Source organism: Diabrotica undecimpunctata, chromosome 3 (assembly GCF_040954645.1).
Source record: "Diabrotica undecimpunctata isolate CICGRU chromosome 3, icDiaUnde3, whole genome shotgun sequence".
Classification (NCBI taxonomy): domain Eukaryota; kingdom Metazoa; phylum Arthropoda; class Insecta; order Coleoptera; family Chrysomelidae; genus Diabrotica; species Diabrotica undecimpunctata.
Window position 1 is genome coordinate 86,210,380 of NC_092805.1, and position 72,089 is coordinate 86,282,468.

At 33.0% G+C, this 72,089-nt stretch overlaps 2 protein-coding genes across 4 annotated transcripts; both read left to right on the forward strand.

Moving 5' to 3' along the window:
• The first annotated feature begins 22,992 nt into the window (after positions 1–22,992).
• LOC140435713 (uncharacterized) lies at positions 22,993–27,244 on the forward strand. The gene is made up of 4 exons (XM_072524434.1): positions 22,993–23,206; positions 25,000–25,236; positions 25,608–25,926; positions 25,985–27,244. The coding sequence occupies exons 1-4, from the start codon at positions 23,164–23,166 to the stop codon at positions 26,862–26,864; spliced, it is 1,479 nt and encodes a 492-aa protein (XP_072380535.1). The 5' UTR covers positions 22,993–23,163; the 3' UTR covers positions 26,865–27,244.
• A 7,564-nt stretch (positions 27,245–34,808) lies between these two features.
• Positions 34,809–49,661, forward strand: LOC140437000 (uncharacterized). 3 transcript variants are annotated; one of them, XR_011950339.1, is made up of 3 exons: positions 34,809–34,965; positions 35,022–35,152; positions 40,339–40,739. XR_011950339.1 is itself a non-coding variant. In XM_072526213.1 (3 exons), exons 2-3 carry the CDS (start codon positions 35,138–35,140, stop codon positions 49,652–49,654), a joined length of 666 nt encoding a protein of 221 aa, XP_072382314.1. In that variant the 5' UTR covers positions 34,809–34,965; positions 35,022–35,137; the 3' UTR covers positions 49,655–49,661. The 3 variants fall into 3 exon arrangements, 2 of the variants coding, with proteins under 2 accessions (XP_072382314.1, XP_072382313.1); XM_072526213.1 differs by lacking the exon at positions 40,339–40,739 and adding an exon at positions 49,004–49,661; XM_072526212.1 differs by lacking the exons at positions 34,809–34,965; positions 35,022–35,152; positions 40,339–40,739 and adding exons at positions 46,671–47,003; positions 49,004–49,661.
• The last annotated feature ends 22,428 nt before the right edge of the window (positions 49,662–72,089 follow it).

Sequence of the window (72,089 nt, forward strand, 5' to 3'; positions counted from 1 at the left end):
AATCATTATTACTTTCAATCGTTGCTTCTATTCGAGTGTCACAAGCACTTTTGGCTGTCATATCTACTTCTTCATTGTCAGTAATACCTGCATGTCCCTTAACCCAAACAAATTTATTATTTTTTTTATATCTGCATTAAAAACCATAGTTTAGATTTAATTTTTAGTATTATATCGTTTTTAAAGTGTTTAATTGGAGATCCAATGAGTGCTTGCAAAACCGATTTGAAGTCAGTTTTTTTCACACGAATCAAGCGTTTTATTTATTGGTAAAATAAGCGCCTTTTAAATCAATAGAGAGACATAACAAGTACTCATTCTTTGACAAACAAGTCTGGATGTCCAGAACCAGCTGAGAAACCGTATCAATTGTGCTATGCCCACGGCGGAATTCGTACTGAGTGTACGGTAGAAGAGAATATCGTTCTATAAAATTTTCTACTCTATATTTGATTACTCTTTCGAAAGTTTTAGTAATGCAGGATAACAACCAAATTTTAAAAACTAGGATAATTTGCATTGAGAGATCGATTCCATTGCAAAATTTTAAAATTAATTTTACTAAATGTTGTCTTCGCGTTTGGATCCATTTTTGTCCTCTATACTCATTGTATCTGCACTATTGCAATTCTCTAAGAATGAGTCTAAATAATCTCTGATGTTAGTTTGAAATCTACTCTCGTATGCTGTATTACTCATATTTAAGTCAGAACTAATAAATTTATACACTTGACGAATTATTTTTTCTTAAAATTGCATAAACTCTTGTTTATAAAGATTTGGAATTACTGAAGGTTTTATTTTAGTATTGTCAGTTTGTCGTTTTTACTAGATCACGCTGATTGTACTAAGGTAGATGCACAACTGGGTGGTGATAAATATCTACGTTTCTTATTTGGTTCCTGTCTTTGTGGTTTGTGTAACATACATGAGAGTATCTCATTTTGAGATGTTGGTTGTTGAAGAGCAGGAACATTGTTATCATTATTAAATAAATCAAACCTATTGTTTTTAACTATTTTCGAATATAACGAATTCTTTACAATAAGTTCGGCTTCTTTAAATGTTATAGTCTGAACAGCCATTTCTTTTTGTTATAATATATTGCTGATTATACATAGGACAATTTTTAGATATTGTTCTATGGTCCTGATTTTCACAATATAGACAAACGTTTACACATTGTTTGTTCTCGTCGTGAGTGTTGGTACCTACACCTTTGACATCTTTTTGATTTAGATTTAGACAGTTTGGCAGTATGACCATATTTTTGACAAGTGTAACATTGAAACACTGGATGGATATATGGTTCTACCACAAATGAAGTTATATAAGATATATGGTTCTCTATTTTAATTCTATTTGGTGCTGTGTTACCTTCAAATGTCACAATAACTTTTCTCTTCAATCGTTTTACTTCTACCACCTTAGTGTTGTCACATTCGATATTTTTCATTAAATAATCTTCACCAAAGTAAGTATCAACCATTTTGATGAGACCTTTGCGGTGATTATAAAACGTTGGTATATACGCAAATAGGTTATTATTTCTAAGAATTTCATGATTTATCAAATAATTTGCTATATTGTATGATTTGAACACTACTTTTACCCTACTTTCACCTACCGATATAATATCTTGGATATCATGTTAAAATTAATTATCTTTTAATAAATAGATTTGATAAGATTTTGATAGGAAAAAGTCGACCTATGTTTTTATTGATGTGTTCTATAAAAACGTAGTAAGGTCCAGAATTACTTTTAGAATATGTATTATTGAAATTATATGCACTTAAATATTTTACTGGATCATTGTAACTCAAATTGACTTAAATATCAGGTGGTTTATTACCACCTGAAGCGACAGACATTATTAAAATCTAACAAAAACTAAACCTAGGTAAAAAATTAAATTAAAACAAGAAGTTTTACCGATTTAAAATGCTTCTCCTTATACTTGTTTGCGAATCTATTAATCCGATAATGCTAGATACTATTAAACTAAAATTAATATAGGGAATACTTACTTCCCAAATAAATATCCGTAATCCACAACACAATCACCTCGCTCTCTGTAGAAATTAAACTTTAAAATCTGGAGAAACTTTAAAATCTGTATCCACGATGAGTAAAAATAATATGTATTAATATATCAGAGTAAAGCAAGGGCGAAAAATTGACAGTAAATTAATGAAAACCGATTTAATTCCTAAATTCATAAGAAGGATAAAACAGTTACATCCTTCAGATCTACTAATGAAAATCTGATTAAAGAATTTATAAATGATTGGATGTTGATGGGTAAGATTTTGAACATTTATTACATTATTAAGCTAGTACCTATTTTATTTAATAACATCTTTTTAATTGTTCAATGTTTAACTTACACTATGAAAAAAAAAATGTTTTGTGACAAACTTACAATATGAAAGATAAAATTTTTTGTGACAAAAGTGTATAATTTATTTGAAAACTGCAAGAGATAAGTATAGGGAATACTAATACAAATCGAAAGTGAAAAACATGTTTTACTAAAATAATGAATAATATACAGGGTGTCCCATTCGAAAAAAAGGAATTAGGCGAAAATTGAGGATGCCGGTGTATGCCAAATTTGACAGCATCCCGTATAATTAAAAAGGCAACTTTACGCTGAAAACGATAATGCTGTATGTGGTTAATAAGTTCCTAAGAAATTTAAACTTTTATTCAAATTACATTAGAGGATATTGAACTTTATATACATGATAGAAAAGTGTAGTTTTCATATAAAAACCGTTATAACTCAAAAACGGTTTACAATGAGTATAGGGAAGCATTAACAAAAAATGTTCAGAATAACGTGAATATTTCTAAAATTAAAAAATATACAGGGTGTATATTTTTATATATATATATATATATATATATATATATATATATATATATATATATATATATATAAATATATATTGTTTTATTAGGAGTAAAAATGATCGACATTAACCGAGACACAAAAAGTTATTTTTGCCCCGAATAGAACATACTATTTTTTTTTCAAACGTCGCAAATAATTTTTATGATGGTATGGTTATTTATATTAATTGTCACTTAGACAAATATTTTGTGTTATTGGTTAAGTTTTGCGAACGTTTGTGCTTATTGTCGCTCAAAAGTACTAGTATTATGTCTGATTCCGAAGATCTCACGGCATCGCTTATTCCTCCAGAGATTTTGTGTACTGCAAAGACTGTAACCGAAGGATTGTTGCCTATCAAGTCCACTACGGTTAACGAAAGTTTTGAGCTTTTGATTGTTACACTTCTGTACCTAATAGAGTAAGATCCCAGAGCGATCAGACATAACTTATTTTCACACAGATGAAACCTTAGAGTCTGAGTAGCGTCTCGTGTGTTTGAATACCTGCGTATTTATGAAACTTGCTGAGTGACACCTGGGCAGGTACCAGGTGAGAAAGATAACTAAAAATAAGAGCTATTATACTTAAATTTACATAACTGATTTTTATACATATTTTGTAGAATATTATTTTGAAAATACTGTAATAAGTGTCAGACACTTGTCATGGACCGGAACTTTTGTCAGACGCTTTAAAGCTCCACTAAAATTAAATGAACTTTACTTACTTTTACATGTCTGATTATTAAATATGTTATTAATGGAACTATAATAAAGTTATATTTAATCAGTCAGACAAATTAAAATGACCAAACATCCCTCAAACACAAAAATTAGTTAACCAGAAGTATGAGCGCGAGAGTGCTGTGCGCATGAGCCTCAGAGTAAAAAATTCAAATACATTAAGAATACTTACTGTTTTCGATCCGATTAAATATTTTTGCATCTCTATTTAAAAATCAGACATGTAAAAGTAAGTAAAGTTCATTTAATTTTAGTGGAGCTTTAAAGTGTCTGACAAAAGTTCTGGTCCATGATAAGTGTCTGACACTTATTACAGTATTTTCAAAATAATATTCTACAAAATATGTATAAAAATCAGTTATGTAAATTTAAGTTAAATAGCTCTTATTTTTAGTTACCTTTCTCACTTGGTACCTGCCCAGGTGTCACTCAGCAAGTTTCATAAATACGCAGGTATTCAAAGCACACGAGACGCTACTCAGACTCTAAGGTTTCATCTGTGTGAAAATAAGTTATGTCTGATCGCTCTGGGATCTTTAACTATAAGCGTAAAAGTGCTTCACTTTTATGACTAGGTGTAAAAGTGATATTTCTATATTGTCAATCACGTCACAAAAATTAATACTTTTGTGAAGTTTGAAAAAAAAAACATTTTATTTAAAATAAAATCGTATTCTTAACAGAAATCAAAATAAAATCACGAGGTAGGTATCTTCTTGTTTCGGTGCAATATTAGGTCCCATTTACGTTAACAATTATATTGGCGAATTGTTCACGGTTTTCAGCTAATCGAAATAATTGTTTGACACTGAGTTTTCCTACCCAATCGCGAATATTCTTAAGCCATGAAATTTTCCTTCCAAATTCTCTGTGGCCCTTAATTTTACCTTTCTCGATCAGCTGAAAGAATATGAACCGGTCCTCTCAAAGAACATGCCCTAGTTATGAAATCTGCCTTATTATAATAGTTTTTAATAACTCACAAGCGGCATTTGCTATATTTATACAACTTCATTGATCTGCATCGCTGTCTAGGGTATTTGGGGCATTCTTCTATGCAGTCACATCGCCTCTAAGCGATTGATTGTATCAGCTTTTAGCGTCCAGGTCGCGGTGCTTTGTAACAACACTAACTAAATATAGCATTTGATCATTATTTGAAGTAATTTTAGGTTTAAGCTGTGATCACAAAGGAATGATTTGATTTTTCGAAAAATTATACGAGCTGATTAAATTCTACACCAGACATCTTTATTTGGGTCTAGTTGGTTTAGACCAACTAGTCTGTAATGTAGCATCTCAGATACTTAAAGTGAGTAACCCTTTCACTGTTTTGTATAAATATCTGCAAGAAAGCATTGTCGGGAGGTTGGCAACTGAAATAATAAATTTTGTCTTATAAACGTAAGATTATTAATCAGCTCACAATTGATTTACACTTCCAAAATATGTATCTTATAAAGCCTATTTGAAAATAACATCCAAATAGATATTATATAACAGCGGAGATAACATGCATCCCGAGGTGTCAGATAGCGTCTAAGAATGTAACATTCGTTGGTTCGTAACAATCTCCCATCCACTAACAAGACTGCTTCCAATATAATTTTTCTATGATATGTAGATCTCTACCATCACTGCCTTTGGTTCTTAATATTTTCAAAAGTAATACAGACTTTTACCTTATCCCTATCGAGAAGCATTATCGAAAGCGTTTTCGTAATCGATAAAAGCCACTTAAATATTTTTACGTTTGTAGCGAAATTTTTAGAGAAGTACGTTTAAGCCAGAAAGTGCCTCAAGGGTACTCAGCGCATTCCTAAACCCAAACTGAGTTTCATCTAGGTCTCTTTCGTAAGGAATAATGCAAAGAAAAAAAGTTACTGCATCTCATCAGACTAATTAATCTGTAATCGTCGTCTCTTTTTGTCCTCTATTTCTTCGGAATTGCTATAAAAACCGATAGACAAATTCCTTAGGTATTTCACCATAGGTATACATCGTTAAAAAGCTTAGAGCACTAATGTGGTCCTCTTATATCGTTTTTAAGAGTTTAGCTAGGATGTTTGTCTGGTTCAGTTGCTTTCTTAGTTTTTACTGATTTTATTGCATAAAGAAATTCAGATTTTAAAATTTTACGTCCTTCTTGATTTACGTAGCTCTGTATGTCTGGCCTGTCATCTTGAAACAATTCTGTTAAATAGTTACTCCATGTTTCAAATATTTCTCGTTCATCAATGGTAACTGTACCTGAATTATCTACTAGAATATTAGTGTTTTTCTTATTATACATACCAGCAACTTTACGAACTTTCTTATACTGCAAACTGAACATGCCATGTTTCTTTTCTAATTCTTTCATTTTTGAATATCCATCTGTCATCCCCTTTTTTATTTTATTTTTCTTTGTTGTTTTTTTTTTATATTTGTCTGATTTCTCCTTGTATTGCCTTTTTTGGTATTGTGATCATACTGGTTGCACATATTCTGTTCTTGAGGTCGCATTGTAGTCATGGACAAAAAAAATCATAGGGCACCTGCTTAAATCCTTTCATTGAAGGCGACAAACCAACGAACAACCTCGCAAGGAGTGGTGAAAACTTTAATGATCCTTTATCTAACTTACTAGATATCACTAGCTTACTTGAAATTTGAAGTATTGGGCTAACTAGCTACAGGAAATCCGGAAAGACAAATTTCAATGCACTCCTCGAGCAGCGACAGTAGTATTCGTCCGCGCATTTAATCACTTGTAAGAAATATTGCGATTTACGGAAGTAAGTGGTATACCACACCAGATAAGGTTCTGCTGCATTCTGAAAAATATCCTCAGGCTTTCAATTTTCACATTTTTTCTCAACTTTTAAGGACGTATGAATTTAATTTAACGACAATGACTACAGCAATGACTACGGTCTTAGACAACAGTCGAAGGATATCCCGTAAAATATAAACAAAAGGAACAAAATAACAACATCGTACAGTACAATCGATTGATTGAAAATTTTTTTATTTATATATTTATAAATATATATATATATATATATATATATATATATATATATATATATATAATATATATATATATATATATATATATATATATATATATATATAATAAAGGTAAAAGATATCGGCATAGCTCGCAACAAAAAAAAATATAATAAAATATGTGTATAAGATGGAAGGCAACCGTATATGTATACGTATTTCTGACTATTGGTCGTCTTATATATATATATATATATATATATATATATATATATATATATATATATATATATATATATATATATATATATATATATATATATATATATATATATATATATATATATATATATAACCCGTTTACTGAATTAGAAAGTAGTAATCATAATAAATAAATATATAAATAGCACCCACCACATTCCACACTACATCTGGCCATGGATAGCATTGGTATTCAAGTTCTTAAAAATTTTTGGTTGAACCGCTTACTACCTTCAGTTCAAAGCGTTATATCTGTTCTCGATGGACACCTAGAAGAAGTTGTTAAAAATGCCGATAAGTACATCCGGCGTTCCAGTTTTCCAGTCATGGCTGTTACCGATAGCCATACCTTAGACAAAGCAGTGGCTGCATTGAGTGACCAAGTTAATGCTTTATCCAAAAGATTAACTGTCTCTGAAGAATAGCAAAAGCTTCAAATATTCAAGAGTACAAAGTCATATTCTGACGGGCAGTGTTACTACCATCGAAGATTTGGCGCTCAAGCAAAGAAATGTAGACCACTCTGCAAGTTTGCAAAAAACGACTAAAGGGTGCAGTGGTAACCGCAGCCCCTCAGATACAACGTACCTCTTTATTACCGATGGTGCTCTCTAACTTCAGTTTCTAATTGTAGCAGTCACAACTGCTAACATATAATTAATTAATATAATTTATTATTAAAATCCTAAAACCCCTCAGAATCCCGTTTATGAAACGTTTATGGGCAATAGACGATACGATGCGCAAACTACAGTGGTCAAGAGTCGCTCATCTAAAGTCAGTTTTGGCCAGCAACTCACACAGAAAGGTTTATTTCTCCAAGCCTTTACCGGCACTTTTCGTCTTAAAATCGGGTAGAAAATCTGGGATTGGATTTAATATTTTCCCCGAACATCAAGGGAGAAATTGGAACAAATGATAAAGAATCTTGATTGAAAAACCGGCTTCCAAATCTGCAGAAATGAATATTTAAAACCCGGCTTCCAAATCTACCGAAATAATTATTTAAAACCCAGGTGAGTAATTAAATCATTTAGTTTTATAGGCCTATCATGTTATTGATATTTTCATTGTCTTTTGAAATATTAAAAGTGTAAAATCCGAGTTTTCTCATATGTATCATGTGGCCTTGAGCTTAGATCGTAAATTTATCGGACACCTAATTAGTTTTTTTCTGTTTTTTTGTATACCTACTCGGTATAAAAACTTTCATGCCTAATTTACTAGATATTCTTTAAATGCGCAGACGCAATAAATAGACAGGATGACAGTCAGCTGATGAAATAAAATGTTTGTTTATTGTGGTAATTCGATGTAAGAGTATGTGTTGACAGTCATCTTTGGGTGCCTTGATGTTTCTCTAAATGTTATTTTTTGTAGATTTCACCCGATTAGGATAACGATTAATATTAGGATTAGTTTAACCAAACACCTACTTCAACCCATTGGTAACCAGGAACCTATTGTCTCCAGAACCACAGCGTTCTTCTTCATTCACTTTTTTCGGAGCCCCAAGGACCGTCAGAGTCTTAAGGGGACTTAACCAGGACAGCTGTAGTGTTGTGACAGACATTAACATCAAGCTTCATAGGGTTAAGGTTTTTTCTTGTAACTTACAACTTTGTATATGCATATACCAAGGTTAGTACTTATTACAGTTTTTGTACCATCTATAAGAAGTTAGGTAAATGGTTATTAATTAATTAAATTAGATTCATTGTTAGGGAAGGGGTTCATGATTTTTGTATAGCAGTTTTTAAAAGGAAAGGGAAGAAATTTATGTATCAGGGTTTTTAAAATTATATATATCTTTCTATATATATATATATATATATATATATATATATATGGGTGAGTTTTGTTAGTTGTTAATATTATAAATATATTTGTTACAAGTAGTTTTGCTTTTATTTCAGTTCCTGCTTACAGTTATAATATAGCAGAACAAAGTCAATAGTGTCTTTTTCGGTTTTTAAACATTATTACAGGGTATTATATCAATAGTACTTTATTCCTTGTTGTTCATAACTTCATTTATTTTTTCGTTAATTTCCTTCAGAAATTAGCTGGCGCCCATTTCAGTATTTTCCTAGGCATCTCTGTATATTCTCTTATCTTACCCTTTTTATAGTTCCAGATTTTCAGGTGCATTATTATATTGTATTCTTTTGGTTAAAAGATCTCTTTTCCCCTTATCTCAAAGCCAAATTCTAGTGTAGTGAGGCTAGCCCGAATTCTTGCTTGAGGTTTTGTGTCTCTGTGTTCTTTTGAGCTAAGCCATTCTTTTTATTATAACTTCTTTGCTAGTTCTTCTCTAATTTATCATCTCCTTCTCCATATACCCCCCCCCCTAAATTTTATGTAGGTTTCAATTGGCTAGACCCAACGTGGGGCCTCTTTTTTTTGCACGTACTTTTGGCTTTATATCTTTGGTTTTTTTTTCTCCCACTTTAATTTCTGGTTGTGTACCTTTGGTGTTGTATTTTAATTTTCAGCTGTGTTCTTTAACTCTTGGTTTCTTAACTGCAACATTGGTTTTTGTATTTCAATATTTAGTTTATCTACATTATCTATTAAATATACCCGTAGTACCCTTGTTTTGCTATATTGTGGGTAGACTGAATAAATTGCTTTGTTTTTTTTATTAACTAAATATCCATATTGGATTAATAATAAATAACATAAGTATATATTAAAAAGGAAAATTATTTCAATATTTTAAATTTAACTATCTTAACACTATAAAAGTCCGGAGTAGCATCAAAGTAATTGACAACTGTCTGGAAGTAACATTTTTTGAAATTTCTAGGTTTCTCAGGGATTGTAGCCGTACCTTGCATCTGAGTTCACGACTGGATAAACAAGCAAACATTACTGGTAAAATAATTCAATTATAATAATAACCTGGAAACATAGAGTAAGTTAGACTTTACCTATTTTATCATAGTTTCCCTCATATATTTTCTGGTATATTTCCCAGTTGTATAAAATGTCTGCTTTCAAGGTAGAGCATCTGTTAGGTCCAGAATTAGAGTACGAGTTGAGAGTCCGTCACTTAAACGATCCATCTTTGACAACGGTGGAAAGAAAAAGGGTAGTGTTGCGTGGTGCATTGAAGCAAGCTGCAGCAAATCGGAGTTATGCTGTTCTGTCAGCTTCCCATCTTAATTTTAAGGACGAGATTGCTGAAATAGAGGTTACTCTTGCAGATCTGGTGGTCAAAATTGGTTCTTTTGTTGGTTCTCCTAGTGATACTGCCTATGCTCGCTATACTTCTCGCTTAGGTCATGTTGCAGCTAGAGTCCATCTGTTAGAAGCTACAACAGAGGAAGAGGAGGAAGTGAAGAGGTCTCTTAATTTCAGGGTTCTGATTCTGGAAGGTGAACTTGATTGTAAAGTGATTCCACAGGCATAGTCAACTCCTCATAATGCTAGTGTTTCAGTAAATTCATTTCCCTTCGTTAAGTCTGCTCCTATTCATAAATGGGGTGTCCATTTTTCAGATCAAGATAATGAAAATGTTGTTAGTTTCTTAGAGAAGGTAGAATGTCTGCGTATAGCGCGTGGTAACAGCGAGGAAGAGTGTTACTCTTCTGCTGTCGATTTATTTAAGGATTCAGCCTTCACTTGGTATCTCAATAACCGAGGTAGTTTTGCTTCATGGCAAGAGTTAGTTGCCAAACTTAGGTCAGATTTTCTTCCATATAACTATGAGGACAATCTTCTTGATGAAATTAAGTCTCGAAAACAAGCTCCGCAGGAGAAGGTAACTATATTTGTAAATGAGATTGTTAGTTTGTGTAAACGGTTGGAGACTCCTTTGTCTGAGTCACATATCATAAGGATCATTAGAAAAAATTTGTTGCCATCGTATCATTCTAGTCTGGCACTTACAGATATTTCTTCAATTGCTGACTTAACGGAAAAGTGTAAGAAGTTAGAGGAAGTTTTGTCATGGTCTTCTGACAACGTGTCTAGAGTCCCTATTCATCAGAATTTCAGAAATAATGACTCATCTTATTCTGATAGACCCAATTATTCACGGTCTAGTAATAGTAGAAATTTCAGAAATAATGACTCATCCTATTCTGGTAGGCCTAACTATTCTCGGTCTGGTAATGTCTCTTCTTTTAATTCGAAGCTTACCTGTTGGAATTGTTGTCAGCCAGGACATGGGTACTACGAATGTCCTGAGCCTAGAATTCGGTTCTGTTATGGTTGTGGACGTCAAGGTGTCCGTAAATTTGAGTGTGAATTCTGTTCGGGAAACGACAGAAGGGGTGGGTTGGCCCTGGCTCCTACTCCTCGTCAAAATAGAGGGAATACAAACACTGTCCAAACTCCTCAAAACCAAGGAACCAGTTTCTCGAGTCTGGATGCCCAAGCTTCCACAAGCCAAACATCTCACGCTCTACCGAAAGACAAAAGACCACAGAACGGCAAATACCAACCGAAGAGAGGACAACGTTAGTTGAGCATGAACACCGTGATTCTTCTGTAGTTTCTTCAAGTAATCCCTTGTCTTCGTTTGTTGATTTAGATATAAACTCATTGTTGGTTCGAAAAAACAAAGATAATCGTCCATATCTTGAAATATCTATCTTAGGACATTCTTGTTTAGCTTTACTGGACACAGGGTCCAATATTTCTATTTTAGGTTCTCTAGGTCTGGAATTTCTCCAGAATTCAAATGTAAATATAGGAATAGATCAAAGTTTGCAAGTGGCTACAGCTGATGGTCAAGTTCAACCAATTTTAGGTCAATTCACTACTGAGATTTCTGTTAGTTTTTGTAAAAGAATGATTACATTCTTTGTTATTCCTTCAGTTAAGAATTCAGTCATCCTAGGTATGGATTTTCTGAAAACTTTTAATAGTGAATTAAATTTTACTGAATTTTCCTTATCTGTGTCTTCTTTCAATATCTCTTGTGTCAATGCTGTTAAAGATATGAGTCGACTTAATGCTTAATTAGGTCGAACTCATCTCATCGAACATCACATTGATGTTGGTTCGTCTAAGCCCTTCAGGCAATATCAATATCCCTTGCCTCAAGCCTGGCATGAAAGTCTAGTAAAGGAGGTAGATGAAATGCTTAAGTTAGGTATTATTGAGCCCAGTACTTCTTCTTTTTGTAGCCCTCTGTGGCTGACAAAAAAGAAAGATGGGACTTTTCGTGTTTGTTTTGACGGACGTAAACTTAACGGTATAACTATGAACAGAAATGCTTATCCTATACCTCGTATAGATATCATCCTAAGTAAATTACAGAATGCAAAATTTATTTCATCTATCGACCTAAAGAAGGCGTTTTTACAGATTCCTCTCAGCGAGGAGAGTAAAAAGCTTACTGCCTTTGCAGTAAATGGCAAAGGATTGTATCAGTTCACTACAATGCTTTTGGTCTTGTGTCTGCTCCTCAGACTATGTGTCGATTAATGGATTTGGTAATAGGTCCTGCTTTAGACCCATTTTGTCAATACTATCTTGATGACATTCTTGTCATTACTCCTGATTTCGAAACTCATATCTCTGTATTGCAGCAGTTGTTTCAGCGTTTAAAAGACGCAAATTTGACTATTAATTTGGATAAAAGCAGCTTTTGTCGTGACTCTATTAAGTTTTTAGGATGTGTTGTAGATTCTCAGGGTCTTCGTACTAATCCTGATAAGATGTCAGCGACTCGGGATTTTCCTGTGCCTAAAAATACCACTCAGGTCCGTCGATTGTTAGGAATGGTTGGTTATTATAAGAAGTTTGTTAAGTCTTATTTGACCTTGTTGTCTCCTATCACAGATTTACTTCAAAATCGGAAAAAAGGGACAAAATATTGTGTGGACTCCTGAGGCTAATGAAGCTTTCATTAAAATCAAGGAGGCTCTCACAAATTCTCCTGTTATGGTAGCCCCAGATTTTACTAAGCCTTTTTATCTGATGACAGATTGTTCTAACACTGAATCTGGAGGTGTACTCTATCAAATGGTAGATGGAGAAGAACACCCTATAGCTTATACAAGCAAGAAATTAAATAAAGCACAGAAAAATTATACTACAACTGAAAAAGAGTTGCTAGCTATAATTACTGGTATTGAACATTTCAGATATTTTCTTGAGGGTCGTTCTTTCACGGTCATAACTGACCATAGTAGTTTGGTGTGGTTACAGAGTATGAAGAACCCATCTCCTCGTTTGGCTAGGTGGATTTTAAAATTGGCACAATATGATTATAAGATTGTTCATCGTAAAGCTGCAGGTGTAGTAGTCGCTGATGCACTCTCTAGAACGTTAGATATTAATTTGTTAGATTTATCTTCCTTGCAACCAGATGACTGGTATCAAAAAATGTTGTATGATGTACAGAATGTACCAGGTAAATTTCCTGATTTTAAAGTTGAACATGGTGTTTTGTATAAACATGTCTTAAGTTCCATGGATGCCCTTACTGGAATGTCGGATTGGAAGATAGTCGTTCCAACTCCTAATAGAGCAGAGGTTTTGGCCACTTTTCATGACCATCCTACTGCAGCTCATTTTGGTTTTTACAAAACTTTCCGTCGTATATCGGAACTCTATTACTGACCGAAGATGCGTCAAACTGTACGTAGCTATATCGTTAAATGCAAAATCTGTGCTACATGCAAACCGACAAATCTTCCCCAACCAGGTTTAATGGGTAGTTATCGACGGATTGATTTTCCATTTCAACTTATATCTTTAGATCTCATTGGTCCTTATCCTAGGTCTTATAAAGGTTCTCAGTATGCCTTAGTAGTTGTTGATTATTTTACAAAATTTCCTTTGGTTCATACTATGTCTAAGGCAACTACTTCAACCATTATCAAGTATCTTGAGAATGAGGTTTTCTTAATTTATGGTGTTCCACAGATCGTGTCTTGCGATAATGGACCACAGTTCACAGCTAAGGCTTTTCGCGACCTCATGTCTAAATATAATGTCCAAAAGATCTGGTACAATGCGAACTATCATCCACAAGTCAATCATACCGAAAGAGTTAATAAATCAATCGTGACTGCTTTAAGGTCATATTCCTTTCCTGATCAAAGAGCTTGAGATACTCATATCCACTCTATAGTACAGGCTATCAGGACTTCTTCTCACGAAATAACCAAATGTCCTCCATCTTATTTGATGTTTGGTCGTCATGTTCCTCTTTCTGGTGATTATTTTGGTACAATTTCAGAAAATGCCAATAACTTTCCCACTATATCAGATAAATTACACCGTTTAGAAGATATCCAGCATCTTCCTGATATTTATGTGGATGTTCGCAAACGTTTGAAAGCATCTTATGCTAGAAATAAATGCCATTATGACTTGAGAAAGCGAGAGTTATCCTTCAGAATTGGAGATTCTGTGTTGAAAAGAAACTTTGTCAAATCTGATAAAGTGAACTTTCAATCGGCCAAGTTATGTCAGAAGTACATACCTTGCACAGTTATTAAGGTCATTTCTCCTTTAATTTATGAGTTGAAGGAAACTTCCACTGGCAGGAAATTAGGAAGGTTTCATGTTAAAGACTTACTGGAGGACAAGACAGTAGGTCCACATAACTTGTCAGATAATTTGGATTCTTCATCTTCAAATGAAGATTAACTGGTCCCTTATCAATGCTGTCCCAGTTTAGTTGTTTAAGATCGGTTTATCTATTTTGTTTACCTGGCAAAACAATAAGATGTTGTGCTATTTTGCCTTCTATTTTTTTTTTATCTTATCTTAATGTTGGTTATTATCTTAGTTTATGGACTTGTTAATTTTGTTGTTTGTTTTCTCTTAAAAGTCCAACTGCATATCATAGGAGTACAGGATGGATATATGGGAATTTCCCCATCTTGAGTTCTGAGTTGAATAGATATTTACAGGGATAATGCGGAAAACATTCCAAGTATTTTCTTTAATAGTGTTTTATGGTTTTGTGGACCATGGCCATAAAGCTTATGCATTCATATTCACTTACTGTGTCGGTGTTTTAGCGTGGGTTCAGGATTGATCACCCTGGATGTGTGCCCTCACTTGGCTCAGAAATATATCAATACATATTAGTTGTTCCTTGAGTGTCTCTTAGGTTGAAATTAGAATGTGTCATTTAGAATTGGATCGTTCTGATATTCAGCAGTAAGTAAGTCTGTTTAACTTGGTTTGTTATCTCCTATGTTGTTATCTTCTCAAGAATTTGAGTTTAACATATCTTAGTATCTTGAGTTTGTACCTGTCTACCTACAATTCGTACGGATTGGTAGATGTGAGTTTATCTTTACCTTGAGTGTATCTTTATCTTTACCTTAATTGAGTTTATCTCGTACCTTTACCTTAATTTAGTTATCTTTACCTTTACCTGGATAAGTTTATTTCTTATCTATATCTTATGAATATATATCTTATCTTTATCTTGATTATGGAGTCCTAAAAATCTGTCCTTTACTGTTCTTGTCGTGAGTAAAGAATTGGACCACGTCAATAGTACAGTTTGGGTATTACAGTTAGGATCTCTTTTATCTTTCCTTCTACCAAGTGTATAGCTGGTAGAAGTGAGTTTTGTGCATATCCTCTACCATGAGTAGATCTGGACTTGCAATTATCTTTTACCTTTTGTGCATATTCTTTACTACGAGTTGGGATTGCAGTTAACTTACTTACTTTTTTTAGCATACCCTATACCATGAGTATAGTGGGCTTGCTAGTATCTAGGCTTGCTAGTGCCTTTACCGATTGTGTGTTTTTCCTACCGCTGCTAAAGCAAGTAGATGTATTGAATTATCTTTTACCTTGAATTTTCGAATATGTTGCTGATATCCAGAACCATATCATATAGATGTTTAGGTTTGTAGTAATATAGTTTCAACTAGTCCTAATAAATTAAGCCCTCATTGAACTCTTGAGTGATTAATAGAATCTGTTCGCTCTAGTGTCAACGTTGGGTAAACTTGATAGGACTTTGTTTGAGTTTGTGTTATGAATGGTTCTTGGTCGTATCTTTTAGAGGTTGTTAACACACCTCAGTAGTGTAGTTAATTCATAGTTTTACTAATACTTGGAAATATAGAATTTAAGTATTGTTGAAGGTTAATTTACTCTATATAAGGTTGAATTGAATTATATTGAATATATTGGTATTGAGATTGATATTGCTATAAGGTTATTGAATTATATTTAGAAAGTACCTAAGTGATTGGGTTATATGTTTTTTTTTTACTTTTCTTAATACTTTGTCTAAATAAATTAAATTATTTTAATTTTTTTTTTGGTAAATCACACATTATTAAATAGATCACATGCTGTCTGTCTACTGTACGTCTGTCAGTGTCATTACTTTTATCCCATCTCCTGAGTAAACAGTGTGGCTGATAAGCTCAAAATCCTTGTGGTTGACACCACAACGTTTCGGCTTCACCATATTCATCGTCTGGTTTGTCTTCAAGGCTAGATTGTCCTAGACAATAAAAAAAAAGAAACTTCTGGTAAGTGGAAAGTTTTCCTTTTTTTTCTGGAGTTGAGGGAGGATGTAGCAGTCACAACTGCTAACATATAATTAATTAATATAATTTATTATTAAAATCCTAAAACCCCTCAGAATCCCGTTTATGAAACGTTTATGGGCAATAGACGATACGATGCGCAAACTAAAGTGGTCAAGAGTCGCTCATCTAAAGTCAGTTTTGGCCAGCAACTCACACAGAGAGGTTTATTTCTCCAAGCCTTTACCGGCACTTTTCGTCTTAAAATCGGGTAGAAAATCTGGGATTGGATTTAATATTTTCCCCGAACATCAAGGGAGAAATTGGAACAAATGATAAAGAATCTTGATTGAAAAACCGGCTTCCAAATCTGCAGAAATTAATATTTAAAACCCGGCTTCCAAATCTACCGAAATAATTATTTAAAACCCAGGTGAGCAATTAAATCATTTAGTTTTATAGGCCTATCATTTTATTGATATTTTCATTGTCTTTTGAAATATTAAAAGTGTAAAATCCGAGTTTTCTCATATGTATCATGTGGCCTTGAGCTTAGATCGTAAATTTATCGGACACCTAATTAGTTTTTTTCTGTTTTTTTGTATACCTACTCGGTATAAAAACTTTCATGCCTAATTTACTAGATATTCTTTAAATGCGCAGACGCAATAAATAGACAGGATGACAGTCAGCTGATGAAATAAAATGTTTGTTTATTGTGGTAATTCGATGTAAGAGTATGTGTTGACAGTCATCTTTGGGTGCCTTGATGTTTCTCTAAATGTTATTTTTTGTAGATTTCACCCGATTAGGATAACGATTAATATTAGGATTAGTTTAACCAAACACCTACTTCAACCCATTGGTAACCAGGAACCTATTGTCTCCAGAACCACAGCGTTCTTCTTCATTCGCTTTTTTCGGAGCCCCAAGGACCGTCAGAGTCTTAAGGGGACTTAACCAGGACAGCTGTAGTGTTGTGACAGACATTAACATCAAGTTTCATAGGGTTAAGGTTTTTTCTTGTAACTTACAACTTTGTATATGCATATACCAAAGTTAGTACTTATTACAGTTTTTGTATCATCTATAAGAAGTTAGGTAAATGGTTATTAATTAATTAAATTAGATTTATTGTTAGGGAAGGGGTTCATGAATTTTGTATAGCAGTTTTTAAAAGGAAAGGGAAGAAATTTATGTATCAGGGTTTTTAAAATTATATATATATATATATATATATATATATATATATATATATCTTTCTATATATATATATATATATATATATATATATATATATATATATATATATATATATGGGTGAGTTTTGTTAGTTGTTAATATTATAAATATATTTGTTACAAGTAGTTTTGCTTTTATTTCAGTTCCTGCTTACAGTTATAATATAGCAGAACAAAGTCTTTTTCGGTGTCTTTTTCGGTTTTTAAACATTATTACAGGGTATTATATCAATAGTACTTTATTCCTTGTTGTTCATAACTTCATTTATTTTTTCGTTAATTTCCTTCAGAAATTAGCTGGCGCCCATTTCAGTATTTTCCTAGGCATCTCTGTATATTCTCTTATCTTACCCTTTTTATAGTTCCAGATTTTCAGGTGCATTATTATATTGTATTCTTTTGGTATTGTTAAAAGATCTCTTTTCCCCTTATCTCAAAGCCAAATTCTAGTGTAGTGAGGCTAGCCCGAATTCTTGCTTGAGGTTTTGTGTCTCTGTGTTCTTTTGAGCTAAGCCATTCTTTTTATTATAACTTCTTTGCTAGTTCTTCTCTAATTTATCATCTCCTTCTCCATATACCCCCCCCCCTAAATTTTATGTAGGTTTCATAATCGATACAGAGGCAGACCTAAGTGTGCTTCCGCGTAAAATCTGCACTGCGACTCAGCCCACCACTGTATGCGTATATTCTGCCACCGGATCCTGCATCCAAACGTATAAATATAAACAGCTTACACTAAACCTTGGTCTAGGCCAATCAGTAACATAAACATTTTGTAGTCGCAGATGTCACCACATCCATACTAAGAGCCGATATTCTGTGACGCCATGGCATTAGTGTAGACATGAGAAACAAACGACTAGTAAGTCCAAATATCTTAAGCAGTATTACCTGCATCTCTTATCGTGTTAAGATACCAGAAGAAGGCCTGTCCACTGCCCATCCTTATAATCTTCCAACTGATACTAGAAGAGTCCAGTACTATATTGAGACTGGAGGTACATCAGTTTTCTCTAAACTACGGAGACTTCCACCAGACCGTCTTCAAGCTGCAAGAGCAGAATTTAACGAGCTGATGCAAGCAGGCATCATCCGACAATCAAAGTCATCGTGGGCCAGCCCGCTTCACTTGGTTCAGAAGTCTCATAGACGATGGTGTGCCTGTGAAGATTTTTGCCGTCTAAATGCTATAATAAAACCAGATCGCTATCGTATACCGCACATCCATGCTTTTGCTAACATGCTAACATGGCAAGAAAATTGACTCATATATTGATTTGATACGAGCTTTTTACCAGATCGCAGTACTTATGAAGGATTTGCAAAAGACATGTAATAACCCCATTTGGCCTGTACGAGTTCCTCCAAATGCCATGCGAAATGCTGCCCAGATGTTCCAGAGATACCTCGATCACCTGTTTCAAGAATGCTGGTGTGTGTACGTATACATTGACGATATTTTGGTTGCCTCAAAGACTGAGTGAGGCCGAGAATGAGCAACACCTGGTATCAGTACTCTGGATTCTGAAAGCATACGGACTCTAAATCAACAAGAATAAATCAAAATTCCGAAAACGTGAAGTGAATTTCCTGTGTGCGACGGTTTCCCCAAATGGCGTTCGTCCATTGCCGGCTAAAGTTAGCGCAATTCGCAAGTTTCGACAATTTACTACCAATCGAGAGCTATGATGTTTTATGGGCCAGCTCAATTACTACAGACGTTGGTTACCAAATGCTGCAAATGAGCTAATGCCACTAACGGAGCTACTCTCTCAGCAAAAGAAGAAGCAGCAATAACTGGCATTAACATCAGCGGCTGCAGCAGCTTTCACCAATGTCAAAGAACTTCTGGCGACTTTCACTAATTGTTTTTCCCAACACCAATGCCCAATTGATCATAGTTGATGCCTCAGATGCGGTATTTTGTAACAGCTACAGCCTATCGCTTTCTTCTATCGAAAGGAACGAAATCTATCTAGGACGGAACGAAACTACAGCACTCATGACCGAGAGCTACTTGCCATACTCAGTAGCGTACATCACTTCTGCCATTTTCTCGAGGGCATCTCGTTTACCGTTAATATTGATCACAAGCGTATGACGTTTGCCTTCCAACAGCGATATGAGCGGTAGTCTCGATGATAAATACATTAACTAGAATTTATTTGGCAAATTCTCGACCGATATTCGGTGGGTGTAGCCAATATCGCTACGATTGTCTCTGACAACCTGAAGTAGACGCTGTCACAGCACATATTACCATTGACTATGACCGGCTATCCGAAGCCCAGATTACAGATGCAAGTATCCAACAGACACTGAACGATCCTGACAGTTCCTTACAACTTCAACGCATAGTTCTACCAGACAGCTAGCGACCCATTTTTTATTCAGTCCAAGATGATCGTATATGAGTTTATGTCCCGGTTGTTTTCCAGAGAGATGTTTTCTTGAAGTTCCACGCGCGGTCCTACCTAGGGCGCGCTACTAGATTGCAAATGACTGCTGAACGCCTTGTGTGGCATAATATAAATCGCCAAGTCAAGCAATCGTCATGAGAGTGCATCCAATGTCAGCGTGCCAAAATTGGACATCACACTGTTACACTTGTTCTACTTCTAGGAATGACAGTCGATCGATTCGCACACATACAAATCGACATCATGGGCACACTTCCAGCAAGTCACAACTTTCGATACCTGCTTACAATGATCGATCGTTTCACGAGATGGCCAGATGTCATACCTATCTCGGAGATTACACACGAAGTAATTCGCACAGAATCTTCTTGAGGGTCTGAGGGATAGATATCCCGATTTAATGTTAAACCAGCGACCATAACTACGGACAGAGGTAGGTAATTTGAGAGCCAGTTGTTTATCCAGCTCAATGCAATGCTAGGAGTACATCATATTAAGATCACTGCCTACCACCCACAGTCAAACGGGTGTATCGAACGTTTTCACCGAACACTCAAAGCCGCTATTATAGCTGCTGATGGGGTGAAACGAAGCCCTCCCTTTGGTCCCGCTGAGTCTTCGAAGCAGTGAGCATGAGCTTCGAGTCGGTCAAGCAGGACATTTTGTGTACATCCTCCGATTTAGTGTATCTCCAGTGTGCCTCCTTGGACAGCTGCTTATCCCTAGTGCTGCTGTACCCGACGATCATAGATTTGTGGTCGAGTGGTCGTCATGATTTTCCTCCAAAATATCTTTCCTTTTATATCTTGATACGCATAATTTCCATGGGTTATTAAACTCTGGGTCGGCTAAATTACGGCTGCTCCAAACGTGTTTATATAATTTTCCGTTTGATATTTGTAAATCCGGGAAATCGTCTGGGTTCTGGAGTACATTCCTATATAAATTATCGTACCAACTGCATGATTCCAGTTCTGATGCTAATAATTCCGACTCTGGTTCTTCGCTCTGGTTTTCTTGTGGTTGTCGTGACAAAGCATCTGCTACCTTGTTGAGGACTCCATTTCTATATATTACCTCGAAATCGTATTGTTGCAGTTCTAAACTCCACTTGGCTAACCGACCTGACGGGTTTTTAAGGTTCTTCAGCCATTTGAGGGACTGATGGTCTGGTATGACCTTAAAATTGTATCCTTCTATATATGGCCTCATTTGCTTTATCCCGTACACGATGGATAGACATTCTTTTTCCGTTGTGGAATATTTTGTCTCGGCTGGTGTGAGGGTTCGACTAGCATATGCAATTACTTTATCCTGGCCGTCGTATTTCTGTGTTAGTGCAACTCCAAGTCCACAGTTCGACGCATCTGTTTGCAGGTAAAATGTTTTCGAAACATCGGGGCATGCTAATACTGGGGCCGATGTAAGTTTTGATTTTAGCTCTTCAAACGCGTTTTCCTGCTTATCGGTCCATTTCCATCTTATCCTCTTCTTCAGAAGCATGTTTAGCGGTCCTGCTATTGTCGAATAGTTCTCTATGAATCGGCGGTACCATGATGTTATTCCTAGGAACCGGCGGAGTTGACGCACATTTCTCGGTGCTGTAAGTCCGGTTATAGCGTTGGTTTTATCCGGGTCAGTTTTTATTCCTTCTGCTCCAACCACGTGTCCTAAGTATCTGAGTTCTGACTGGCAAAACGTGCATTTCTTGAAGTTCAGCTGTAATCTGGCTTCTTTCAGTCTTCGGAAGACTTCATGTATGTGATTTAAATGCTCTTGGAGCGTTTTAGATATTACTACGATATCATCCAAGTAGGCAAACGCGAATTCCATATCGGGAGGTATTACCTTATCCAGTAGGCGTTGGAAAGTGGCTCCTGCGGAATGCAGTCCGAATGGGGTGGTTTTGAACTGAAAATGGACTTTTCCGGGTACGCTGAATGCTGTCACTGGGCGGCTTGTTTCTTCTAGGGGTATTTGAAAAAGACTACACTAAAACTTGCACAGCACATTTGCTGTGATTGGTCGTTATCGACCTATGATTTGTGAGGTTATGTTTATGTATTGTGTTTTGTATTGGCGCTTTTCTAGTCGAAGATTGGCGGTTTTATTTAACACCAAGCCAGAGATATGTAAATATCTCTACACCAAGCACACATAAATTTTTTTTTATCTGTTTGGCGCTGGTTTTATTACAACTCCAAGCTTATATAAATAATATCAATTTAAAACTTTTTCATTTCAATTGTTTTAAAAATCTGTTCGTTAGAACACCATATTTTAATTATCTAAAGTCTGTTTTAGCAAGAAATTATGGATTCCTGTACTCAATCTAGTTCAACAAGCTCTGAAATTTCCTCAGGGGCCTGCCACCTTTGCAGCAAAACATTTAAAGATGTGAGATTACGAAATCGCCATATCAAAAGAATGCATAAAATAGATTTGTCCAAGAAAAGAATGAATCACATAGTTTGTCCATTATGTGAGCAAGAAACTAATTGTGAAAGTCATGAGAAGTTACGAAAACATCTCAAGGACCACCACCAGGTGAGTATTGAACTAATAACTTTTGAATTTTCTAGTAAACAAGAATATGAGAAATGGAAAGATATGCAGAAAATTGAGACAAGTTATGCAATGCATAGAATGCTTAATAGAAATGAACATAAGGTATTATACTATGAGTGTAACAGAAGTAATGTCGATGGTAAGTGCAATACTTTGTTACTTGCTATAATTAAAACTCATACTTGTCTTTCTTTAGGATATAAGCCCAACTATAAAATTAGGACAGAGAAATCCGGTGGATCAATTAAAATAAAAGGAGTGTGCCCTTCCAGGCTGATCTGCAAACTGAGAGATCAAGGACAAGTTTCTGTCAGTTATTGGAAAACACATGCTGGACATAATGAAGAATTAAGAACCATGCATCTCTCAAAAGCCCAAGATTAATGTCTGGGGTGCCACCCAGCAGAATTTTAAATGATTCAAGAAAATTGAAAACACCAAAACTAGAAAGACTTGTCCTATTAACAAGTAAAGATCTCACAAATTTGTCCAGGAAGTATAATATACACAACAAACGGGATCAGAATGATATCGTAGCAACAGCCTTAAAGGTTCAGGAATGGAATGCTAACAACAAGAATATATGCTTTCTTATTCAAGAAAGAAGGTAAACACCAAAAAATTGTTTGATACCTACCACAATTATAATTAATTATATTCCAATGTGACTTATGTGAATTGTTATTCTTGCATGGCTCATGCAACAAATCTTTTTATATATACAAAAACATTTTTAAATAATATATCTGCTAAGTTTGTAGTTATTGGCTTTTTACATTAAAGCTATTTTTTTTTGTGGAGGTTGTGGTAGTTCATGGGTTAAATATACTGCTGTACCTTTGCCTCTCTCATGTAATAAATATCTTGTCAGACATTAACAACTTTAATATAATATGAATGTACTATAATAGCTTAAATACCTATAGAGTTTTAAGTTATTGTCTTCTATCATCATCATTTATACAACCTTTTTTGGGTCTTGGTGTGTTTAAAAATACTTCCCCATTCTGTTCTATTTTGTAGTATGTTCTTCCAATTTTTGATTTTTAAAATTGCCATGTAATGTTTTATTTGTTCCTTATATCTAATTTTCAGTTGTCCTCTTGTTTTATGTCTACCTGATATTTATTTGTTTCTGTTCATGTCCCTTCTACTGAAGTTATCCTATTTGAATGAATGTTATGATATATCCAAATCCAAGTACAGTTAAAAATACATCTCCACATACAATTTTCTTTTACTCATCTTAAGATTTTTCCTTCTGTCATTACTTAGATTAGATACCCTACATTTATGTTATCATATTCACTTTTAACATTAATGATGAGATTGTGTTTGTTGACATTGCATTGATGGTTTTGAGAATTTCCTGTAGAAAAAATATCTGGTCTATTATTAATTTTTGCCTTCAGAAATCACATTTGTACTTGCCTATAACTTTTTCTGCATAATAATATGATCTTATGCTGTAATGAGCTACATATATATTGTATCCTATGTTCAGAAGTGTGATTGGGTGGTAGTTTCTGTGTTCCAAATAGCCTCTCCTTTTTTTCAGTAATAACTTTTCTCCTTGCTTAATCAGCTCAGATGATATTTAGTCTGATCAGGCTGGATCACCATTGTTGGGAGATTTTTTTTCTGCTATCTAATTGGTCAAATGTAATTTTTATGGTTCGCATCCTTGCTGTCTTCGAGTTTCTTCTTATAATATTCTGTTCATATTTTTATTTCATATTATTCTGTCAATATATTGCCTTCAATCTCAGCACATCATGGTCCTAGGTTTAAATTCTTCATTTGCTTTTTCATGTAGGAGTTTTTTGCAACTGCTCTTTTACTTAGGTTTTGTAACTCTTAAAGTTGTTCTCCATCTGTACTTTCACTCTTCTTTTTTGTGGACTTGTTTCTCTTCCTTTCATAGCTATTCATCTTCTGTTTCCACTTAGCTCATCCTTTGTATGTTTCTATCTGTATGTCCTTGTGTTTTTTCTTTCAGTTATTCTTTATAAAACCATTCACTTCTTTGTTTTTCTCCATTCCTAGTACTTTTTGGATGCATTTTTTATGGCTTATTTACAGGTTTCCCTTTTCTCATTTAAGTTTTTATGACTTGCTTTATTATATAATCTGTTGCTGAAGGTTCTTTCATCTTGCCTTCAGAAGATTCAGAATCTACATTTTCCCCTCAGATCTATCATAACGTGGGCTCAGTACTATAACTTAAATTTTTGGAGTTTTAAATTATCTACTGTAAAGGGTAATTTCTATTGTAATTGAAAAAGTATGATTACCAAAATATACAAAAAAATTTCAATCTCTTACCATTTATCTTGAATTATCTCTAAACTATAAATTTTAAGTAAACATAAACATAATTTGATGGTTTATTTTTATTAGGAGAACAACATGATGTACTTAAAAAAGAAGATTTTGCATTAGGATTTATGAATTCTGTAATGGAAGATAAATTAAGGAAATTTCCTAGCATAATTTGTATGGATGGAACACATGGGACAAATAAGAGAGGGCTGGATTTGACTGTAGTTCTCATTAAAGATGATAGAAATGCAGGATTTCCAGTTGCTTTTTTATTGTCAAACAGATTGGACCAAAAAGTTCAAGAAGTTTTTTTAGGTATGATATGAGTAGTGAGAGTTTATGACTGGTAAATAAGGATATTTATATATTATATTTGTCGATCGGATAGCCAAGCGGGCTGGGCGGCTGGCTTCTCCTTCGCTTCACTGCGAGAGATGTCAGTTCGATCCCCAGCTCGGTGACAGAAAACAAAAAGGCTAACGCAGCAGTTTAAAATTCTAAAATGAATCTGCGGCTTAGTCTAGAATATGCTGGTATCTGATCGGCCTATGGTGGAGCAGTACGGCAAGAGATAAGGGCTTGCGGCTCGGTGATACTCCTCCATAGATCCCTACCGGAAGGGCGTGTGTCGCCTAAATACCGGGTATATATATATATAAATAAGGATATTTTTCAAAAACTTTTAGGTGCCCTCAAGAATAAGTTGCAGACCGGAATTAATGCAGAACATTTCATGAGTGATGATGATGCCAAATATTACAATGCATGGGCGAAGATAATGGGCAATCCACCAAAACGGCTTTTATGTACCTGGCATGTTGTAAGAAGTTGGAATATTCAAGGGAAGAAGAAAATACAGGATACAGTTTTGAAGAAAGAAATGAAAAATGAAATGAAAAGAATAATTAATGAAACAAATGAAGATCGATTTATGGAGTTGTGCAAGAAATATTTAATAAAATTACAAGAGACAAATGAAACAGATTTTTTTAATTATCTGGCAGGGTAAATAAATATATGAAATCATACATTTTAAATCATCCTTAAGTATATTTTTTTGTAGGTATTACTTTCAGAATAAAGAGAGGATCAAAATGTGGGCCCACTGTTACAGAAGAAATTCAGGGATCAATACAAATATGGCGATAGAATCATTCAACAATTTACTGAAAACCAACCACCTAAGAAGAAATGGTGCAGTGGCAATCGAAAAGTTGTTAGACATCATAGACGATCTAGTGGATATCAAAATGTGGAAGAGGATTATAGACATTGAAAGACCGAACGCGAACAATTATCAAGATAGGGTTATAGCAAAAGCACACAAAATGGCAGAAACAATGAAAGACAAAGTGGAAGTTAAGAAGAATTTGAAGGTATATGGACAATTTCAGGTAAAATTATTTGAGGATCCTAATAAATTATATAACATAAGGATAAGACAACTGTGTGAAAATGAGTGTAAGACATTGTTTTGTAGAGTGTGCAAAATTTGTATTCATCGATACCAGTGTGAGTGTGCTGAATATGTGGTGAGGAATACCTTGTATAAGCATGTGCACTTGGTAAGAATGTATGAGGAGCGCATGGGTACTAACTCTGTTTTAGATGATGCTGCAAGGAGTTTAGGAGAAAATTCAATTATCAAATCAAGTCATGAGGAGGAAATGAATGAATTTGTCAGAGGGAAGTTGGAACAGAGAAATGTGATCCAGGAAAACACCAAACGATGTCTTCAAAAAGAAAACTTCAAAAATGTCATAGACAGCTTAGATGACTTAGACGATGAAATTTATACACAAGTACATGACAAATTTATGAGAATTGTTCAAGAAGCAAAGCGTAAAGTGAAGGAAAAATTTCCGGAAACCACTAAGGATATTACAAAGAAGCGAAAAATGGAAAAGCAGGAATATTTTCCTTCCAATAAAAAAAGAAACTGATTGAAAATTAAATTTGAACCATTTTTGTAGCTCACGTGTATTTTTTGTTTTTGTATCTGTATTGAATTTTTATTATAGTTTTATAGGCTTATTTACAAGAAAGTTAGTTAATTTAACATTATTATATGTTTACTTGATTAGTAATATAGTAAAATTTCATAAAATATATGTATATATGCTTAATTTAGGCCTGAATTTTAAAGCCATGTTAAGTAATGATGTTATTTGTAGACTTTTGTATTAGAGTTGTATTTTGAAATCGGGATGTACTGGGTCCTAGGTGAGGTTTAGAGGGGTTTTACCTTCGCCATTGCACCAATGAGGCCCCCCCTCATTTATTTTCCCAGATTTTAATAAAAAATAAATATTAAACATAGCTATTTAGTGTTTTATTTGATTTGCAATAGTTTTGCAAAAGTTATATGACAAACTTACCAGAAACCTACTGTAGAAGACATTAAGTAAGGAGTGGCAAATGAATATGTGAAAGTGGTGCAATACATGTATGAGAGGGTTAAAAACTAGCATTAGAATGAATATGTAAAATAAACAATTTTGTGTGAAAGTAGGGCTTCATCAAAGTTCTGTCTTAAGCCCATATTCTCATTCGTATTGGATCAGATAACAGCTTAACTTCAAGGTGAGATCCTTGGTCTTTAATGGATGTAGATGATTTGGTGTTGGTAAAAAAGTCTGAGAGAGAACTGAAGATAAGACTAGATCAGTGGAGACAAGATATGGGTGTAAAAGGTATTCACATTGATTTGGTACAGAACAGAAAAGTTTGTAAGTAAAATAATTAGAGAAGCCGATTCCACATGAGATACAAAGAGAATAATGGTACATGTTCATAAGAACCTCTTAACAAAATTACCTCATCAAAAAAATTAAAACAATACTTAAATATTTAATAAAAAAGGCATCTTTAAGATTTCAAAAATAGTCAGCTTAATCCTAAAATACGTATTACCTATACTCAATTTTCGTTTTAATAAACATGAAACCCGCTGAATTTGAAATTAAGATACACCTATACCGATAAAATAACAGAAAATGTACCTTGCCATTTTCAGTGTAGGAATAATAATACAAATAAAACTGTAATAACTTAATACTATCGGCTTACTACCAATACTAAATTTTCATTTTAATAAACATGAAACCCGCCGAATGGTAAATTAAGATACACCCATACAGATAAAATAACAGCAAATGTACCTTACCATTTTCAGTGTAGGAATAATAATAATACAAATAAAACTGTAATAACTTAATCCTAAAATATAAATATTATCGGCTTACTACCAATACCCAATTTTCATTTTAATAAACATGAAACCCGCCAAATTTTAAATTAAGATACGCCCACCGACCAATCACAGTTAATGTACTGTGCCAGTTTTAGTGTAGTCTATTTGAAAATATCCCTGTTTCAAATCGAGGGTCGATATAAAATTTGCTTCCTTAAGTCTATCCAGAATTTCCGATATTCTGGGTAACGGATATGCGTCCTTATCTGATAGTTCGTTGACTTTTCTAAAGTCAATGCAAAATCTGTACGAGTTATCCTTTTTCCTAACTAGTACAATCGGTGAACTCCAACCACTTGTGGAGGGTTCGATGGTTCCTTCTTTTAACATCTTGTCCACTTCTTGGTTGATGATCTGTAGCATTGCGGGATTGTGCCGCCTATAAGGCTGCTTGACTGGATCGCACTTTTTCTTCAATTTTATTTCGTGTCTTATTAAGTTGGTGGGTCCTGTTATGTTCTCAAACTCCCTTAGTTCTTTTCTTAGGAACCTTTCTAACTCCGTATTTTGAGTGGAGTCTTTTAAAGTGTTACATGTCTCTTCTTGATGTTGTATGTATTGTTTGGTCGTATGTTTATCGAATTTAAGTTCGATAGAATGGTTCCTGAGGAATTCCACTCCTATTAGGGCATCTTCCGTCAACCCTGGCATTACTATGAATGTTTGTCGGGTTTGTAACTTATCGATCTCGCATTCAATTGTCAACTTCTGGTTAAGCTCCATTGACGCTCCATTTGCTAGTCTTGTTCTCCCGCTGTAGCTATCTAGAGAGTCCTTGTATATCTGAGCTATTCTATCCCCGACGTAATTTTTAGTGGTACCTGTGTCGATGAGCGCTCTGTATGTTCTTTGCCCTATTTTCAGTGATGCGAACAGTCGAATGTCATTGCTTGCTAGCTGTGTAACGGCGAAAACGAATGGAGTCGAATCTTGCCTTACAGACTGGGACGACTCCTTGTTTCTCCAGTCTGTAATTCGTTTCCCTGACGCCTGAAACAGCAGTCGCTGCTGTAAACCCCTTCTCTGCCGCAACGCGAACAAAACTTTTTCCATGGGTTTTTGCAGTTTTTACGGCTGTGACCTGGCATCTTGCATCTAAAGCATGCCGTTTTCGCATCGTACTCTGCTTGGTCCGTGCGTCTCCAGTTTCCACGGCAAATCTGATTTGCTCGGGTCTTTTCGTCTTTTAGAGCTTTCTTATTCTTGGGCTAAATCCTGTAATTCGGCTAAGTTTCCGAAATCCCGGCGGCGAGCATAAAGCTTATATTCTGGTAACAAATTTTTGTATATCCTTTCGAGTTCTTGGTTTTTGGAAAAAGATCCTTCTCGTCTGATTAATGTTTGAATCTCCGTGATATATCTATCTACTGGTTCGTTCTGTCTCTGTTTTCTGTTTCGGATTTCCTCTTCTAGTTGTAGCAAATATCCCCTGGGATAGAAAGCTTTTTTAAAATCTTTGCTGAAATCTGTCCATGACTTCCAATTTTTGTTATTGTTTCTGTACCATAACAAAGCGTGGTCTCCTAATAATTCTGGTAATGCTCTTAGTAGATCTTGTTTATCGATCTCGTAGGCCAAGCTTAATTCGTCTATCCTCTCTAAGAATTCTATTGCATCCGAATGTTTCTTGTCGAAGTGTGTGTTCCACTTTCGTACTTGATTTAGCAATTCTGGTTGCCCCATTTGTTTCGTTATTGTTAATTCCTGTAATTGTCTTCGGATGCCCGAAATTTCCTGGGTCAGTGTGTCGGATTCTGTTCCCTTGGAAGTTTTTTCTTTTGGGATTGTTCCTGTAGCTTCCTCGCGATTTTTAAAATAGGTTCTGAGTCGTGCTCTCAATTCGTCGACGGTTCCCTTGGGATCTAAGCCGCATTTTTCGGCCTCGCTCTGCAATTCCTCTTTGCAAAGTCGATTTATCCACGACGTACCTGTTACTGAGTCTGTGTCTTTATCTGTCGGCATGTTATTAATTTTTGCTCGGGCGCCATATTGTGATGGGTAGCTCTTTCGGGGCGACAGACTCAGTAAAACACAGGTTTGAAATAAAAATAAATCTATTTAGTATATATACAATAAATAAAAAAATAAAAAATGAATTCTACGTTGTATACTTATAAAACAAAAATAAAATGAATTCTACGTTCCCGTCTGGATCCCGCGATGAATGAATTCCCCGGCGAACGTCTATAAAAGAAAAGAAACTAATTATTACTAATAAAGAAATGAATTAGCAGACCCACGGTAATGTTCAATACACAACACCGATGGGTTCCGCTTGGCTAAGGACAGAGTACGATCCTCAATACGGAAATCTCTCTGTCCGGCTTGGCTCTGTGCAGATCCACGGCAATGTTCAATACACAGTACCGATGGGTTCCGCTTGGTTAAGGACAGAGTATGATCCTCAATACGGAAATCTCTCTGTCCGGGATGGCTCGCAGGTTCACTACACCGGCGAGTCAGGGAGCCTAGAGCGCTAGCTACAAGACTGTCTAATTCCGCTATTCACACGCCTTAAATAGCCGTTCTAAATCCCACTTCGCCGTCACGTTGTAGAAGTGGATGCGCAAATATTGACACTCCCACGGTTCGAACTGTTAAACGATCAGAGCATCGTTACAATTTGTTCAACGACTGCGCGAGACCATGGGAGCATTTCGGCCTATACCAACAGACAATCACTTAGCCCGCACTGCCTTTGTTCATCCGGGTCTGCAGACCACGAATCATATGTTTAATTGCACCGATAAAGTTCATCCTCCACTTACACCACCCTATACCGGCCCGTTTAGAGTTTATTTGGAAGGTAATGACAAGTTTCTTACAGTGGATATCCAAAATTTTCCTCAAACCAACAACCTCAATCCAACATACATTCCAGCGACCCAAAAAGGTGCAGGAAGAACATGCATATGCCAACCGTCTGCTGAGTAACACAGTTCAACAAAGCCGTTCGAAACCAGCAGCTTTCTCACTGGCGGGAGCCATGTGGCAGATTGACAATAACCCGCCTGCCATACATGGGTTGACTGAAATCATGCCCCGGAAACTTATATGCATGACCTTGGAACATTCCCCCATCACTTTGACCCCAGTCAGTTAATAAAGAGAAATAACAGCCTATGTCTCTCACGAAGACCTTAAACAATCATTTATTTTAACACAATCTCGGGTTGTCACAAATAAAATAATCAAACGAAGCTTAATTCCTCAATGTCAATTGATGTCAGTTCTGTCAAAAGTAACGACACAATTATTCGTTTACAAGCTTTCAATTTTATTTTAATATCTTTAACTTTCGTTTGCATTTATTCTTAGTAATTTTAATTTAAGTTGGTTACTTTAGTTTTTAAAGTTTAGTTTTAGTTAACTATTGTAGCAAAGAATTTTTGTGTTTTGCTAGTAAAAAAATTAAACATGGTGAATTATTATATTGTTGAGTTGCGTATAAATTATGGAAAAATTACAAAAAGGATGGTGATAGTAAGTTGTCAAATAGTAAGTTGTCAGGAAACAAACAAAAATAGTATTTAACATATTTGTTTCTGAAAATATCAGTGTAATAAATATTATGTAATTAGTTTATAACTGTTTTATCTTAAACAACAAATAAATATACGTATATCTATAAAGAAAAAATTGTGCATTTTTATATATCCTTTTATTTTTTAATAATACATGTGAGATTATTTCATCGGAAAATAATAAGATATTTGGTGTTTTTTGTTACTATGTGCAAAAAAAAGTTTTTTTTTAACGTTGGAAATGTATGGTAGCTTTGAATTTAAAACGCAAAGTTTACCCAAGGTTAATCGAAAAACCCAATGTAACTACATTTAAAAGGAGGTAATTCTTTGAATTGTCGGCAATAACTAAATTTTTGAGTGTTAGAAAGTTTAAATGTGAGGTTCTGTTTTACCAGAACGCATGTACTGACAATTCAAGTAGTTCTTTTGAATCTTTATGTCGTTAACGTTCATTGGTAAAACCGAATGAAGTTAAATCCCAGTAAAGGGGAAATATTATTTTAGATTTTCTTAATTGAAAATTTTTTTTATATAATTATATTATATTGTTCATGTATTATAATAATAATATCTTATTGAGATATATCTAAGAAAAGCAAGGGAATGTTATCTTTTTTAGTTAATGAAAATTATTATTAAAGTAGGTTAGTTGGTATAATGGATATATCAGTCAAGTTAGTTATCTGTGATGATGTAGTTTTCTTGGTATCTGATTTAAGTAAGAAGTGGTATATATCGCTTAGATTCTTAATGTCACTCTTAACGAATGTCACTTGGAGAAACAATTGATACTCATTAGCGTCTTTTTTGCAGATTTCCCCAATGTTTAAGAGTTTACTATTTAACTATCTGCAAAGATTAAATTTCTTTTCTATATATATATATATATATATATATATATATATATATATATATATATATATATATATATATATATATATATATATATATATATATATATATATATATATATGTATGTCTGTGGGAAAGACAGACTGGCAAGAAGAAAGAAGAAGGGGGTCAGTCAGCTGATCCCCGTCACAACACGATTGAACTCCCAAAAAGAACTTCTACGATTTTCCTGCTTGTTTTGGTATGTAGTAGTTTCTTGTTAATAAACCATTAAAGTGTTAAAGTATGCTTCGATTACTGTGCTTCCCGCAAATTGGACACAGCTATCTGCCGCAGTGTGGTTGACCAGGCTACAAAGACGAAACCTCATCGGCGATGCAGAGCAGAGTGACAGAGACAGAGGAACCAGAGCTGACAGCCGGAGAGACTAACCACACCACTAACCTAAAAACGGATTTGCCAAAAATCATGTATTTTTTTTGGACTTAGCCTAAAAATCCGAGAAAAGGCCAAATTTGAATAATTGTGAAATCTTTGGACGATTTTCACATTTGGTCCCATTGAAGATAGCTACAAAGGAGCTGTGAATTAAATTCACAAAACAAATTTTTGACGTTTGACTGTGTTGTCATGTCTTTATAATGTATATGTTGTAGGCTTCAATTACAAATAGAGAAGCTTTCAAAAATACATTTTTATTATATTATTATATGAATTATGCAATTTTTTATTTTTTTATATACAACACGAACGAATAAATACTCGTTTCTTCTCATATTAATTGCAGTTAATTATTACAACATTTTTTTGGCATTTGCCTTTGATAATAAGCTAATAGATTTGGCAATCCTCAAACCACCAGTTGCCAGATTGTTACAGATGGTCACCAGATGTCTGTGGAAAGTACCTGAATATTATTCTTATTATTCTTTAAAAGAATTTCTTTTTTACTTTTAGTTTGTTAACGTTCTATTGGATTTTTATTAATTATAAATCACATGCTATTTCCCGATTTATTAAAAAAACATGGCAACACAGTCAAGCGCCAACATTTCGTTCTATGAACTTGATTGACAGCTCAATTATAGCTATCTTCAATGGGACCAAATGTGAAAATCGTCCAAATCTTTTACTTAAGTTTAAACAAAGAATATAGACGCTTATAGAAGAATTGTTCACTGTTATTTTTGAGTGTTAGCAAAAGATGGGTCATAGATAAAGAAAAGTGGGTCGAGTGGAACGCACGTGTTGCACGTGGTACCACTAAGGAGCGGTTTGCTTCTAAAATATGAAAGAGTGGGGCAATAAATGCAACTTTAGATATTTTTATATGTAGATGCCGCGTGGTCGTAGAATAGGATTAAATTTTTGCATTTTATAAAATTGTTTAAAGAAAATAATATTATTTTAACTTTTAATAAATTAATCTTTTTAGAAAAATTATTATAATTCAAATTTTTAATTGAAATATGTACAAATCTTAAGTATAAATCAGTTTAAGACTATATTGTAATAATTTCACCAATATTCATTCATTGTGAAAATTATGTTTTAGATACTATTAGTTGTTATTTTAAAACAAGATTAAATAGTACCCATACAGCGTAAAAACTTTCACATATAGGTACTATTCATTAAAATGTACTGTTAAAGTTTATTTTGTTATTTCAAAAATAAATCAGGAATGCTTTTTGTTGTTATTGAAAAATTATGGATGAAATGGAAGTTTTGGCGAAATGGAAAATTTCATAATTTAGTAAAAAGTTTCATTGAATACTTTTTTTTTTAATTGAAATTTTTTAAAATTGTTTCATTAGTTTCTGGGCAGAAAAACAGTATAATAAAAAGTTATGTGACGGTTTTTCGTTGTGTTGGAACAAACCAATTTTTAATTCAAAGTTATACAATTAAAAAAATAAATACTTTGAATATTGTAAATATCATACATTTTTAAGTTTTAAAATTAAAAATTTAACAATTTAATATATTGAAAATAAAGATTTTATTGTGAAAAAACAAAAAAAAAGACAGTTTGCAAATCAATGGCATCGAAATTTGTTTGGGCGTAGATGCAAAGTTACCCGTTCGTACTCCTTTCCCACTTCCCCCTAACTACATATTTCATTATGAAATTTTCAAGATAGTTTTAAGCCGACGGCCACGGCACCACGCTGTGAGTTTATGCAGCCACCCTCTTAAACCGTAACCAAATCGCCCATTTGAACTGGTCTTCTATAAGCGTCTATCTTCTTTGGTTTAAAGTTTGTCTGTCCCAATAAGACCACAAGATAGATTTAAAAATTAAAAATATTTATTGAGTTGTCCTATAAGCAGTAGCAGAATTTTTTGCAAAAATTTAGTCTTCATAATGAGTATTGCAAGTTTATCTAGAATAATACCCAACTTTCTACAGTAAGTCATGTCTTTTTATTTTCTCGCTTGGAATATAACTTAAACTATTCTTTTAGTTGTACTAGCTTATTTGTGAAATCGATTTCGCCTTATCAAGCTTCTGAGATTGAAAATGATGTGGATCTTAGACCAGGAGACCTATTTAGAATCAATGAATATAGATGCATAGTTGATGAGTTTGTCGAAGGTAAATCAGATGAATCATTAGATATAAATATTGCCATCAATCTTTCAGAAGGAGGAACTTTCAGAAACTAATTTAAAATGTTTATCTATATTTGAAACAGTATCAAATATTGTATATTCGACTGACTCAACTTCTCTTTATCTCAATTCAGTTAAGTACCTTGTCGAATATTTTGCTTACAAATGTATTAAAAAAATAATTGTAAAGAGTGTGAAAACTACCTATATTCATCAAAATGTTAATTTTGTTTCAATGACTGACCTTTTATTATTTTTTAAAGCTTCTAAACTTTCTCAAAATAGTAATGAACTTTTTATTTTTTTGATATTAAGTAGGAGCGGATCCATACAGCCAAGAACACTGTTACTAATGTTGATGAGGCTGAATAGTAATTTGCTAGATATTCGTAGTGTTTAGTTAGCAAATAAACAATGTTTGACACAATTTTCTACTCAGGATTAATGTTTTCTGTACCTACTAATAATTGTTATAAATGGTTGACTGATTCAGTCAGGTTAGACAGATAAATATAGCTTTATTAAATTTTTTTGTATTATAGGTTCATCATACTTTTTTAGTCTTATCCTTTGTTATGTTGTTATGTTTTGTTTTTATGATTTTTTTGTGTTATCATAACCTCGTCTTAACATGATAATATTTTCTAAACTGTAGTGATCCCCACCCAGTCTGTCTTATGTACAGTACTGAAAGGCTTCTACTTGGTTCTGAGCCCCCCCCCCCAAATTTTTTTAAATCAACATGTTTGTATTTGTAATAAATTTTAGTATAGAATCAAACACTTCTTTCGTAATATGGTTTAGAAGGCAAATTATATTTGTTGGGAATTTAGTATAGTACATCCACTAATAATTTTCCAACATAAACATGTCTTATTCTGGTATCAAAGAGACCGCCTTTCAAATCAAGGTTGTCAGACATATTTCCTAAAATTCCTAAGGTTATATTTAAAAAATATTCTCTATTCTCTATTCGTTATTATTCAATTGCTAGTCAACGAACGACACTCTTAAAAAATAATATGAACTTATTCTCAAAAATATATATATAAATTAATTAACTAGGTACTAATATTTACATGGACTCTTCACTAATGAATTAAAGCAACCGTGAACTTTGTATATATTACTTATATTCTAAGTAATTTTCGAATATTGGCAACATTGTAGTCTGGAGAGAATTTGAACGTTCGACGTTGCCCTGTTGGTGAATTTAGCGGTAATACTTTTATAGATATAATGATCGACTTTTAAGAAATCAGACAACTTTTAAGAATCCAAGTTCTCAAAAACGGTTTCAAGAATTGTATTATTTTTTTCCAAATTTCATTGATTTTATACCTTACCTGGAAACATGAAAAATTGCAGATATATTAATAATGGTATTAAGGTTATATTCACTAATTTTAAACTCATGCATTATGGCAACAGCGCGAAGCGCAAAGCCATAAATTCTAATGAACACCTGTTGTCTGGCTATGCGATACACTAAAATATTTCCTATTGCAGAGGCGGAGGCTTATAAGGTATAGGTAATATAAGTTATAAGTAATATTATATTTTTCTAGGATGGCATTTTTTAAGATGCATCAACTTCTGTGTTATCAATAAATAATGACAATTATGTTAATGACAGCTCTGAATTAAAAAATAAAGATTTGCACGTACAATCCCAAAGAATAGTTTTAAATATGTATGAGTGTTTGAAAAAAGAAAATATTGGGATGGCTGATAATGCAATTGTTTCGAGAATTCATGTATTAAAAAAATCGGGTATAAGACGATATATACAATTATTAAATTAGGCACAGTTACAGATCATTCCTTAAAACGAAAGCGACCAAATAAAAAATTGGGTAGGATTGACACTGCTGCAAAAGACGTTATTCAGCGAACAGTTTACAATTTTACAGGCACACTGACGATTCTTTTCAGTCCTTCTAATTAATTTCTTTACAGCTATCGCGATGCATCTTGAACAGTAGTATTCATTATTATACAGTGTGTCGCATTTAAGATGAAGACAACTCTATATATCAGCTACTAAAATACATACAGATTTGACATTTTGCACAGTCATACATGTTGTTAGTGCACATTTTTTTAAGATAGTCATCTGAAATTTAAATTTTAAACGCGGCTTACTGCGAATCCACAAACAGGGTAAATTTTCGATATTTTGCTTCGCGTTAGAGAAATCGGAAAAACTTATTTGGAAAAGTTGTTCCACTTATTGTAAACGCACATACCAAATTTCATGACAAAATTCGCAATTTTAGTTTTTCAGTATTATTTGTAATCTCGATCCTAAATCTACAATTGGCTGTCTAAAGATGCATCTCGGGACAGCCAACTGTCCGTTTTAGAATCCTGACTACAATTGAAGAGCTTATTTCCAAAGTGTCTTACATCCATATAATGAAATCCATGAAATTACAGATTTTCATACAAATTTAACATACAAATTATACAATTTTACAATTTTCATATGCACTTTTAAATGGTAAATAAGAAGTTGTTTTGGTACATATAACTTTATTCTAGACTTGAAGAAATCTATAAAGTTTAAAAAAAGAAAATTTAAAAAATCGAAATTTTGGATTTAAGACACTGGAAATAAGCTCTTCAATTAATGAAAAAAGTAAAAGTGCGAATTTTGACATAAAACTTTGTTATGTGGGGTTAAAATAATAGTGTTGTGAGCCCGCTCCCATTTGAAAAAAAAAAACTGATTCTGTCCTTTGAAGAGTCCTATTCAAAAATGCCCCGTTTAAACAAATCGAAGGTTGAAGGGTGCCGGACATTTTTGCCGGAAACAATTCAAATTCAAAAGATCACCTTTTTCTGCTACGGAAAATATTGCTCCGATTTCTCACCAAAATCAATGTTGATACTTTAGTTTAGATACTCTTGAATCTCAAAAATACTCATTTACATATTTTTCAAGCCTCGAAAATGCATATTAGGTATCGCATTTTTCGGATTTTAAATCGCTTATATCTCCAAAACTATTAACTTTTGAGAAAAATGACATAGATCTTATTTAGAGTCACCCAAAAACCTAAAAAATATTTTTTGGAGCACAAAAGGTGATATTTTGAATTTGTTTAAAAAATTGTTTAAACAATTTCTGCCCAAAAATTGAGAAATTTTCCTGAATATAATTATGTAAAAATTAATAAAAATTATATGATTTTTCTTGAAATATGCGTTTGATAACTGATCCCTTTTCTTAATTTCCACGCCAATGGTCGGCATCGACATCAAAGAACCTCAAAAGCCGACGCTTGGCAAATTGACAATGGAAAAAGTATACCATTTCTTGCAAAGTTTTCCATTATTTTGTTTGTGTGATTAAGATCGGCTCTCCTCACACATATCAGTTTCTAGTATTCTTATTTTATTCATATTGGCTGGGTATGATGCATGGCCAAATTATATTCTTGTTAATAAGACAATTTGTCTTTGGCTAAATGAGTAATTACTATATCAGTAGGTTCTTGGGATATTTTTTTTTGAATTAATGTATACTGTGTTTTATGCGTTACAATAATTTGCCAAATAAGCTGTCCATTTTTGATACATGTTTTTTCATACATTTGTATGTAGTCTGATAGAGAAGTCTCATCAGTTCCTATAGTTTATCTTTATATCAGTATAGTAGTATATATCAGTTTCTAGTATATTAGTTTTCCCAGTATTATCAGTTTGTATACTATCTTTTGCAAGTTTATCCATGTGTGTATTATATTTTATACCTATGTGTACTTTTACCATCGAGCAAAAAGACAAAAGAGGGAATGTAAAGGTAGTGGGGGCAAAATTATTGTTAGACAGGAAGTGCTATCTTGAGAGGCCAAATTAAACAAGGAAAGAGAGTCTTTCCTTGTTTAAGAAATCAAATTTAGTTGGGTTATGTTATTATTTGTCCCAACTGTCACATGAAATCTTATTTATATTGAAGTTTTTTAACAATTGTGTCACATTTTAGACTGTTATCGTTAATATTTAATTAAAATTTTCTCGTCTAAGACACATTCTGAAAACTATTTTATAGCTACTGTTAATAAGTGTCGGAAAATTTAAATTGGGCGCATTCGCATTTCCGGATATGTCAGCCATCAGAGGCCACTTTTTTGGTCGCCTTTTCATAACGATTAGATTCCCTCTTTTGTCTTTTTGCTCGATGACTTTTACCCAGTTGATTTGTTAGTTATAGTTTTTTTTTAGTAAGTTGGCCCATGAGCATTTGGATTTTTTTAACCCATTGGTGAACTATCTCAGGACTTATATTCACTTACTTTTCAATAGCTTTTAAAACTGACCAATATTTTCCAATCCTTTTAATACTCCATATGCCTCTTCTGTGAAAATTGAACTTTGCTTATTCATTTGATACTTTTTGATTTGTGCTTGTGGAATAAATATTGCGCAACCTGTAATGAATTATAATAAGTAATGAACTTGATAATCTTTGCATGCCTAGAGATGTTGAGTTTAAAAATTTTTGTTATGTGGAAAATTCAGTAAGTTGTTTTTAAATAATTATATAACAAAAAAATAAATGAAATCAATCCATCATTTTTAAACATTGATGGGTCTTATAAATGATGGCGATAATAATTATTAGAATTAGATTTCCGAAGTGGAAATTGAAACGTCAATAAACGTATTTTAACCTTTAATTGTGGCTTATTCCCATTTAAATATAAATTAATTTAAAATGCCACAAGAAAATAGCTTTAGAATTTTTTGTTATGATATTCTATACTTAATTTAAAACAGATTAATAAAGATAAGTATGAATTATAATAAGTAATGAAATTAGTAATCTTTGCATTCCTAGAGATGTTGAGTTTAAAAATTTTTGTTACGTGGAAAATCTCAGTAAGTTGTTTTTAAATAATTATATAACAAAAAAATAAATGAAATCAATCCGTCATTTTTAAACATTGATGGGTCTTATAAATGACGTCGATAATAATTATTAGAATTTTTTATTCTGATATTATAGACTTAATTTAAAACGGATTAATAAAGATAAGCGGATAGTAGAAGGGAAAAACCTAAAATTGCTAGTAATGATAAAATAAATTGAAAACTGCAAAAGTGAGTCATGAATAGAGCTATACGCAGTATCTATTTATTTATAATTTATTTTCTTTTTAGGACTAAATTTAAGAAATTAACCCATTTTTTGCAACTACTGTGTGTAGCTAATTGTGCTGTCTTTGTCAGCATCATTCAATTTTATAAAAACAATTTTCAAAAGTGTAATGTAAAAATTTCAATTTTATATTAAAAATTTCTTAAATATACATTAAGTTATTATAGTTACCCTTACCTAATTTTAATTTTTTAATGTTTTTATTACACTGCTTTATATTTTAAGTAGTATACATATACTTAATTACTTTTTTGTCATTAATATTTATATTATTTTTCCTTTTACTAATACCTTTTTACTTTCATAAATATTTGACAATATTAATTAAAAAAGAAACTAACAAAAACAAAAATTATACACTAAGAATTAATTTTTAAACAAATCATCTACTTTGAATGTGATATTTCTCTTGCATGTATACTATAAGTACTTATATATTTAATTGTCAATAAATAAATATTTCTTCGCATGTTTCGTTAGTTTAATTATTTATGAATATATTGAACAATAACACTTTACATTGAAAGTCCTTCATTCCTTTATTATCCTTAGATTTCTAAAGTACACATTGTTGAAAAAGTATTATTTGTTTAATAAATACTTTTTTGTGAATTTATTTTGAAAAATCATCTTTGCTTGATCTTTAAAATATTGAAAAAGTATTAATTCTTTATTTTATACTGTTTTGATCCATTTGGCTAATGCTTTTTGAAACAGTATTAATTAATAAAATAGTCTTTTTTATATTCATTGGATGCATAATGAAGAGTAGCAATGTTTATGCATAAGTTTATTTTAACTATCTATTGTTGTGTGACAAACTATATACTGTTTTTACCTGTAAAATGTTTATAATTTGTCATATAGTCTAATTTTTTTTGTTTCTCAAATTATCTGTAACATTTATTTTAACAAATGTCGATAGTATATAGGCTCAATATAGAATGCAAATAATATTATTTAGTTAAATATACTCTGTAGTAAATTGATAGTATAACAATCATTATATTCTATATGAATAAAAATCAGTTATGCAGAGTAGGTATATTTTAATAAATGTCATAAATGTATACATAAAATTAATTTTAATTTTAATTAATGTCATCAGTTTCTGTTCAATTAAGATAAGTTAAATAGTTAAAAGAAAGATTATATTGTAATAATTGCACAAATTTTTATTCACTTTGAACATTATATTTTACTAGTATTTATTAAAAAAAAAAAAAATTGAATAGTACGCATTCAGCGTGAAAACTTTCACACAAAGTAAAAAGTTACTGTTTAACATTTCAAAAATAATTCCGAAATGCTTTCAGTTGTTATTAAAAAAGTCTGCGAAATTTCATAATTTAGTAAAAAATTTTCATTAAATACTTTTTTGAACAGGCAATTATACAATGAAATAATTTCGAAAATATTCTAAAAAGTTTAACGAAAAATCTTTAGAAAATTGAAATTTTTGTGTTGAATATATTTTGAAAATTTTATAAAAAGTGTCTTGTATGACGTTTTTTACAGGAAAAAACTATAGCCGATGAGATAATTTTAAAAAAGTTTCATGAACAGTCTTCAAATTTAGAAAAATTTCACATTTCTGACAGTTTTCAAAAACATAAATTTTAAATACTGAGAAATTTTTCAGAAATATTTTACAACTATTCCTATGAATAATTTTTTGAAAAAATTTAGGAACATTTCAAAAACATTAAAATGTTAACCCTCCATTGCACACACCATTTAGACAACAGCAAATATTCTTTTTGGAAATATATGAAAGTATGACCATTTATATTAGTTTCAGCTAGTTAATCATTTAAAAAAAAGTGTATTCAGATATACATTGTGAAAATAGTATTAAAAAAAGTTGGATGACATACTACTGAATGAGCGACCTGTTTCCTAACTCACTAGCCCAACATAAACTCTGAACATCTGCCTTGAAGTAATATAGACACCTGTTGTTTCTTAGGAATTCAAAAGTCATCGCTAGCTCGCCTATACATAGGCCAAGCAATTATAACACACATGTCCATTAGATCAAAAAATATTCAAAGATAATATTTCCTTAACCGGATCTCTGTCTGGTGAAGTACTAAGGGAGAATCTATTAAATCCACTATACTAGGGATGGCGGTTTTTGAGAAAACACCGGTTTTCGGTTATACCGGTTTTTTTTGCTTACGGTTTAACCTGGCGGTTATAACCGGCCAAAAAAACCGGTTTTTTCAAAAACCGGTTTTCGGTTTTTTTAATCCAATAGTTACAAAGTTACATTTACAATGCACTTTAGTTTGCGATACTTCATTCGACTCGATATCAATATGGTCAAAATTAGTACTATCGAAAGAACATCAATATCAATATAAATAAAACACAATGTTTAATAAAACCATTTTATTATATTTATTTATTATTTTATTATTAATATATATTTAGTGATTATTATTAAATATTATATAGCTAAAGATTAATATATACATATTGCAATAATATTCAATAAAAGAATATGAAGTAATATTTTAAGTAAAAAAGTATAGGTTAGAAGGTTACAAATAGGTTACATTATATGAAATGGATTTCGCATTATGTTGGCCAGTATTTTTCATGAAGCCTATTGAAAAAAACTCGTTCATATATATGTTGGTCGGTTAAGCGGCTTCTCTCATCTGACACAATATCATTCAATGATGACACCAGTCTCTTTGATGCCACCGAACTTCCGACCAACGACATGTATTTTTTTAGCTATAAAAGCCAAGCCTGGCATACAGGTTCTGTTCTGATCCCAGAATGAAAACGGATCACTTGGCAGCAAAGACCGCTGCAGATATAGAGTCAGTTCATTTGAAAAAGAACTTTGAATCTGTGTGTCCTGAGAACTTGAACTGAAACCACTGTTTACCAACTCCAGATCGTGTGAAGACCAAAGAGGGTTTGATTTTAAACTCACTTTGGCTTCTTCATTCTGGAAGGAGAAAGTTTTCCGATTTCGGTAAGGTACGTCCTAACTTCCGAGCCTAAATTGGATGTGACTGTCTCCGCTATATACGGATTCAGATATAGTTTTTTGAACCTCGGGTCCGTGATTGTAGCACGGCAAAGCAGGGGATTTCGTAAAAGCTTGGTGCCCCTCTCTTGAAGGCTAGTTATAAGCTTTTGGCATAACTTTTGAGCTGTACTAATGTTTGGCTTGAGGTTTTTTAAAAATCTTTCGATAATAGACACAAGGAGGATAACAAGGCTAGCAGTAATGTACTGGGAACCCGAAATCTCCTTTATGGCCTCATCAAAAGGCGATAAAATGCTTACAATTTCAGTGATTAGTTTTATATCTGAACCAGAAATCATCCTTGGTGCTTTTTTAATCGAGGGATCTGCCAATATTGCAGCTATATATGGGGACATTAGTGTGAATCTGTTGATAATAAAAGGCAAAATAGAAGGAAAGCGAGGAATTGGAAGAAAAAAATTGTCCTGGTTACGTAATATCAGAAACTGGACAGGACTTGGATTTGAGGAACTCTTAAGAACAGCTGAAGATAGACAAACGTTTGCCACCATAACCGCTAACCTCCATTGATGGAGACGGCACTTGAAGAAGAAGAAGTGTGAATCTTTTAAGCATATGGTAGACAGAATTCCATCTGGTTGTAGTCAGATGTAGAGAGCAGTAAACCAAAATTATTATACTACTACTCAAGAGAGAGCGCTAAAATAATTCAGGCTCTATTGTCAATGAATATAATGAGAGTAGAATATAATATGCAATAATTGTATTCAATTAATGATGCAAATTTAATTTACCATTTAAAAATATAATCCTCTAAAATACCCACCAATTTTCCTCTCCTCCCAAACCCAAAAAATTCCCCACCCCAACCATTTCAACTTATAAAAAATTTCCCAGACTCTTTCAAACGGGATTTAAAAAAAATAATATCAACATAAATATTTTACTTAAAAATAAATTGAATAATGCAATTCATCTTTTATTTTTACTACCATCAAAAAAAATTATCATGTATTACTTTTAACACGTTTGTATATTTGTATAGGTACATTTTAACTCATTTAATACTTCCTGTATGGGTGTATCGTTTTGAAAACGTAGGGAAATCCTTGGAGATTTGTATTCGTAATCGGTAATTCGATATTTATAGTTAGAACATTATTTTTGGTAATCAGAAACAGCCATTCACCCACTTTCAATATCAAGAGTCAAGTGTGAAAAATAGATGATGTACCAGATCACTTCTTATGTAAATATTATGATTGCAAATACCTTTACAACGAAATATTATAATAATAATTTTTTCTGGCTGATGAGAGTTTGCACTTTCAGTTTGCTTCTGTATTTATAAAATAAAATAAAATTTTTTTAGGTAATCATTATTTTTGGTAATCAGAAACAGCCATTCACCCACTTTCAATATCAAGAGTCAAGTGTGAAAAATAGATGATGTACCAGATCACTTCTTATGTAAATATTATGATTGCAAATACCTTTACAACGAAATATTATAATAATAATTTTTTCTGGCTGATGAGAGTTTGCACTTTCAGTTTGCTTCTGTATTTATAAAATAAAATAAAATTTGAATTATGGTTTTGTTTGCAATAATTACTTGTAATAATGCAATAATCCTAATCACCGTAAAAACCTAAAAACCGGTTTTTACTTTAAAAATAAAAAACCGGTTATAACCGGGACAAAAAAACAACCGATAAAACCGGTTATTGCGAAGTAAAAAAACCGGTTTTCGGTTAAAACCGGTAGGTTTTTTCCATCCCTACACTATACCCATAAATTTATTGTATAAAATAATAATGCTGGGGCATTTTATGGTTACACTTTCCTTTTCTGATAGTAACTCTGGACAGTCGTTGCAGAAGAAATACTGTCAAATGTATTTAGCAATGTCACTGCTTTATTGTGATACCATTGACCAATCTGGCCGTTTTACTTTTATGAGCAGCAATTTTTCGACATAACATCCTCGACCTTGCTTCATTAGTACTTTATCTATTGGCAGCTTGTCATCGGGAATCCTGTTTGTACGAATTGTACCCAAACTCTTGATGCCATTTTCAGAAACTTTATTTGCAACTTAAGTCGACTTTATCCTACATGATTTATTACATGAGATTTGTTATGATTCATCGTTTCTATGTTTTAAAAAATCATGTTTACACTGAATGATAAGTTGTGACTAATAATATGAGTGATAATGAGGTTACGCTAATTGTTCTTTTTGTTTCTGGTTTGACACAGTAAAGGTAACAACTAGTAGATTTATAAACTATTATAATAGAAAATAAATCTTTGTTTACATTTGCTTCCTGCCTTTTAATAATAAATCAGTAACAACTGTGTACAGCTAATAGTAAGAAGAAAAAGATCTGACGCCTTTTGGGGTGTGGCTGTGGGCCAGGTGGCTCTTACAAAGAGATAGTGGACGGGGTATATCAAATTTAGTGTTGAGGAATTAAAATTTGAAGAGCCAGCAAGTTTTAAAAAATTTTGCCGCATGTTATCAAATGCTTTAGACGAACTTCTATATAAAGTCTAACCTGCTATAAATTTATAAAACATTCGGATACACAATAATTGCGTGAATGTCTATCATAAATAATAATGACATAAGAATAAGGCGCGATATGTAAATATGTTGGTATTACCTGTTATCGATATTACATGAAGAGATATTATCGAGAATCATATGATTTTATCATGCGGAATAGATACCGCCCTATTCTCTATGACGAGCGCATGACAATGCTTATGACAAAATCATATGACAAATCATATGATAAATCATGTAGTGTAAAGTCGACTAAGTCTATAGTCAATATCTTATAGATATTGCATTTTAATTTGTATTGTATTATTATATGGAATTATGTTGCACTGTATTGTAGTGTATTTTTTATGTATATTATTGTCTACATAACTACAAAACCAATTGTCATCAAATAGCAAAAAGTTTTGGTTTTTTGGTATGCGTTCAGCTAAAGGCCCATTTACATTTGTCACTTTTGATGATCATCTTGGAGGAATCATCCAAAGTGACAAGTGTAAATTGCCTTTCATTGTGATTTCATCCAAAGTGTACACTTCAGATGAAGAATAAAATATATCGACCCTTGACCAACTTTTGATGAAAGAGTCGTTCCTCGAAGCGATGATTCATCGAGAGTGAAGGCCCAGTGACAAATGTAAACTGCCGACGTTCACTTCACAAACGCCAGTCGATTGTTTTGGGTTTTGGTAGTTTTAAGTAGTTTTATTTGATTTAAATTTTTGTGGAAGTATTGTGCATACCTCTTATCGTGGCAATGTCATTCAAGTGGCAAGATAAACACATGGAACTATGAGTGCTTGTGGAATAATAAATGCAGTGATCACAGCAAAACAAACGTACGGGAAAAAGCGTACTTATCAATGCTGGCCGATTTAAATTTGCCTGGATTAACTGTACCCGACATCAAGGCAAAAATAAAAACTATTAGAACACGTTATGGAGCAGAACTTTGCAAGATAAAAAATTCAGAAAGAAGTGGAGCTAGTGCTGATGACGTTTATGAACCCCGACTATTCTGGTTTAAACTTGCAGACGTGTTTCTACGCAACATATGCACTCCAAAAGCAAGTTCTTCAAACTTGAAGGTGAGTACTCTCAAATACATATACTTACGTAAGTATTTCTTTTTCTCAAAATGATGTATGATTAATTTTTGCTAATAATAATTCACAAACCAAATGACAAATCAATTTCAAAGCCAAAAACAAGATGTTTATTTTTTCTTTTTTGAAGTTATACTTCTATACGCGCGCTCCACGTTGGAAATTTGTATGGGAGTGAATCTGTGAAATCATTACATATGTAAGATAATGAGTAAGAGAGAGACAGAAGATATATTTTCTCTCTCTTCCTCTCTCGAATATAAAAATGTTCCTTTTGTATATATAATTTAATATTATATATAATATATAAAGATATATATACATATAATATTATACATATAATAAAATATTTATTAATATTATTATTTATGTGATATGTTTTGTATTATTTATTAAATGTTCATAATTATATTAGTCTTTTGTATTTCAAAATAATAATCTCAATAAATCACTGTATGATCCAGAACTGTCAATTTTGAAATAATTTTGTGTCATGTCCTCGGTAGTATAGTAGTCAGTATCCCCGCCTGTCACGCGGGAGACCGGGGTTCGATTCCCAGTCGGGGAGGACTTTTTTATTAATATTATTACATTATTGTCATTTTTAAATACTTATAGATATTGCATTTTAATTTGTATTGTATTATTATATGGAATTATGTTGCACTGTATTATAGTGTATTTTTTATGTATATTATTGTCATTTTTAGATACTTATGAATATTGCAGTTTAATTTGTATTGTATTATTATATTAATAACAAAATAAACAATGAATTTTATTGCAGAGTATGTGTAAAAAAAATTTTGCATTCAACTCCTTTCATACATGTATGAAAATAAAAATATACATTTTCATCAAAATATTGATTCAATCCTTCATTGTTAGTAAGTTGTTATTAATTCTGTTTCTCTTTCTGCTATGTCTTACCTATAGAATTACATATGTAATGATTGTGCAGATCGACTCCCAAATACATTTGTAACGGCGAATGCGTGTATAGAAGTGTAACTTCCACCGGCAGTCCCACTGGACTGCCACACCCGTTTTTTTTTTTTAAATTTGTTGATTACTAAATCATTTTCAATTGCCATGGTACAATGTCTGTTGTGACAAAACGTTCAGCATAATAATTTCGTACTTCTCCTGCTGCCCTGCTGTAGTTATTTAATGCACCGTGGTGTATTTCCTCAAGACCACTATGTGGATGTTGGGTAGCGGTACCTGGTTGAACCCTTCCTTCTCAGTTTTCAACATCCAGCATATCTCTCGGGATGTATGGGTGTATGGGAGTTGAAGTCTTTCGCAACCAGTTGTAAAGAGCGCATGTAGTTTTCACCACTTGTTCCGTTGTTTGTATAGAGAGTGGAATAGGTTTCTCAAAGATTCTAAATTTCGACACAAGTATGCCGAATGTGTTTTCCACAACGCGACGGGCCCTTGAAAGTCTGTAATTGAATATTTTTTGTTTTTCCGTTAGCGGACCACATCTGGAATATGGTTTTAAAATATTGGTTCTCAATGGGAAGGCATCGTCAGCGACGAAAATTCCTTGTTCCGGTATATTCAGTGAATTATTTTGCAAGGCCTCATTAAAAGTTGATTTCGCAAACACTGCAGCGTCATTTACTCTTCCATTGGTTCCCACATCGATGTATATGAAATTGTAATTGGCATCAACAATTGCGAATAGTATCGTACTGAAATTTTTCTTGTAATTAAAATACTGTGAACCAGTGTTTGGAGGACACCTGATGGTGACGTGCTTACCGTCCATAGCCCCACACACATTTGGAAAATTCCACAAAGTTTCGTAGTCTCGCATCACATTTTCCCAGCTTTTAACTGTGTTAGGCACCTGTAACAAGCAATAATTATTAGACAGTGTACATTATTCTATTTTTAGAGCTTTGTATTTGTGTCAACTTTCAATTGCTTTCGGGAATGACTGATTTCATGTAATTTCATGTTTTTTGTTTTAGGAGTTAGAATCGACGAGAAAGGGCATTTCTGGAAAAGCAACCGATGATAGCCAACATTTGGAACAACGTGAACAGCAAACTGAGCAAACAGCACACATTCAGGACACTGAGACAACATCTCCAAATATGATTGCAACGTCTTCGGCGGTAATTACGAGTACTCCAAAAAACACAAAGGGGCGTAAACGTTCCCTCAATACTACCGTTTCGGGGGTTCAGGACGCAATAAAACAATTGAAGACACTATCGGAAGAAAATAAGCAGGATCTGAACAAATTCGACGTGTTTTGTGACAGCCTTGCTATACAGTTGAAAAAAATGCCTTTAGATAGGGCTCTTATCTGTCAAGAACAGCTACAGAAAGTGATGACACAAGAACGACTCTTCCAACTCTCATCACACCCTCAGTCTCACTCATCCATGTCGTCCAGGTCACCTGCTGATTATCAACAGTCGATACCAACTTCAGGCCGGTACTCTGCGATGTCATCAGCGCAAAGCAGCACACATTCACGGCAGTCACAAAACCATTACTACCAATCTACCGAAAAAGATGACGATTATGAAAGCACTCAATATAACAGTGATGTTTTGTCCGATGCCCTTTCTTCAGCGGGATTAATAGTTGGTGATGATTTAATGCCTTTATAATAAATTATCTTACGTTATTTTATACAAATAAAAAATATTTTCAAAATAACTTAACCATTTGAAACTTTTTATACTATAAACTTTTTATTCTGTTAACCTATGAATTAATTAAACTACAAGATGTTAAATTTCTACTTACCATTATAAAATCTGCCAAAGAGTTGTATATAGCCTTGCATACCTCAGGCAAAAATCGTGAAAATGTGCTTCTTGGAATTCTGTACAGTGCACTTAAGGTACCTATATTATCTCCAGTCGCTAGATATCGTAGCGTCATTTGTAGTTTTATTGTAGGGCTTAAAGCTTGTCGGAACTAAGTATCTTTTTTTCTTATAAACGGAGTTACTTTGTCTAGAAGATATGCGAATTGCTCCTCGTTCATTCTTAAATGATTTCTATACACCTTAGGATTTTCCTCTGCCCATTCTCTTAACAGGGTTGACGAAGCTCCCAGATTTGTTCTCCTTGAAACCCATGGCTTCACCCACCAACGTCTTTGAGCACGTTTACGTGTCGATAAAATTGCGTTCACTTCATGTAGCAGTCCACGTGAAATTAAGGCAATGCCTCTGCGTATAATTTTTTGATTCCTTCTTGAACGAGAAGACATCACCACTACTCTAGTGGTTGACCTTTAACTTTTCACAGACACTAACACTGTGTGCACGAGAGGTGAAACCAGCAAACTGGATGAAAATATGTAAACGAGGATGATTACCCTGGATGATTTCACTCTAAGTGATTCACTTTGGATGTACATCAAAAGTGATATAATGTAAACCCTACTTAAGTGAATAACTCCATTACTGCTAGCACTTATATTGGTATGTTGTCTGGTGGTTTATGTTATGTTAAAATCAAATGGTGCATTCGTTGGAATCATCGGTATACACTTAATCAAGACATCAGGTCCTATGTATTTTTCCTTGATTATCGTTGCCTGAATAATATTATTCATCAGCCTTTTCACAGTCAGTCTCGTTCCATTGCACAGTCAAGGTTAATTAATGTTACGCAGCATAATGAAAACTGATCATACTTTTAATTGTATATTGTTAGGTGGGAGTTCAGGCAATTCAAATGAATTCAAATTCTGTAGTTTGATACTAGTGCTGCATACTGCTGATGGGTTTTCTACACATTTTTCTTCGTTGAGTAGGATGAGGGCTGCCTCTTTGACTTTTCTTTTTTTCATGTCTGTTTCTTTCATGATTATTGATGCACCTTTCCATTGTGGTCTGTGGTCGTTGTCCTAGGTGTGTTTGCATATCCTGGGATTTCTAGAAGTCTCTGTTGTTGATGTATGTTCGTTTATCCTGACATTAAGTGGTATTACGGTTTCTCCCACGTAGAAATTGTTGCATTCATAGAGTATTTTATAGATACATTTTTTTTATCTTTACTGTGTGTTGTTTTGTACAGAATAGACCTTAATGTGTTGGTTGATTTCAATGTTGTTGTGTTGTGATGTTGTACTTGTTTCCTATCCTCTTCAGTTTTTCTGATAAACCCTTTACATATGGTATTGTTGTCATCTGCGATCCCCTTCTTGTGGGTGTTTCTGGATTGCTTGTTGTGTTGTGTTGTTTTCTTTCTTTAATCTTGTGGAATTCCTTGTTTATACATGACAATGGGTAGTTATTTTTGTTCAGAACCTATTAGCAAGTTTTTCTCTTCCTGAAATGCATTTTCATCAGAGCAGTTGCTTCGGGCTCTGCCATATAGGGATTTGGTGATTCCTTTTAAAGTTTAAGTTGTGGTTGGAGTGATAATTTAAATAGCTGTTAATGTGGGTTGGTTTTCTGTAGACTTTGGTTGCATACCCTGTGTCTTCTTTCGTGATTAGCACGTCCATTGTTTTCTTGTTCCATGGCGAATTTGATTGAAACTTCTTTATTGTCGATGTCCATCAGATGTTTCTGATGGCCATGAACAGATTTTTCAGAATTTATATGAAAACTTTTTTCGAGAACGATTTGTGGAGTGGAAATCGAAACGTCAAACATTAACATAACATTTTGATCAAGGTTTGTTAGAATTTGTTGCAAATTCTACCAAAAATTACCATGAGAAAATGACTTCTGATGTTTACGAAGATTATTTTGGTCAAATCGTATATTTCCTAACGATCGACTCTATCATAGTTATGGATAATAACTGTTAATTACTTAACATAACTGGAAAAAGAAATAGCTCTAGACTGGTTAATAAGCCACGAAATAAAGGTAGACGTTCTCCGCCACTAAAACGTGTAATTCTGACCCTTAAGCCCATGATACCTTATGAAAATGGTCTTGATACCTTAGTAGTAGAATAGGTGAAATAATGCAATACCTATAAATAATATGATAAGGTTTTAATCAACATAAAATTGTACATAATACAACAAACATAAGTCTTTTTTATCTAAAACGGCAGATGATATATTATTGTATAAAAGCTTTCAATGTTCAATTGCAGAAGTTTTTCTAATAATGCATTGGATTAAATCCTATATGTTAAGCAGGCAAAGAAAATGTGGTGTAGGTCTCCGATTTTGTTCAAACTTTACTTCACTTCCTTATCTGTATCTTTTTACATATCAACGATGCCTCAAAATGTCATATTATTTTTTAGGTTAAAAAAAATCTATAAAGTTTAGTTCACATATTTCAAATTATTGAAAATATCGAGTTTGATCAAAATATCGAAGTAGATGGAAATAATCTCAAAATTAGTACTTTTGTGTTGGTCCAATTTCTTACAAAAAAAAAACATTTCATCGGGATTATAGTAGAAATAAACGACGACAATACCGTAAACTTTTTAAGAAAAAATATAAATGGTTCTGTTTATCCAAACATATCAGACATATCCAACGTTAATTTTGAAGACATTAGAAAAATATTAAAGGAACCTTCCAAAAGTAAAAGAGGATCATATATTTTTCTTTTAAAGAAAATGTAAGTTTTTTAGTTATAATTTTTCTTGTATTTTGTTACTAAAAGTTTTTTAATAACAAACGCTGGAAAATAGAGCTTTTTTGTTCTAGTTATTATTAAAATCAAAACGTATATCGTGGACAAAGTAGTCCTCCCATGTTTCAATTTTGCCCCATAGGTAATGAATTTACAATAGGTGGACAATAATTTTTCGCAACTTTGCCACCTTTTATTTATTTACTCGGCTATCTTAAAGATTGTGATAAAAAATGATAGGTATATTCTCTGTTAATATCTCGCGAGTTCTCAAAATAATTAAATAATAAATAAGTTTTGTATTTATTTATATGTGCTAAGAAAAAAATATTTAAATAAAACTGAAATTTGCTGGGCACAGTAGGCTATGTGTACGGTATATACAGTGTAGGTAAAAGTTTATGGTCGGTATAGTAAAATTTAACAGCATATCTAACGCAGGTATAAAATCATATTTTCAGCGAATAGACAAAGATAACAAACATATTTCCCCTTGGTCTCCCCTCCATATTTCTTATTGACACCCATTGCCCATTAGTGAGACGATAAGTTTCGATCAGAGATATTTTACATATCTCTGCTTCCGATCCTGATATACCCATGAAACTAGAGGTGGGTCGTTGACATTTTTATCGGAACCGTTTTTCGTAAACTGTAACTAGTTGATTGTTTACCAGTAGTTTCAAATAAGCGAGTGCAAAAACAAACATATTGGCTATTATATTGAAAGAAACTAACGAATGATATTTATTATAACTTGAAAAATAAATTAAACAATACAAATAGTACTTTTACATTCACATTACACATTATTATATCGCGAATCGTCTAAATTGACATTTAAAACATAAGTTTTTTTACTTTTCTTGTTAACCGTGTTCTTCTTTTATTTAAAATTAAACTAGGGTTTGAACATGTGTTCACAAGGAACAGATTTTGTTACAATACTACAATATTTTATGAATATATTGGTTAAGTTAGGATATACATTGGTTAAGTTAGGATATACGTGGCGATGGTTTTTTCGCCACTGTAATGGACAGTCCCAATCTCCGTTCGAAATTTTTTGTCGGTAATATCATCAGACAAATACATGTCGACTTCTTTTATATCTCTCTATACAGGTGTATGTTTAGATGAATCATGTCCAATTAATTCATCAAAAATACACCATGGACTTCCACCAAGTCATCTTTATCAGTTTCTTTTTCTTGTACTGGTTGATTTTCACTAGTACAATCTTGTTTTTCTTTTTTTATAGAAATAACCAACTTCTTAACTTTTTCTTTTGTTTTTTATAACTAGGTATTCTTATTAATGAATGAGTTTAGATTTACGACTGATCTGCATTTTCGATTTCAAATCTTTATTGATAGTTCGTTAAATGATTTATTTATTGTAAATATTCAATTAAGAATTATTTTTCTTAGTCAAAATTATTGACCTAGAAGATGCAGCTTTTATGGCCCACTTTCTGAATATTGCAATGATTGAAACTTCTCCTGGCGCATTTCTGTCCGTTTCGACTACTTCTACTACAAGTACTGACATACTGCCACCGCCACCCAAGCGTCAAAAGGTGATTAATACTTCCATTAATAAAAATATTAGTTTAGAACAAAAGAAACAAATAGATATGGATTTACTAAACCTATGCAAAGACTCGTTTCATCCGTTTTCCATAGTTGAAAAACAAGCTTTTAAAAAGTTTGCAGGGTGGATTCCTGGATATAAACCGCCAACAAGAAAAACTTGTTCATTACATGTCAGGTTTATTACTTCAGGAATGTTATATCAAAACTGAGCTAATTATTAGATCACAAGTTGTTAAAGAAGTAGAAAATATCTGTATTACTACTGGCATCTGGACATATGGACTAACTGAGAGTTACATCGCATTAACCGGACAATATTTAACCGAAAATTTAGAATTTAAAACGGTTTTATTAGGCTGCTGCCATTTTTCTGGAAACCATAATTCAGAAAACATTGCTTTTGAAATTAGTGAAATTATTATCAGTGGGGTCTAAAACCAAAAGTAAATTCTGCAGTAACTGATACTGCCTCAAATATGGTCAAAGCTATTAAAGATGTTTTGGAATGAAAAAATTTAAATTGTTTTGCTCATATGTTGAATTTATTGGCGGAGGACGCACTTAAATGCTGTCGTGTACAAATAGATAAAACAAAAAGTCTTTTTTCGACAATTCGGCAAAAAACACATTTCAAAAAAAGTACCTTATCTTCAGAAAGGCTTTTAAAGTATCAATTACAACATAACAAAGTTCCCAAACGGCCAATCCAAGACGTGGCAACTAGGTAGAACTTCACCTATTACATGTTAAAAAGAAAGACCTAATTAGAAGAGGCAATCCGTTCCACATTGGTATTAGTTAATACAGACTTAGACTTAGACCAAATCTAAATAATGAAGACTGGGTTATTTGTTTTCAACTTTCCCAAATTTTACGGCCTTTTAAAGAAAAAACAAGTACAATGAGTGGCCAAAAATACTTGAAGGGTAGTTCAGTGATTGTTATGGTACGCTGCCTGCAAGAATCTTGCAATAAAATTTTAGCAAACGGTAACCTTACATCCATAGTATCCGACGTAGTACAATTACTAATATCGGGTTTAGGAAAAAGATTTAGAGGGATAGAACAGAGTGGCACATTGTCATTATGTACATTTATGGATTCACGATTTAAAGTGCAGGGATTTTCTGATAAAAATGCAGATAAAAAAACAAAAGAAAGAGTTAAGAAGCTGGTTATTTCTATAAAAAAAAGAAAAAAAAATTGTACTATTGACAATCAACCAGTACAAAAAAAAAGAAACCTATAAAGATGACCTAAGTCCATGGTGTAATTAATTGGACATGACTCATCTAAACGTACACCTGTATCGAGAGTCCATTACAATGGTGGAAAAACCATCGCCATGTATATCCTAACTTAACCACTATATTCATAAAGTATTGTAAATGTGAACACATGTTCAAAATCTGGTTTAATTTTAAATAAAAGAACACGGTTAACAAAAAGTAAAGTAGAAAAACTTATGTTTTTAAATGTCAATTTAGACGATTCGCGATTTAATAATAACGTGTAATGTAAATGTAAGTACGATTTACTATTTGTATTGTTTAGTTTATTTTTGGGTTGCCGAGATGAAAACCCTAAGAACAATAATGGGAAAAACAAGAAGAGACAGGGTGAGAAATACAAACGTTATAGAGCAGTGCAAAATTCAAGATATTGTAAGATGGGTAAGGCAGCGTAAAAGGATCTGGTACAGTGATGTAAGACGAATGGATGAGAATAGACTCCCAAAAATTGCCCTAGAAAATAACCCGCCCGGTTCAAGACCTCCAGGAACACCACCTAAAAGATGGAGGGATAGTTGGCAATCTACCTCCCAGGAAATTAACCAGAAGCAGCTTCAGAATTAAACAGATCGAAAGGTCTCCAAGAAGTAGAAGAAGAGAAGAAGGGTTTATTTTTCAAGTTATAATAAATATATCCTGTATTAGTTTCTTTCACTTTAATAAATATACACATAAACGATATAGTCATTATGTTTGTTTATGTAGGTACTCTCTTATTTGAAACTACTGTTAAACAATTATAGTTACTTGTTTACGAAAATCGGTTTTAAGAGCCGTAGGCGCAAAATTTCAGGCCAATGCTTTTTAAATGCATTCATTTTTTTCAAATCCTGAGAAAACTAACAAATATTTTTGAAAAATTTAAACGCAGAATGAAAGATTACATTATTACCGAGGGCCGAAAGTCCGTTAGAATAAATAAGAAGTTTTTTTGAATGAGATATTTGAAATTCAATATCACACTAAATTTTCTCTTTTTTCACCCCTATAACTTATTAAAATAAACATTATAGAAGTTTTCAGGGACTTTCGGCCCTCGGTAATAATTCTTTCATTCTGTGTTGAAATTTTTCAAAAATATTTATTAGTTTTCACAGGATTCGAAAAAAAAAAGTGCATTTAAAAAGCATTGGCTAGAAATTTTGCGCCTACGCTCTTAACGATAAAACCGTCAAAGGCCCACCTCTACTCGTTCGTTACCTGTTCCTACTTTGATTCGGAGCTTTGACCACGTGACACGAGATGTTGCTAAATAATTTTTTATGAAGTTTGTGGCGTTATATGCAGTTTATTATTTTTATTGGAAATAAGGCACAATCTGGCTTTAAAATAAGCTTATTTTGATGTTTAGATTTTTAATTCGGAAATCGTACTTAAAATACAAATCATATATATATATATATATATATATATATATATATATATATATATATATATATACGAGCCCCTTCCCATATCAGTAAAAGAAAATTAAATTTTAAAAAACAAAAACAAAAGTCCATTATAAATTTTAAAGGTTTTCATTTATCGAACAATATTTTTGGATTTCCATAATTTTAAAGAAAGTATTTTTCAAGTAATGAAAACGATGAATTTAACAAAACAAAAACAAATTAAAAAGAAACACATAGAATATGTAATATTTACAAAAAAAAAAATTGGAAGTTTACTACTGAATGGCATCCCATTTATTTTTAATTACATCCAAAATTCTTTAAGGTATACTTACAAAGTTTTGCCAAAATTTTAATTTAAATGATTTCCATATTTGTTCCCAAGTTTTGCTTTAATACATTGATGGACCTGACAGGATGTTTCCTCGATGCGTTTTTTATTTCGAGACAAAAAGTTTTTCAATATTTAGTTTATAAACGACAAATGGATTATTTCTTTATTATTTAGAACAAAATATTACAACCATCTTGTCTTACTTACAATAATAGGGAGATATCGGAGATATCGCAAGTGCATTTTTATCGCACGCTAATAGCGGAATTCGCAAATTTGACATGTACGCAAGCGCATAGTGAATGTTACGTTAATACTGTATAAGGGCTCCCGCTATTTGGGTCGAAATAAGGGATGGCAAATAACGTTAAACGATAATTTGACATTTGGGATGAAACATAAAAATAATTCATAGAATACATATTTTAGAAACCAAAAACTTGACTGTGAATTTCAATGCTGCGAATCATCTTGTTTGTCGAAAACCATGAGCCATATTTTTTGTCTATTGAGAAACATGTGCGTTCTTATTTTGTCTTTTCATACTTTTTGTGCTTAAAATATTAGTTAGTCAAATATTTTATATTACTTTCTAACATGTTTCTTTTTTAAATATCTGTTAATTTATTCCTATTGGCAGTTCATATTTCATTTGGAATTTTTAACAAATTGACTTATAATCTATCATGGGAGCTAAACCTAAAGAAATCTTTGCATTGATTGTTGGTTAAATCATTAAAATTAAAATGCACGTCAAACAAATTAACAAGAATTCAATCTTCAATTTCATTGTCATCAGTACCAGCTATTATTGCTGTATCAATTTCCAAATCCATTTTTCAAAAAACATAAAAAAAAATAGTTACAGTATTCCTATTCCTCAACATTAATTTCTAGGTTACATTTAATGCCAAACGTCGGTTGTCATAATAACGTTAAGTCTTATCCTACCTCACCCCAGAACATTTGCGATAACTCTCTTGATGCCTGTGTTTAGAGAGTTATCAAGTGAAAGAGTGAGAATACGGTAACGTTATTTTAGCAGTGGAGCATGCGCAGTATGAAAATTGAATAACGTAAATGATTTTAACGTTTACGGGCTCCGTTACCGTACGTCGAATAGCGGGTTTGATATACGGTAACGTTAGCAGCGAATCGCACCTATTCGTCAAGACTCGGGACTCGGAGATTGAAGTTCCTGTTATCCTGTTCTGTAATTTTATTTCTGTGCATTAGTTAACACGTGTTTTCTGTTTTATTGGTTAAGCATCTGCGATACAAATAAACCATTTTATTATATTTATCAGTTATGAACACGAAAATAGAGAAAAAGACAAAAAGGCTGCGTTTTATAAGCACTGATGACCTTTTACTAGTAAAGCAAGTGCGAGGAGTCAACCCTCTGGAATGTCCTGTTTTTCAAACCGAAAATACTGTTTGTTTGGCTTGCTCAGGCTCCAAGCTATGAAAATTGAATGTACATTTTGTATGTTATCATTTAAAATATGATTTAGTATTAAATCTTCTATAACTTCATCATTTGCTTCAACTAATAATGCTTGTTCTAAAATATCTTTCATATTTCTGTAGAAAAAATTTTAAACCCAAAATGTACAAAACCAGACAAAATATATCCCTTGGGTGAACGAAAACAAAAAAAAAATTAATTATTTTGCTGTCACATACGACATTTGACTGACAGCTGCCAACTATTAACGTGAAGCACCAATTCGACCATTTGATAACTCTAAAATTACATATCCGTTAAAACTTTATACCGTAAAAAATAGCGTTTACGTGTCAAAATAACGGAAGGATAAAATTTTACTTGATAACTCTCTTTTAAATAGAACGTATTAACGTTTGACTTTGCGATATCGCTCTAATTATATTCATTTAGTCATTGACTTTGACGTAAGTCATAAGTAGGTACACTGTAGCCAACCTACACTATTGTACCAACCTATACTTAACACTCCTCCTCGATTTGAACTTCAATACATTACATAGGAGGAAAAATCGCTTAAATCTAAACAATCAAAAATATTATTATAATAAAATTTTACATTAGTTAAGAAACGCGTGACAAAGACCTTAGATGGCAAAATTTTTTTTTGATAAAGGATTTATCAATATATCTGCAAGGTTATTTTCAGAGAAAATATAATTAATACATATCAATCGTTTTAAAACTAAATCTTTTATATAATGCTCTTTAATTTCAATGTGCTTGGCACGTTTAGAATTTTCAAAAGACTGAGACATTGCTTTTATACTCAAATTATCAATTAAAATTTTTGATTTACCCTGTACATTAAACTCAGATGAAATACCTTTTAATTAAATCAGTTCTTGACCTGAGGTAGCCGCAGCTATGTATTCAGCTTTTGCAGATGAAAGAGCAACACAGTTTTGTTTCTGAGGCAACCATGAAACTGGATTGCCACAATAAAATACAATACAACCTGTAATACTTTTTCTATCAATTTTATTTGATGCCCAATCTGAATCTAAATAACAAACTAGTTCCCACGGTTTCTTTTATATGTAAATGAAAAATTTTGTGTCTCAAATATCGCAGTACTCTTTTTCCTGCTTTCCAAGTTTGTTGTGTTGGTTTATCAAGTACTCTACTGAGATATGAAACGACGAACATAATATCAGGTCTAGATGTAGTTGCTATATACATAAGACTTTCTATAAGGAACATCAATTACCTCTAGAGTGTTATCTATCTGAAAATTGGTTTCCATTGGTGATGCGACACCTTTACAATCACTCATACCAAATTAACTCAGTATCTTTGATATCATTTTGGGCTGTCCTAATGTGTGAGATTAAAACTTTCCCCTAATATTTTCATTCTTAAAAAGTTCTTCACTTCACCCAGGTCCTTGGCACAAAAATTGTTTTTCGAAATATCATCTATTGTTTCTTTTATTTTTTGTTCATGTCCTGTTAATATTATATCGTCCACATAACCAATCATAAATATGTCTTCTATATATAGACAAAAATCATGTTTACAACAATCATGTTTACTCTGTTACAACTCTATTATAAGTATGATTCCAGCATTTTAGTTATTCTTTTAAACCATATAGCGCTGTATTTAATTTTAAAACTTTTTCTCTGTCTATTATTAGTCCTTGTGGAGGATAAATATATATTTCTGAATCAAGTTTTCCGTTTAATAAAGTTGTGGGCAGATCAAGTTAATAAATTTTCCAATCTCTTTGCAGCGCATGAGCCAGCATCATTATCACTGTGCTCATTCTTGCCACAGGTGCATAGGTTGATTTTAGTGGATTCTCCTCCTGTACTTGAAAACCCTTTGCAACCATCCTTGCTTTATGTGTTCCATCATCTTTAATTTTAAAACCCATCTTGTATCTATAATCTTTTTGTTAGGTAAATTAACTGGTGTCCATGTGTTTATGTTTTCCAACGACTCCAGTTCTTGATTAATTGCATTATTCCGTTCTTCATTTTTCTGCGCTTCTTTGGGTCACCATTCAATGATAGTAAGCAATAAGCTGAATATAACTTATATTCGTTAAGATGTTCTGGTAATTTTACTTCTCTTTCTCTTCTAGTACATATGGGATTCTCTTTATTACTTTCTAATTCATTTCTAATTAATTCTTCGTTCTCAGCTAAATTTTCATCTTTTTGCCTCCATCGTACCTTCAGAATTTCCTTTATTTTTTATCCAAACTGCTTGATGTTTACTGTTATCATTAACATCACCAGTTACACTATCTTTATATTTAACTTGTTTTTCATCAAAAACAACATCTGAAGATGTAATTATTTTGTTATTTTTACAATCCCACAATCTATATCCAGAATTAGAATAACCTACCATTATTGTTGTTGGTCTAATAGCAAATTTATTCGGCTTTGGAAGAATATTATACTTACCATACCATATCTGAAATGGTGTTTTACCACCATTAGCTGTTGTAGGACTCCTGTTCAATTCATAAGCTGAAAATTTCATTGCTTCACCCCATAAATGTTTAGTTAAGTTAGTTTCTGATAGTTTGACTCTAACTTTATTTATCAATGTACGATTTATTCTTTCAGATGTATCATTTTGATGTGGTGTGTATGGTTGAGTATACTGCAACTCAATACCCATTTGTCTACAAATATTTTTAAATTTATGTGATGAGGATTCACCCCCCTAGTCTGATACTCTTAGTTTTAACATTATGTTTAGTTTTAATTAAATTTATAAAATCAAGAACATTATTTTCAGTTTCACTTTTATATCTTAGCAATTTAAGTGAGAAATCATTAACTAATACCTGAAAATATTTTTCTCCATCTAAAGTAGGATTAGCAACTGGCCCTGCTATATCGGAATGTATTAAATCACCAATTATTTTGCTTTTCTTTCCTCTACTATAAAAGCTTCGTCTTGTACTTGAATACAACTTTCACATTTGACCCGTAAACATCTTTCAAGGTAATCACGTTTTCTTGATTTATACTTTACTTATTTGTCAAGGAGTCAGCTGGGCCCATAACCTTTTCAATATTTAGTTTATAAATGACAACATATGTATATTATTAATGGCTTATTTGTTTATTATTTAGAACAATATATTACAACCATTTTGTCTTGCTTACAATAATTATACTCATTGCTTTGACGCCAACCTTACACTGTAGCCAACCTACACTATTGTACCAACCTATACTTAACAAGTTTCTATCGGGGACAAGTCCCCGATGCATTTATATATGCATATATATATATATATATATATATATATATATATATATAACTTATATATTAACTATTTCAAGGATTGTGCAAACTTTCAATCAAAAATCTCATTACATGCATCGAATGAAGATGACACGGAAACTCAAGAAAACGAAGACGACGATGAAGAAAATATAGAAAAAATGTCCGAAGAACTTGACCAGTTTATCGAACTGTATAGAACTAAGTCAATAATCGATTATTCTAAAATTGAAACATCGAATACGGACGTATTAGACAAATCCAACAAAAATATTGTTGCATTTATTTGGAAAAATAAACTTGAAGAATTACACGGGAACATAATGAATGACATATTCGAAGAAACCATGGAATATAGTAACCGAAGAATTAATATTGTACACAGCAAAACTGTAAAAGATCGAAAATATTTTATTATACCATTACCGTTGATCCCGAACGAGTAATATCACATTTTTTGTTTCTTGTACTTTTTGCAAATAAAATCATAAAATCATGAATTTTCGATGAATCAAAAATTATATTGTGTCGAAAATAATCTCAAGGTACCTATACTAGAGATATTTTCTTATATTTTTACTGACAAAGAATTAAAATTAAGAATCTGTCAAAATATAATTACAACAGCCAGCGAAGACGAAATCCCTCAAATTTTAGATCATTACCATTGTGGTAAAACAATTTACATCGAGGAATAAACGAAACTGTCAGAAGAATAAAGCAGAAATACAATTGGAAGAATTTAACAAAAGATGTAGAGAAATTTGTAAAAGCATGTGAAATTTGCCAAAAAGTTAAGATTTGCAGGAAAAACTTAAGTGGACCACTAGTCATAACAGAAACTCCAAAAACACCATTCGAAAGAATAAATATGGATATATTCGAATACCCTACTAGGAACTATGCTCAACTATTCGTGACGAATTGACAAAATTCACGCAAGCCTATCCTTTGGAAGACAAAAAGGCACTAACAGTAGTCAAGACACTCCTACTCTTCTTTCAACACTATGGAACACCACTAAGAATTCATTGTGACTGCGGTCGAGAATTCGAGAATGCTATAATCAAAGATCTATGCCAATTTCACGACATCAAACTAACATTTTCTAGTGTTAACCATCCACAATCTAATGATCTGTAGAAAGATTTCATGCCACACTCTCAGAAATGATTAGAGAAAATCAAGCCGAGAACCCAAACGATCATCCCTTCACTATACTTCCTTATGCAATAATATGCTATAACAACACAAAAAATAAGACCCACGGTTTTACACCATATGAACTTATCGTTGGGCACACTGCAGGCCGACCACCAAAAACTCTATACAATCAAAAAACACTAATGAGTAAATATATTCGAGACCTGAATAATCGCATGGAATATTTTTACAAAGTAGCCAGAGCCAAAACAGAAAGACAGAAAGAAAAGGCGAAAGTAAGATTTGACGAGAATATTTCAGAACGAAGACCTGATTTTAAAAAGTCTTGACAAAGTTTACGTAAAAGAATCCCAAATTAAATCAAAATCGCACCTTACCAAAAACTTGCCAGATGTCCATGCTCTTGACACAAGGTTACGATGTACAAGAAATTGATCGAAATTTATGGTTACTAACCAATCCCGATCCATTACCAGTAACAATCAAATGTGCAAGAAAAGACGTCACTACACAAATAATCAAAACAAATTCAATCTTAAGATTAATTCCCGAATGTATTGCATTCATCGGCAGTACCAGAATTCATGCTAGAGACCAAGTTGAGAAATATACAAATATTACGTATAGAAGTCACTCAGTTAACGTACCCTACAGATGCTGTAACCATTTTGAGACAAAGAGTCACCTATCAAAATTGAAACCACTAAAACTCAGTAAGATCAACGTAGATGACTTAACTATTGCACAACACAAATTGAACCAATATTCAGAAGAACTGGACCATATTATGAGCCAATTATTCATTGAGGAACATCTACCCTTATTCACTATATCAACCTTATCCCTGATTATTATCCTAGTTAGCTTATACCTTTTTTGCAAATACCGAACCAAAATATTCCCAAAAATTGCAATCTCCTTGTCCCAGGATCAGCCTCCAACTTCACTACCACGCAGAAATTCCATTAGATAGAAACTTCAAAGCTTAACCTCCTTCAGAAGAAGACACAATATCCAACAAGAAAGCGAAGCAGAAACACCAATTACTCTGTAAAAGTCAAAGCAATGGCATTGAATTTTCACTAATAAGAGGAGCTGTTATATGAGAAAATATTAACCTTGAACTAGCTTAAGTTCGCCGACTTCAGATTTCATCATCCCATTCCCATAGAAACCGCTGAGCATGCAGTAGAACTTTGTACGAACCGTTGGCCAATATTCATGGGAACAGCGATTCAGCACTTCATACCAAACCTATAAATTACCATTTTCAGATACCGGAACCACTCTTAGCTGCAACTTCGACCAGTCCAGTTATTGTAGTCATTTTAAATTAATTTTGTACTATTTAATGTGTAACAAATAAAGTTCTTTTTTAAAAAGTTAAATACGTGATTAGTGATCTAACAATTGGCGCAAAGTCAGTAAGATCCGACTAACGTTGCTAGAACAAGTGTATACTCACTGGCAGCGGCGGATTCTCATCCCTTAACGGAACAAAGAATCTACGGAAGTCCTCACTCCTGTGATCTACGGAAGGAACACCTAGTGAAGCCCCTGGTAGCCGAGCAGAGAGAACAAGACAGCCCTTAAAGAATAAAGCATCTCCGAAAAACCTCACTCCTGTAATCTACGGAAGGAACCGCGTTAAAAATTTAACTCGACGTTTCGGCACCCATTTATGGTTCCGTTCGAGTTCAGGGTCTCAATTTGCCTGATACCGGTATCTTGTTCTGTATAAATACAAAAACCGTCAAATGGCAGGAGGTTCAATCTGCCTACTCCTTGGTGTCGAGTGGTCCTACCTGTGTAACTTTTATACTCTTAGTATGCGTGAAAACGGTCTGAGCGGGATCGGTTAGAGCGGGCGGTCGCTGAAGCCGCGGTTGCTATGTTGCTGCAGTTTTTTAGCGTTATCGCGCAGGTTTAAGCTGTTAGGGCTTTTTTAATTTCAATGGCTTCACAAATAATTCTCGATTTTGAGGAGCGGATAGGATCGATGATTTTTGCTTTTTTGAAATCTATTTTGGGACTTGTGTGAATATGATGTTGGATTTGGGCTGAAGTAGTATCGAAATGTTTTACAGATATAGAATGTTCATAAATACGGTTGTGGATTCGTTGGTTTGTCTGTTCTATGTATGTACGTGGGCAACGAGATTTGGGGATTTGGTCTTTTACGGATCTGACGAGATTGGACAACTTGGAATGAGTAGTGAAGATGGTTTTGATGTTTAGAGGGTCAAGAGTTCTACTGATCTTGTCACAGGAAATAAGAAAAACTGTGAGGTGGGTGTTTCTGAATAAGAACGTCAAGGAATGGAAAAGATGCTTTAGGGTTTGAGATTTGATGAGGACATGACTGTTGCTTCGAAATGTTCCATGAAGGTATCAGCTATTACGGGAGAGAGGGGGGATCCCATTGGAGCACCTTTGATTTGACGATAAAAATGATTTTCGAATGAAAAGTATGTATTAGACCAGCATTGTTTTATAAGAGATAATGTGTCTTGGGGGATTTGATGTTTAGGGTCCAAGATGGAAATAGTTTCATTGATAGGAATGTTGGTAAATAAAGAAACAATGTCAAAACTAACTAGTATATCTGAGGGTGAAATAGAAATGTTTTTTAGAAGATCAATGAAATGGAAAGAATTTTTGACAAAGGACGAGACGTTTTCGGCTAATGGTTTTAAGAAAAAGGCGAGATGTTTTGCCATTTTCTGAGTGGGGCAGTTGTATGCACTGACGATGGCTGTTAGGAGGAGATTGGGCTTATGTATTTTGATAGGCTGTATATTCTTGGAATTCGGAATGATTTTTTTCTTGCTATAATAGATTTTTTGACGTTTGGAGGTAAAGTAGACTTGGATTTGGCAGTTTTTTCTAGACAGGTGGTATGATCGTTTGGGACGCGTTTGTATTCTATGGAATTAAGAAGTTCGATCATTTTGTCGAAATATTCGTATAATAATGTCGAGAATGACGGTAGCATTACCTTTGTCGGCCGGAAGGATGACAACGTCAGGATTGTTATAAAGTTCTTTACGTCGAGTCTTAAATTCTCAACGCGGTTTTTCCCGAGAACGTAGTAATTTTCATTTAAATAGAACGAAAAATATAAGAAATAAAACTGCAATATCTCGGACGTATAACGCAAAATAGAGTACAGAGGGACTGTCGGAAGAAGAAAAATATTTTGTCTGAAGAATCTAAGAGAATTGTATGGTTGCAGCTCAAAACAAGTCTTTAGAGCAGTTGCTTTGAAAGTGGCTATGATGATTGCCAACCTCCGTAACGGAAATGGCACTTAAAGAAGAACAACGTGACCCTAACTTAGTTATACTATTGGTGTATATATTATTTAAAAAGCGTTGAACTGTATAGGTATTATTGGCCTAGTAATTTATGGAAAATGCTTCTAAAGGATTTGATGTTGAACGTACATACGATTATCGCAAAGAAAAGAGTAAATAAAATTGTCTTTATTAACATTAGCAATACATCATGAACTGTAAGGTACATCTGTAAATACATAAACATTAATACATAACTCATCGGAGAAGTTTTTTATTTAACAATAATTTAATAATTTACACCAGAAATGTTAATTTATCTTCTACCACAACAGCAGAGAACTAATAGGCAGGTCAATCCAACTGTAACTAAAATACGAAAAATAAACTGTCATTGTAATTAAATTACCCATAAATAATAAAATCACGATTAAAAAACATATACAAAGTTTACTAGTTTAACAATATAAGGATGTAATACCAAGAGTCTTCGATAAAAAATACCTTAAAATTGAAAGAATTTTCAAACAAGGTCACCAGTATCACTAAATGTTTTGTCTATGCTTTGAAATGACTACGTTTTTGAAATTCTGCACGTATGAACTGAATTTTGCCTTCATTTTTTTTTAATGTTCTATATCCTGGAATATTTATATTTTATTATTTTTATTTTTTTACATTTTTGGTATAGAGTTCAACTAGCATCATCTTTAAGTATACTCGCCGGTTTATCTTTAACGTCGTAGTTCTTTGAATACTTAGATTTATCTCTACCTGATCGTTTGTATGATAGATCTACACATATCATTGCGTGTTTCATGGCACGGTTCCATATTTTATTCTATTTTCGGAGTTCATAAACACACTTTTTAATATTGGTTTGACTTGCTAATTTTTTCACCGACTAGCTAATCATAATAGATAGTTCATTATCACTATCACTTTTTTTATTTATCCCTACGCTGAGTCGGCTTCTTATATTACATTTCTTCTAGTTTCTGTCTTGTTCTACCCCAATATTAATTTCCTTCAAATACATGTCTTGTCTAGGCCTCTACCACTAGGTCTTCTTTAGAATTTCCCTGCTTGTCCTTCAACTTAAACTCAATATGCAACTCACTCGACAGAAAATTTTCACAAGGGGAGTTCTGTCCCCACTGCTGTGGTATCTGGTGCTGAACGGCCCGAAAGGGACTTTAAAGGAAAATGGTCATAAAACACTTGAATATGCTGATGATTTGGCAATTATTTCGCAAGGAAAGTACAATGCGATAGTCAGAGATCGTATGGAAACGAGGCCCTAGAACTAGTTAGACAATGGACTTATTTGGAGGAGCTAAATATAAGTCAACACAAATCTAACATAGTCGCTTTCACACGCAAATGTAAATTAAAGAGATCCTTTAAAGATTCAGGGACAAGACATTCAGCTAGAGGGAGAGGTAAAGTATATACTAAACTCGAAACTTACCTGGAACCGGCAATTAGAACAAATAACAAGCTATGCAGTGACGACTCTTCTGAGGGTCAGACGCATGTATGGAAAGAAATGGAGATTAATAAAACCGGACATGGTACACTGAGTGTTCATCATCGTGAACAAACCCTCAATTATCTATGCTATAACGATATGGTGGACATTTTAAATATCTGTAAAAGTCTAACTCAGCAAGCTGCCACGACTTACGTGTATGAGAATAAATGGTGTCATGTGTACCACTCCAATAGTAGCTATGGAGGCTCTACTAGACCTGTCTCCTTTTCATTTGATAATACAAGGAAAAGCAATATTGGGATTCTACAGAATAAAACAATCACTAAACTTTGAACTGAAGGAAAAAGGTATATGAGTATCACAAGGATTGTGACGAGGCATATTTTTAATGGGGAACCAAATCACATGATAAAGAGATTCAATTTTAAAAATTCATACAGAGTGTATATTCCAGACAGGAATGTATGGAGAAATAAGGACTACTACAACCAACAGGGTAAGATCAAACTACACCGTTTTTTCAAGCGAAGATTTATGAGATACGGCAATGTGCAAAGGGAAATAACGAGAGAGCCCCTGAAAAAATACAGATCCATATATTGTTTGAGAGTCAAGTGGCACTAAAGGCACTGGCGTATCAGGAAGTGATGTCCAGGCTGGTATGGGACTGCATCAAAAAACTGAATGAACTGGAAGACCGGAACAAGGTTGAGCTTGTCTGGGTACCAGAGCATCCAGTCATTGAATGCAAGGAAAAATGAGATAAACCTGGTAAAAGGATCGATAGAATCGAACAGACTATCTGTGACTAAGAATATCAAAGGTTACTGTACGTAGGGTTGTAGAGGACTGGATCCGCGAAAGTCATGAGCGATATTGGGAAAGAATCCCAAAACAAACACATGGAACAATCTTCATTAGTGGACCATGTATAAAAAGAACAGAGGAACTCTTTCATATGGGCAGAAGTAAATTGAGATCAGTAACAGTGACCGGGCATGCATGAGTAAGAGAATTTCCGAATAAAATAGACATTTAAAATGGAGACATTAACTGCAAACTTACTTGGCTCTGTAGATATTTACAACTCCTTAATTAAATTTTTAAAAGACAGCAAATTATCATTATAATTCTCTAAAAATTATTTAGTTAATCTTGTAACCTTTGTTTTAAACCATTTGTATAATTTCCTCCTCTCCGTGACCTAGTGTTGTTGTGTCTTATATAAATAAATGCCTTGATAGGTCCCTAGGCGAGAAGAGTGTGTCCCTGTTCTCCTAATATCGATGTAATAATCTTTTATTTTGATAGGGCATTTAGGTAAATAATTATAATGATGACTGTCTTAGTCCTTTTGTGTCTGGCTGTATGACGATAAGTCTAAGCCAAAAAAAAAAAAAAAAAAAAAACTGCAAACTCTGCGATAAGGAAGAACCAGAAACTGTAAAACATGTATTACGTGATTGCGAGGTGATCTCAGAAAACAAAAACTATATGTAGAAGACAAAAACTATATGTAAAAGACCGGTACAAACTTCTACAGGGTACAAAGACTCTAGACTAGGTGTAAGAAACAACAGTGGGCAGCAAACACAATAAGCTTCAGTTTCAGTGATAACGGAGATCCTTTGTATCAGCGAGCCCAGGAAAAAAGTCTATAATATAAATCCTAGATACTTAAAACTATTGATTTTTAAAATAATTTTAATATTCAAAGTTATTATACTATTTATGGTAGTAACTTCATCTTTAAATGACCGTTCTAGATACTTTAATTTTATTGTACTAAGCTTTAAACCTTTTCCTTTCAAATGTTTTTCTCCACTTTTTAAGTTTTTCTATAATTCTCTTTCAGTTCTTCTTAGTAACACCGCATCATCAGAGCAACCTTACCGGGATTAAGTAATTATTAGTAATAATTGGTGAGACGTTGGGCTAACTACTTAACACCATAAAAAAGTATATGAAGCAAAACGACATGCCTCGGAAAAGGGTAGATATGAGAAAACGACACAAGCAACGGACATGGATTATGATTTTATGTACTGAGCTTGTTTAAACCAGAGGTAGCTAACAGAACCATACAATAACTAAAAAAGTAGTTACCAGGTAGACGTAATAGTTCTTCAAGAAATTAGATGTTCAGATTACGTGACACTGAAGATGAATTGCTACACAATTTCTAATTGTGGTACAGAAAACGTGAGTTTGGAGCAGGTTTAGCAATAAACAAGTAAAGTAATAAATTTAAAATCAGTAAATCATTGCATATGTAGTTTTAAAATAAGTGGTAAGTGGTAATAGGGAATAAAGAAGACATCAAATATAAACTTTTTAATCGATTAGAACAAACCGTAGACAAAACTTGGTCGTGGCGGCCGTAGCTCGGTGGGTGTGACCCACCACCTTGCTTTGTAGGGTACGTACACTTGCACGTAAAGCTGTTGGCCCTAGCTACGTAAATAGTCGTCATCACTAAAATCTGAGCCAGAAAATTAGTTATCTTGGTTTATTTGTCCTAGCCAAACTCATTTTTTACATTTACTTCTAATATAAGACGTTCTCACCTAGAGACTCAGCTAGAAGAGGCCTAACAATTGTTGACTCCCAAAGAAAGTTGTGAGTTTTATTGTTCTTCATTGGTTGCCAACTTTCGGAGCTAGTTATATTGTTACCCGTTGACACCCACCGTTTCTGATGAGTCGTTTAATGGTTACACATTAACTCCCAACATCTAAAACCTAGACCTTGAAGGTTACAAACATTAAACCAGCACAATATCAGAATGTACCACTAATAAAATTTTAGGTGCAAAGCTACAAAAATTGTTTAACTGATCAAAATTCAACTCTTAGCCTCATTGGTTGCCGTACTCGTTTAAATATTCCTAGTATATTTATTTACTTCTATAAAAGTGGTTTCATTTAAATTGATTGAAGTTATAGAGCTTTAAATTGTCGGTTTTTAGTCCATTTTTCAAAATTATGAATTTGGAAACGTATTGTCCCACACATTTAACATACGGCATCTGAATCTCACGAATATGATATCTGAATGACTTTTTTTACAGGGACACATTAAAAAATATCATTTCGATACCATTTTCGTATTTATTGAGATTTAAATACCGTACATTGAATGTGTGAGAAGGCATTTTTCCAAATTCATGATTTTGAAAAATGGACTAAAAACCGACACTTTCAAGCAACTCAGAAACTATTGATTTCTGAGTTATAAGGCACTAAAAATTTTTGATTAGCATTTTCAAAGCTACCTGTATGCAACGTTTCATTTACCTTAAACCACTTTTACATATAAGTAAAAAAGAAACAAAGCAGGAATATTTGCAAAAATAGGTACTGTGTCACGTTTTAAGGGGCCATTTTGACCAGCTTTTGTATCTGCTTTTATTTAAAATCGTATTAGTGATACTTTCTGTGATTTTTCTGTTTTAGTGTTATTGTATTACATACCTAGTTCTTGAAAATGTATTAAAGAAATAAAAAATACGTTTAAAATGTTTATTGTTTTTGCATGAAAATGGCGACTAATTTGAAAAAAAAAAAGAAAAAAGATTTTTGTCATAAATTAAGCGAAAAATTCATAAATGATTTTTAATTTAAAATATCTCAGTGGCGTACCATTTTTTTTTTAAAGATTTAGAGCATTACCGAATGATGAATAATACATTTTTAGTTGTATGGCAAAATTGAGCAATAACTACCTATCAAAACGCATCAAATTGTATTAGCATATATTATACAGTTTCAGAGGAATAAATAAATCGTCGATTTGTAAGAAAAATTTCAACACCCCGTTTCTCAAAAAACAAAGCATTTGCGCACATACGTTTATGTAACAAACTATCATTATTTTTTTATGCAGAATCACTTCCTGAATATTGTTGCTTTTATCTACTAACACCCTGTATATTATACAAATATGAAAGTATTATACAAGTGAACTAAAAACATACAGTTGAACAGTTGAACGTATTGTTACGTAAAAATATGAGTTATAGTTTTAACCTGTAAACATGTTTTTATTCACATGTTTATGTTTTAGATTTTACGAGAGGCTTCTATTTACCTGAAGGGACCTTCCAGAAAACGGTCGAACCGATGTGAAAATACCCGTTTGCCTTTACCG

Bases quoted from the DNA above. Each gene is read 5' to 3' on its own strand.
- LOC140435713 (XM_072524434.1), top strand. From the start codon at position 23,164: ATGCTAACAACAAGAATATATGCTTTCTTATTCAAGAAAGAAG. The intron at 23,207-24,999 runs GTAAACACCAAA...TATTTTTATTAG, and splicing joins TTTCTTATTCAAGAAAGAAG to GAGAACAACATGATGTACTT. The intron at 25,237-25,607 runs GTATGATATGAG...AAAAACTTTTAG, and splicing joins AGTTCAAGAAGTTTTTTTAG to GTGCCCTCAAGAATAAGTTG.
- LOC140437000 (XM_072526212.1), top strand. From the start codon at position 46,779: ATGCTGGCCGATTTAAATTTGCCTGGATTAACTGTACCCGACATCAAG. The intron at 47,004-49,003 runs GTGAGTACTCTC...TTTTTGTTTTAG, and splicing joins CAAGTTCTTCAAACTTGAAG to GAGTTAGAATCGACGAGAAA.